General features: G+C 38.6%; 5 protein-coding genes across 5 annotated transcripts; 1 reads left to right on the top strand and 4 right to left on the bottom strand.

The window, feature by feature from the left end:
• Positions 1–29297: 29297 nt before the first annotated feature.
• LOC115815374 (sodium- and chloride-dependent neutral and basic amino acid transporter B(0+)-like) lies at positions 29298–34381 on the bottom strand. Its single transcript, XM_030778330.1, has 14 exons — positions 34316–34381; positions 33893–34061; positions 33532–33663; positions 32921–33082; positions 32264–32384; positions 31938–32070; positions 31618–31758; positions 31266–31494; positions 30900–31025; positions 30508–30626; positions 30181–30280; positions 29863–29972; positions 29568–29735; positions 29298–29459 (listed from the first exon to the last, which is right to left on the bottom strand). The coding sequence occupies exons 1-14, from the start codon at positions 34379–34381 to the stop codon at positions 29298–29300; spliced, it is 1938 nt and encodes a 645-aa protein (XP_030634190.1).
• A 2742-nt stretch (positions 34382–37123) lies between these two features.
• On the bottom strand, positions 37124–39049 carry LOC115815373 (fibromodulin-like). The gene is made up of 2 exons (XM_030778329.1): positions 38131–39049; positions 37124–37275 (listed from the first exon to the last, which is right to left on the bottom strand). Exons 1-2 carry the CDS (start codon positions 39047–39049, stop codon positions 37124–37126), a joined length of 1071 nt encoding a protein of 356 aa, XP_030634189.1.
• A 3783-nt stretch (positions 39050–42832) lies between these two features.
• On the bottom strand, positions 42833–50442 carry LOC115815372 (sodium- and chloride-dependent neutral and basic amino acid transporter B(0+)-like). Its single transcript, XM_030778328.1, has 15 exons — positions 50394–50442; positions 48990–48994; positions 48290–48458; positions 47942–48073; positions 47335–47496; positions 46684–46804; positions 46358–46490; positions 46038–46178; positions 45685–45913; positions 45319–45444; positions 43951–44069; positions 43625–43724; positions 43398–43507; positions 43103–43270; positions 42833–42994 (listed from the first exon to the last, which is right to left on the bottom strand). Exons 1-15 carry the CDS (start codon positions 50440–50442, stop codon positions 42833–42835), a joined length of 1926 nt encoding a protein of 641 aa, XP_030634188.1.
• A 2740-nt stretch (positions 50443–53182) lies between these two features.
• On the bottom strand, positions 53183–55052 carry fmoda (fibromodulin a). The gene is made up of 2 exons (XM_030778498.1): positions 54182–55052; positions 53183–53334 (listed from the first exon to the last, which is right to left on the bottom strand). The coding sequence occupies exons 1-2, from the start codon at positions 55050–55052 to the stop codon at positions 53183–53185; spliced, it is 1023 nt and encodes a 340-aa protein (XP_030634358.1).
• Positions 55053–63487: 8435 nt separating this feature from the next.
• On the top strand, positions 63488–67511 carry LOC115815720 (lumican). The gene is made up of 3 exons (XM_030778711.1): positions 63488–64109; positions 64287–64604; positions 67360–67511. The coding sequence occupies exons 1-3, from the start codon at positions 63488–63490 to the stop codon at positions 67509–67511; spliced, it is 1092 nt and encodes a 363-aa protein (XP_030634571.1).
• Positions 67512–71943: the final 4432 nt, after the last annotated feature.

Raw genomic sequence — 71943 nt, 5'->3', positions numbered from 1 at the left:
GAGGGATCACATGTACAGTTGGATTTGTAAAGGTTGTAATAAAAGGACTGAAAGGTTGCTGAGATATCATTTGGAGTGGACACGGTTTTCCCTTCAGAGTTTTTAATGACTGGTATGATTGTTTTTTCTTGTTGTCTTTTTAGTTGATTTGCCAGATACTGTCCAGATTTGTCATTTTGTTCAAAATGGTTATGCCGGAGTCTCTGTATAAGGAATTGGGTTTTCTTATTTATGATGGTATCAAGTTCGTATTTTGTTTCAATGAGTTCTTTACGAAGGTCATCAGATGGATTTTCAGCTACTGACAGAGTAAGCTCACCAATTCTCTGCTCAAGCTTTTTTTCCAAGTCTTGTTCTTTCTTTTTTCTGTGAGTGGAGTATGAAATGATTTTTCCTCTTAATACTGCCTTAGCTGTTTCCCATAATAATGTAGATGAGGTGAATGGGGAGTCATTCAGTTCAATAAAGGATGTCCACTCTTGTATCAGGTATGTGTTGAACTCTGAATCTTGCAGTAATGATGTGTTGAAGCGCCATCTAGTCTGTGGTTTTATGGAGATTTTGTTTATGAGATTGAAGCTAACTGGGGCATGGTCAGAAATGATAATTGGGTGAATCTTTGCATTTCCTGTTTTAGATATAATAGAATTACTTATTAAGAAGTAATCGATCCGGGAAAGTGAATTGTGGTGTGGAGAGTAATAAGTATATTCTCTGCTGGTGGGGTTATGTAGTCGCCAATTGTCACTGAGACCAAAGTCATTTATGTATTGTTGCAGTGTTTCTGATGATTTCATTGGTCTGGAGAATTTTGTAGTGTTTGAGCGGTCGAGGTTAAAGTCCATAATTGTATTGAAGTCACCTCCAAGAATGATGGTCGTGTCAGAGAAGTTCATAAGCTGAGCAAAAAAGTTGTGAAAAAATGTGGGGTTGTCCTCATTGGGTGCATATATGTTTGCTACTGTTAATTTGATATTGCCAATGGAACCACTGATTATTAGGTAACGTCCCTCAGGATCTGCTGTGACTGAATTGCTGGTGTAAGGTGTATTTTTGCTGATTAATATTGCCACTCCTCTTTTTTTAGAGGTGTAAGATGCTGCAAAAACTTGGTTAACCCATTGATTTTTTAATTTTTCATGGTCTGAATTAATGAGGTGTGTTTCTTGTAATAGACAGATGTCTCCTTTAAGGTTTTGCAGGTGAGTGAGTATTTTGACTCTCTTTGCCAACAAGTTAAGACCCCTGACATTCCAACTTATAAATTTTGTTGAAGACATTACATGTGTTTACTGTGTGTCATTGGTAGTAGAATCAATTGGAGTCAACAAAGAAAAAGTAAAAGTAAAATAAGATAAATAATAATAAAATAAAATTGGGGAGGGAAAAAAAAAAAATAAAAATAAAAAAAATAAATAAAAGGGGATAGATAGGAGAAAATAGAATAGAATAGAAATGTGGGAGGTGAACTCCACATGAACTCCAAATATGTGTGATGTTAACATATAACAAAGAAAAGAGACACTCAGTTTATATACAGACACAGAGTCAGACAGAAGGACATTTGAACACAGACCACAGAAACAGACAGTGCAGAAGGGTATTACAGAAACATAAGTCTGGATAAGATGTGACAGTGTATTAGAAGGAGAGCAGGTAGGGAAAACAGAGTGAGGAAAGGGGTGAATGGTTGGAGTCATTGGAATAGGAAAAAATAAGAAAAAAATCTCTGAGGATTTTCATGTAATATGATAATCACTGGAATGTTCTTGGAAGAAAACAAATAGTTTATTGAGTACAAGATGAGGGTATTGGAAAAGCCAATGATGGTTTTGATTTTTAAGAAGCATTTGTTGTCATTGTTTAGAGACTGCAGCAGTTTGTGTTTCCATAATATGTGTTGCCCTGTGTCCACAGAGCTCTTACATTCTACAGTACACTCAATGAAATAAATTTCATAACGTTTGGATACAAATGTACCTGCTCACCCAGTGCCACTGTGTAAGTAATCATAAATCCCCATGTGGGCTGATAAGAGCACTGAGGAACATTACTGGCACCAGAGTTTTTCTCAGGGTGATGGGAGAGTGGTGGGTAGGGAACAAGCGTTCGGTTTTGCCACACTGAAAACCTTTTAAAGACACCAGGCAACTTAATATGTAAAGAGGTGTGAGGTTACAGTAGACCTTCCAAAAAGCATTACAGTACACAATCGCTCTCACCAAACTATCATGTGGAACAGACGACATTCCCGACACATTCGTGTCTGGACTGTTATTCATACAAATAGCCTAGTTAGCTTGATCCATTTTTTTAAGTTTCAAGTGTATTTGTTTAGTGCTTTTTACAACCAGTGGGTGCTGGCCCCTTGATCTTTTATTCACAAGAGAACACACATTACAGACAATAACAGGAAATTTAGTTAGTGTAAAAACAAAGCCTGGTTAATGAGAATTGGTGCGTCACATCATTTAGTGAACTTGACTTCTCTTTCAAATTCCTACACAGTTCATTTTTGAGAGGAAAATTGTTCCCCTGAGCGTCGTGTGCATTTACTCACTGGGTAAACTACAAAAAAAAAAAAAAATGCTAAAAAAAGGACGAAAACAAAACAGATTTGTGCACAAATAGAAGTGAAAACATTGTTTGTTTCATCCGAGGCTCATTTAAAACACCTTTCCCCCGTTGCACTATTACTTATTATTGTCAGTTTAATTTGAACCAGATTAAGTGGTGACATTAACATGCATATTTTTCATCATGCATATTTTTTTTTTTTTTTTAGTCTCACTTACGAGCAAACTTAGTCAAATTTATAAGCTGCCTATAAGCAATGGCTTCAACAGAAATTAGAAAGGAGTCTTATAGGTTTTTGTATGAGCTTCACCCTTTAATTTCCACAGGGAGCATTCAGTTATGGTTTAGCTTTGAGTAATGAACTCTCATGGAGGGTCCTGCTCTATGGACATTTTTATGCAGGGTATCCTTTTATTCGGCGTGTGCTGTACAAGGTTCATCCCTAGTTTTACAGAAGCTTTCTGAAGTACTTTTAATGTAACTGTTTTAATGTTTGTGGATTTAAGTGTGACCAAAGAAGACCTTTGGTGGTATCTTAACTGTATTCATGGCTGGTCAGAAGACATCTTTTCCTGCAGAAGGCTGTAATGGTTGGTGAATACCCATGCTGTGTTTACACACTTGACAAGCTCTTAGCAATGCTGAGACACTCTCGTTATTAGCCACTGACGTAAATGCCAGTGTGTTTGTGTCTCAAAAGCTCTCCTAGAGCTGTGTAAGGCTAATTGAGCTTGTGACATTTGACACACTCCTCTGAAGTCTAAAGATGTCCTGGAAGAATTTGTTGGTGTTTATTAGTGACTTCAGAATTATTGAAGTATTGTTTTTCTGAACAATACAATACACATTATGTTTTGGCCTTTTTCTATGAGGCTTTTTCACCCCTTTCCCTGAAGAAATACTGAAGAAAAATAACTTATTTTACCACTTAGATAAGGTGAAGGACCAGTCATTATGCATAACAAATGGCGTGTAGAAAAACTGTCAGATGGCTTGGTCAGACAATCAGCATTGCTTTCCGACAGGCTTATTTGTAAAACTTGTCTGAAGCTTGTACATTTTAGACTGCCACTTCACAAATCAGTGACATGGTGTGGAGCACGCTCACTCTGTAACACAGCCTGGCATGTCATGTTGTTTTTCCATCAGTCTTTCAAAGGATGTTGACTGACAGATGCTATCGTGCACAGTTGTGTGGATGCAAGAGAGTGAGGTCCTCTATTACTACTGAGGTTAATGATATCTCTTTGACTGTGTCGGTGTACTAAAAAGGATCACTGTCTGGAAGAGTGATTAAGGGCAATCGTTAAAAACAAGCTCTCTTTTTGACTTAAATTATCAATAAAGGCTTCAGAAATAAAAAAATACATACACTTTCTTTTTTCTTACTCATTTTTGTTATTGATTTATCCTGTCATTTATTTGTTTTCTCTTTGAGAAACTATTCCTTATTTGTAAAATGCTTTGTTTTTTTGACTTAGAGCCGCTGTTTTCCTTCTTCATTAAATTTCTTTTATGTAAACTGTTTATCGGTTTCAGTTTGTTTTGCCATCTGAATAGACATTCATCAGAACCATTTAAGGCCTGGGTGGTGTTTCATGCTCCTTGTTGGTCCTGGCTTCACTTCACAGATAAATACAATCAAATGATACAGCAGCTGTGTAGCATTTCCTGTGTATTTTGTTCTCAGGAGGAAAGACTGTTAGATACTCCAGAAAAAGTCAGAAAAAAAAGGGCAACAGTTTATTCTTTTCATAATTGCGGCAGCGTTATCACCCAATGGATTAGCTTGACGTAGTAAATCTAAAAATTCTGATCATTAATCTAATAACATCTGTCATGGAAAGCATAACTTTTTGTGTATCATGTAATGATGCGTAAATTCTTTTAATGGATGCATGCGTGTATCATTCATTTAAATCACGAGATGAAAAACTCATTGATCATCAGGAAGTGGAAGGCTCTGTGTGCCAATACAATGTCAAGGTAAAGTCTGCATAAGGAGAGAAGTAATCACTCACCGTTAGGTCTGAACTGAGACCCTTTAAAAACACACACACACACACACACACACACACACAAGGCCATGCACTACACAAAGGTCCATCCCTTCTTCCTTCCTTCAAGAATTTCCCATCTGTGCTATTGCAGTGTAACGTTTCTCTGAGGACATACACCTACCTTGAAACAGAAAAATATGGGGAAGTTTTTGTTTTTACTGGCTTGAGATACATGCCTTTGTGTACGTAATCTGAGGCACAAAAAAGCACATATTTCACTCTGGGACCTCTTGACATTGTTTAACTGAGATGAAAGGGATAATAAATATGTTTTGTAATTCCTTTGTACGTTTTGCTCTGTAGAGTTGCAGTGGACTGCAGCTCCATTGGTAATACAGTATTTCAGGTGATACTACCAAGAGGCGAACTCCCTGAATCTGACCATGCACTCCAGAGCTACTAAACACTTTTTTTTTTTTTTTTTTACAGTTTCCGATAATGGACAAAAGCTCTTAAAAAAACTATGGATTATCCAATTCCTCTTGCACATTTTCCCGTAACTCTTGTTGTGAAATCATTTAAAAGGAATAGCCATTACCATCAGCTTTTACGTCATACCACGTTTTTGAAATATTTGGCTATTTTTGGTAGTCTCACTGGACAGACTCTGGACACAGATTACACTTTAGCACAATATCATTTCTTCTGTCCACTTAAAAAGAAAAATAGTGATTGATAAGACATAGGTAAAAATGTTCTCTTTCTTTCATCTTCTCACAGAGGGGAGACAGAAAGAGGCTGCTTGACCTCTTGGGTCTCTGTGCTATGCCTCAAACAGGCTTTGTTAGCACACTGGGAGAATGACCCTGTGAGATCATCTTGTCAGCTCCATCTGCTCAAATGTTGATCAAAAGCCATCGAGCGGCAGAGTGCCCAGAATCCTCTGGGTTTGTGGCTGGACAGCACGTCTCTATAACAGAGTGTGTAATTAATACAACTTCATTCTGCTTGAGCTGAGCCCACCTATACAACCTCTGACAAAACCTGTATATTTGTGGCCTATCACCCTGTAAAAAAATTCAGTGAACTTGTGCTATTCACTATAGTAGACATAACACCTAACCCTAACCCTGACCCTATCTCTAAATGTTATAGCAAATGGCCAAAGCTTCTCTTTTACCATTTCCAGATGTGTTCTCAAACTAACTACATATATTACAAACTATTCAAAACATTTTAAACCGCTTAAACCACTATTGTTCTTACAGACCAAGTATTTAACATCATTCCTCAGTTCCACCTCAAGAACAAACAACTGGCTTTTAAAACGTCAGTTAGTTTTCTTTGCTTGTTCATGGGAATGAAAATCCTTAGCGTCATAAAAGCTGTTTGCAGACTCCTAGTGATGACCTCTACCAAACACTTACGTGAAGAAGGAGCTATGAAAATAAACATGTGGGTAAGCTTGTGTGATCCAGTCAGTAAGGGAATAAGAAGCGTTAGTGGAACGGTGTACAGGCTGTTCAGACAGTGTGATTATGACTGATCACATCTCAGAATTAATGATTTGGAGAACTTTTTAGATCGATCTTCATTCTATGCTCCATGTCTGCCAATGAATCATCTCCCAAACATTATCAGTACCTTGAGTTTCTGGAGTCTCACCATAAACCAGTTGGATAGTTTCTTCATAAATCTAAGGTGCAAGGAATTAGGGAGTACCCTCAGGCATTAAAACAGGACACTGAACAAATACCTCATCCCTCATGTCTGGCACCGAGAGTTTTAGTTTTAGACTTTAGAGGTTTGTAAACTTTGCGATCTTTGTGAAATATAATGCTTCGGTGAGGGACATTTGCCAAATGAAGCTGTTACTTCTTAACAGTCAGTTCAGATGTGAATATGGGCATTCAGTAGATGGTGACTGGACAGTCTTTCACATGTTTACACAAAGCCTGCTGCTTCGTTCGTAATGAAGCTGTATGCCATTCCTATCCTCTATGAACCTCCAGCTCTAATGAGGACGGAGAGCAATGTCCAGTGAAGCCATTTGTTTTTGCTTAATGTCCCCTTGCATCTCTGTTCCTGCTGCTTTCTTTCACCCCATAGGACGTTGCCTTACACCCACATTTCCGTCTCTCTTCTCTGTGTCTTTCCCCTCCTGCTTTTCGGCAGAGGAACTGGCCTGGTCCCAGGTTGCTGGTAATTTGCTTTCCTCGTTTACAGTCGGTCTTAGCAAAAGTTGTACGAGAGGATGTTTATCACAAAGGGTGGCCAACTAAAGTGAATTTCTAACCTCTATATCGCAATATTGTCAAAATATCACACAATCACAGTTGTCTAGATAACATATATCTTCATCATCATTGTCAGCAATGTACTTAGAGTTGTAAAGGCTCTTTTTTTCTAACAATATTTGAGCTTTAAATTGTTAACTTGATTATTGTAATAGAGAGAACTGTAATTGTAATTCTCTTTAACTGAAATACTGGTGTGTTGAGTCATCTATACTCCTAGTTGCATACAAAATCCAGTTATTATTTCACAAATATTCAGTCAGCCAATTATACATCTTTTTCATAGCTAATCATACCACTTTTTAATTAATTTATGCACATTGTTATTTGAAACATGAATCCAATTTTTTTTTTCATTTGTGAATTAACCCCCTGTATGAAACAAAAGTAGATATTTCACAGTAACTATGTAATTGCGTAGAAATCAAATTTTAAGGTGGATTTTTATGTCCTCTTAACTGTTTAAATGGGAAATGCCCACTGTCCACAGTCCATACAACCAGCAGGGATATTAGAGCTGATACAGGTAATCTGACAGATTTCCCTCCTCACATAGTATGGTGCTCCCTTTACGAAGTTAATTTATGAGCTATTTCAAAGAGACAATCCACCACCAGAAGTCTGGATACTACAATGGTACCAGATTCTTAAAACAGCATAAAGCTGACATTTAAAAAGTGGTTTCAGTCCAGTCCTTAAGTATTTAAGCATTCATTGTTGTTTTACTTTGGTCAGAGAACATTAAAAAAGTGATCCATCCAACACTCTGAAATATAGCTGCAAGGAACATTTAAAAAGGTCAAACAAAACGATTTATATTGATAAATGGTGTAAAACGCTGCCATTTGATCAAATCATTCTTCCGCTGGCTTGTTTGTTTTTGCCCTTCAAATAAGTACACCAGCTGGTATTTCGATAACTGAAAAGTTGTATTCAATATCCCAGACATGAGTATCTGGTGTAACAATTGGCATGATTATCAGTCATTTTGTAAAGTAATAACTTTTCTCCCATAAGCTTGAGTCAAACCACATATCATCAGGAACCATAGCCCACAAGTCTTTTAAATGACCAAAAAAAGAGCAGAAACTGTGGGTCTAGATATGCATTTGTTTGTGATGACATATACATTTGTGTAAGGTATAATGGCTCTATGTGAAATAAAGAATTGGGACTTTTCAATGTTCAGAAATTTCCATCATTGCTGTAGTGTCATATATGCTACCAACACAGTATAAATGTATGGCTTTATGTACATACATGGAAATGTGATTTATGTTGGCATTATTTAATGTTACTGAATACTAAGTAATGGGACAATGTGTGGTGTGCTCACACATTAATGTAATGTGCGTGCTTGAACATACAACTGAGCAGAAAAGACATCATTACTTAATGTTTATTTGAGGGTAAAAACCTAACTAATATAGGCATAATTTATGTATGCCACAGGACTAAAGCCATATCTGTAAAGTGTCTTGTGTGAAATATTTCCTTAGAGTTGTTAAAAGTGGCAGACATCCAAAGGTAATAGACAAATATGACCAGTGGGTAAATTTAATAAGTGTACGTGGATATATTACTTGATCATGATTATGTGAAACGTGATCATGATACAGATTTTGCCTGTCTTGATAGAATTTAAAAAAGAAAAAAAAAACACGACCATATGGTCAATTCGATTGGGCCTAAATTGCCCAGCATATTGCCTCTTGACTCCTAAATATCAAAATCTGGAACTGAGCGCTGCGTCTGGAACATGCTAGCGTGCTAAGCTGAACTAAGCAGGTACCCAATAGTAAATGAACTATTAGTACACTCCAGTTAACATGTTTTAAGAGTTTTAAAAATGTACTTGACAAAAATAAGGTAATAAAAGAAGGTCTGCACTTGCCAGAAAGGAAATACAGACAGGGAAGGATGGATCTGCCTTATTTTCCCACAGGAACTTTATGACATTAATGTTATGGCAACTACATAAAATTATACAATATTTTTTTTACAAAATGAATGAATCAAATCAATGAAAATATTTAGTATACAAGCTAGACATACGTGCGCTACCATGGGGTTGTAGTGCACATCAGATCACATTGATTCTCTTCCTTTCTCCTCCTCCCTTTGGTGTGGCAGAAATATCCATGTAAGCAAATGTAGCTGTTTGTTCCAATACCACTCAAGAATATCACACGAGGATCAAACGTCCAGCACATCCTTTGTAAATTGTTTGAGGTGATGCCAACAGCCTAAGGATTAGCTGTAGTCGTGAGGTGAATAGAAGATCAAATCAGGGATACATCACATTTCATGCCAGTGAGGGTGCTCAGGATTTACCATCATGATTCTGATTTTAGAAAAGGGTCTAGAAAAGGAGTGCGGTAAAAAAAAAAAAAAAAGCTGAGGTTATACAGATTAAAAAAAAACAAACAGTAATCCTCCGTCCTAAAATACTTTCAGGAGGGCCATTTCTTGTAGACATCCTCTCAAGATTTCCTCTCATTGTTCTTTTCCCAGTAATATAGTCGAAACTTGTGTTTAAATCCCGTATTTGAAAGAGCTGTTATTATTTATTAGTCATATTCGTTTACTGAGTTTAATAAAATGAAGTATTATGTATTTAGCTTATTCCATTCCATTTTCCAAAGGTGAAAAAGTAGAACCACCCATACTGTGGCATGCTAACAGAAGTGGGTTTGTGATGTCATTTGCATATTCTTCTCTGCAGACTGATTGCTTTCATTTTCATCTGGTATGAGGGAGGATGCCATCGTTCCCATTCGACTGTTATCTAAATCTGCAGCAACGATGAACAATTTGTAAAAGGCAAGAAATTCATCGGCACCGTCTTATGTAAAAACACTTTCTCACCTTTTGTCTTCTGTCAGGAGTTACCCTTTGTTTATCTTTGAGGAAAAGAAGGGAGAGGAGCGCATGATTCATGACTTAATTTCACCAAACCAAAATTTCATTACTCAAGGACAAGCCACTGAAATATCAAAGGGCCTCAACACTTGAAACGTATAAAATAAAAGTTATATCCTGTAGTTGAGAGGAAAAGTTACGGGTTGTAGAAAACTACCTCCAGTGACAATACCGACCGTGACACATCGAAATCACATGAGAGGAATGCTTCACTTTAACTAGTATTTTTATGCTATCATCAGAGGCAATGACCTTAAGTTTTGAAATTTGCCAACGAAAACCAACATGAATTATCAAAGAATGGCTGAGATATCTTGATTTCCCTTCCAAGAGTCCAGTGCCAGAGATAAACATTTCAGAAGGAATTCATACCCCTGAGAAATGAGTGGATTGTGTAATGAGGTGGTCCTGGGAGATGAGGTTGTCAGCAGAAGTAGTGACTGCATCATTCCTAAGCCATGAATAAGGCCCACTAGACATCCTGGACACGTACTGCACTTTAAAACATATTTCCCATTGAAAGGTCATAAATATCTCGGTGTGCATAGAATGTACTTGTTCACCCTGAGGATTCCGGTACAAGGCTCTTACAGGAATATATCCATCCAACAGATTTTTCATTTTAACAATTAAAAAGTATTTCACCGACAAGTATTATATGTGACACCAAAAATGAACATAAAAATCAGTTTTTGAATGAAAACTATAGTTTTAGAACTTTGTGCTGATTTCTTTTTTAAATAATAAAACTATGATAAAAATGTTCCTAATAAAGTGTTAGCATAACACACTAGAGCAGCACTGCCTACATTGGTACACATAAAAGACTTCATGACGCTGTGGTCGTACCCACTCACATATATTTACATGTTCAAAACAAGGCCCCAAAAGGACGGCTGCAGTGTTGAGGGTCGCTGCTGCTTGCCTGGACGTAGCTGACGGGTGGATGGAGATCAAAGTCATTTCTGACCTCCAACCTCATTATTCTAAACTTCACTGGGTACAAGCAATCCCAAAAACAAAATGCTTTTGTTCATGGACTACACTGTGCATGGTTAGTTAATGACATAACCTATGACATGAGATGTGCTATACAAATAACAAGCGGAGTTAAAATTCAGCAACTTTGAAACAAATGAGAAAAAAAAAGGTTGTACTGTAACGCTATGGAATAGTTGTGAACCCATAATGACAAGAAATTAAAAAGAAAAAACGACACAAAAATCTAAAATTGCAAAACAAAAAATCATTCCATTATAATTTCTGTAGCTGAACAATTAAAATATGGTTTGACAGCGATGCTGATTGACAGGCAGGCCTCTGACTTCCCCTCAGCTAATGGTTCTGTCGCTTGATTGCACACTGAGGGGTTAGTCTGATTATCCATGACTGCATAATGATGATGGTGCAATTTTCCCACAGCTTGATTTTAATTGTATGATAAACCGTAAAATTTTGCTCCTAACGGCATAGGATGAAATACACAAAGTGGTGAACTTTTTTTTTCTTCTTTTTCTTTTTCTCTTTATTCAACTTCGTGAGGTGTTACAAAAAAAATGGTAACTCGATTGTGTTATTAAAAACAAACAAAAGGATTTATTGACATATGTTTTTATATAAAAAAAGTCAGTATACGCAGTTCCATACTGTTATTTCTTACAAATATAGATGTATATACACATGTATGTATTTACTATGACTAAGCACTACAATTTCAGTGAAAAGAAACCCACATCTATAAATGTGTTCCCATAGAATATCAGTAACTGATTATGCAAAAATTATTAATTGCAAATACATGAATGTTGTAAAAGTGGAAATGGTCATGTCTTTTGACCAGGACAAACATATACCTTAGACAGAAACACATTTAAAACATTGTGGAATAAAGCTCTGATGCCCTCTAGTGTTAATATGGTGTTGGAAAAATATATTCTAATGGCATTTTGCATGGGTTTTCCTGAAGAACCAAGTAAACAATCAGACAGCAGAAAAAAACACAATAAATATGTTTAATTCTTAAACAAACAGGGCCACAAATCTGGAAAGATGACATGAAACCACAGAAATCATCTCATTCTATGTTCCTATCTCAGTGCACTAGCTTCAGTTCTTCAGCCAGGGTATCAAACTACGTGTAATTTGGCATTTGAAGATCCTGATAGTTTGGCTGAAGGCTAGCAGATGCAGGACTAAAAAAAAAAACAAAACAAAAAAATCCCCCTTAATATTGCAGTGTGTTCGAGGGGAAAGAAAATTCACGCTAACTGTGCCAACCAAGTTAAAGCAAACAATGCTAAACTGATTTCTAGTACAAGAACCTCTTAAGGCTCAAGCCATAGAATAAATTAAGACTACGTGCATGCCTACCGCTGAGAGGCATCAGCTGCCATGCATCTCTGAGAACCACTGTTGAGCAGTCTTAAAATCAGTGGAACAGAGACACACTGTCAAAACTGCTGTGTCTCTACCCTCCTCTCTTGGCCTGCCCGTGTCATGAGCATATGTGCTCTTCGTGAGGTCGACGGTGCTTAAGATGCTCCCCCAGCATAGCGGTGGCTCCAGGGGTCCTCCTCCTCCTCCATGCAGGAGCGTTTGCCGCAGGTTACATCAAACAGGCGGTAAGTTTAATGTCAGGATCTCTGATCAACACAGTAGGCCGTCCCATCTCTATGACAGGTTTAGCCGCTAGATAAATGTCAAAGAGCAAAAGGACCCTGTCCTGTGGGGGGGGGGGGGGGGGGGGGGGGGGGGGACAAAGAGACATCAAAACACCACGCAGATGTTGCCAACACCCCATTCTTTCACCAAACCCCCTCCCCCCCAAAAAACAAAAACAAACCCAAATACTGGCATTCTCGCACACAACAAATTCAGCGAGCCCATGCGAAACGGCACGCAACATCAACAAAGATGACACAAATAACAAAAACAAATCTTCATATTACTTAAAGCACTCTCCAGGGTGTAGTATAAATCGAAGGTTTGAAGAGAGTAGTGATGCTAACTGGATTGAAATACTCACACTTCATTTTATATTCCTTTTCATTTTTAAGCAGGCTTAACAGAGCAAAAGGAATACAGTACATTGATTTTTTAAATGAGTGCAATACTAGCACTTTATGAAGCAAAAACTACAACAATGCTGATATTAACCTGTTGTAAAAGCAGAACTGTGTAGCCTTTCAGTGAAAGAAGAGGTCTTCCATTCTTACTGCCTGGAAACCACACAAGCAAAAAATTAATAGGAACAGAAAATGTGTCAGGATATTGATGTTACTTTTGAAGCTCATCTACGTGTGGGAACAAACGTTAAAATAAATAACAAAACCTACCTCTATTCGCTTTCGTGCCTGTCAAAACAACAAATGCCACAGTATTAGCAATCAATCTTAGCGAGATGGGGAATATATTGGTTTATGCTAAGGGATGACTCTCACACATTAAAGAAATGCAACAGTGTAGGAAATGATAATACGAAGTAAAATTATGTCACCATGTAATTGAGTCCTCCGGGTCGGTTTGGAGCATGCTTTAGACATTCTGCGACCTCAAGCTCGATGTCCACAACCCTTGCTGATTTAATGGTATGCAGACAAGCCTCTGAAGAGGAAGAAGACAGGGGTGTTTGGCTGTGCCTTTATACAACTTATAAAAGTAAGACTACAGAAGATGAGCTTAAAAGACTTAGAAAATTGAAGCTGCAATCCTCTTTTCTAATAAGACTCCTGCTCTGAGGTGTATAATTATGTAACGTGAAATCAAGTCTGTAAACGCACAGCAAAGATCCAAAAAAGTTCTTGTAACCAAAAGCTTGTGGGTTCAAGCCCCAAACAAAACACCAATGTGTCCTTGACAAATCACTTATCCAAAAGGTTGTTGACATGCATATTAACAATTGTAAAGTGCTTTGGATAAGAGTCACAGGGTAAAGAATGAGACTAAATTGGGAAATTGTTAAATCACTAGAAGCACACTTGCATGAATTTTCACTGTGTGATACACTCATGCAGAAAGCACATAACTGGATTTGAAAGGTCACAAGACTCAAACAACAATTATTGGCGATTATTACTATTACTACTATTTCTGTAAATAAAGCTTCTGTGTCAGTCTTTTTTTGTTGTAGATACTCCAGCTCTGTCTGGTCTGCACAAACCACACAGTGTGCTGCACACAGTTCCTTTCACCTGCTTTCCTAACGTAGTGTTTAAAAAACAGATAGTGATTTAGATGTGGAAAACGGGTTTTGTCAACTTCTGGTGCTTATTTTGAAATGTGAAACACTTACTTGTTATTATGTTAACAATGGGCAATTCAATGAACGGCCTTTTACCCTTCCGGCCTCTCAGGCTGTAATGCGACCACAGCCCGTTTGTGCCTAGTCCTTTCATTATTCTTCTGACAGATGATCCCACTGTGTTACTACACATGCTGGACATGTAGGCAAGCTTTGGAGAAAACGCAAAAACGGTTTTACTGTTAACATCGGCGCACCGCATGAAAAACACTGCCTGTTAATGAAATCTGGCCTCGCAGAATATGAGCGGTTACATCATTATGTATTTAAAGTGACGAAGTGGACTGACGCACCAACTTGTCCCTTTGACATGGGTCATTTTCAAGTTTGTCACAAAGTGCAGTGAGCTCATCTATGGTAGTAAGAGGTTGAGGAATTTCAAATGTATCTGTTGGGCTGTTGGAATGGCATTCTTTCGTCAGCCTGTGTTCTGGAGGGACCGTGCCTGATTTTGTGTCAAGATCTGTCAAAGAGGGAAAAACATTCAAAGTTTATCATCTTTCCTGACAGAATTAAAATGTATGGTCATTTGCCTTTTGACTGTCAGCACACAGGATGCTAATTTAGAAGGCTGTGGCAAAATATTTAAAGTTAGATCACATAAATATGTGGGAAAGTTTTAATTCAGCCCCAAGTCAGTAAAGTTAGGAGACAAAGCAGACAGAATACATTTTGGTGGGAGAAATTTCATCTCAAATTCAAAGCCATGCTTACTGTGTGAAGTGTCATAGGGAGAAGCCCTTTTTATTTAACCTTTCTTTTCCATAATATTCACTGGTATTCAGACCTAAGACAACAGCACCGAACAAATTTAGGAGCTTACCAGCCACATAAAGGCTTAAACTATTTTCATGGGGACTAATTTTACCTCACGGAGGAAAAGACAAGTACACAGAGTAAAGATTATACTCGTTCATCAAATTAATTTAAGCATAGACCAGGTCAGAGACATCTTTAAAAATTTCAGTGAAAGATTTTTTTTTTTTTTACTTTCAGGACTACACATTTTCAAAGCTGTCCTTATTCTGTCAGTTACAGGAGTCTAAACCACACCAGACATCTTCTGATTGAAAATGTACCTGTAGTGCTTTTCATCTAAAGCAAACTGATCTAAAAGCAAACTAATCATGGCACTCATTTATTAAACTGTCTTCTCCATCATACTCATTCATTTCACATCTGGTATGCAAACTCACCATCTTCCGTTGACTTGCTCCAATAATGCGTTTTTCTCCTGTACCTTTCCATCTCAAGAGAACACTCGTGGTGGAGATGGGGCAGTATTTCAGCATTGTGGAGGTATGTCATGGCTTGTTGATAATTTGCTTTGAAAGACATTTGTAATAACACCATTGAAGCACAATTACATTGAGCAATTGCATTATATAATTTATAGTGAAAGGCATATACATATGCATGTATAGGTTAATGCATCATCCTAATAGAAGAAGAGTATTCTCACATGTGAAAGAATTTTCAATGATCCTGACTTTGTACAGCTGCCATGTTTCTCTGTCTGGCACTTCTTCATATTTGGTTGACTCAGACGGGGGCCAGTAGCAGTAAACACCCTGAAATGTATGCGTCTTTTTAAAACTGACACAAAAGGGAAACATAGTCAACAAAAACGTGGAAAGAATATTCAACATTGCTTCAATTAGCAACACTTACACTGTCGCTTTCTAAAATCCATGACTTTGCAACAATGGCCAGTGAGTTTTCCTCTAAAAACTCTACTACAGCATAAACTACCAGCATCTGCAAGGGAAAACAAGGGGAAACACAGAGTGAAACGTTTGACAGTATATTTTATATTGAATTTTAAATTGAATTTGTAATTGCTTCGGAACTTGCCCTCAGAACGATTACTACTATGTAGGCGCCAATGAATGCAAAACAATACGTGTATGGGATAAGTCTTGTATTCCAGTCACTTCACTTTTCTACCAAGAATCTTGTTAAGTCATATTCTTATAGCTGTAACTGTAAACTAAGTTCAATTTCATTGGCTTCCTCTGGCTTCCATTGACAACGGTCTAGGTTTCATTATGTAGGGACATTTGAGAGAATCCCTCTCCTTCCTTTGATCAAGCACCAACAAAATGACATGTGTAGGCTAATGGCATAGTCCCACCATTACCTAACCCAGTCTGAAGCATTAGAGGTGAAATTTAATGGTGCCTACACTACCTGGAACATACAATAGTTTTTACTCTTCTAGACTGGGGTTAGTTTGTCATTCTTTGAGGAGAAGAGCTATATAGGCGAATAATTGGCTATTGCTACTGCATTTCATTGGTTTCGCCCCTGTTCTCTGCACAATGACAATAAAGTTGAATCTAATCGAATCTATTGAATAGTGGTGAAATGAGGACCAAATAATGTCTTTTATTAATGAAAAAAAATGTACTGGTGCCCCTGGGCTGGAGAAACCTCTTACACGCCTGTGGTTCCGACTAGGTGATTGAAAGGGGTAGATAAACTGCTGCTATGCAAAATGTAAATCTACACAAAATTTATGCTGTTTGCTAAATCTGCTGGACAATGAAGATCTACTGCTGTCTCTCAGAAGCAAGAGTAAGGGCCATTCTGCTTCATGGTTTTTTACAAGTTGTGTTATCCAAAAAAAAAAAAAAAGACAGTCTTTTATAACATGTTTACCCCTGATGTAACACTAACAAAACGTGACTACATTCCTTCCAGCTGTTGACTGGCTTATCTTTTATCAGGCAAGTATGCTTACAGTTTTCTACAATGGTTTTCTACTCGGAAAGGATACAATCTCTCACATGTCCCTCGAATTTTCCCATACCCATCTTACAAGAGATCTACATTATTCCTAGATCTACATGCTTAGATCACATTCTGTTGCAATACGTGCTTTCACCAAATCTTGCACTTTGGTCACGGTTAAAAGAACTGCTAAAATGTTTTGAAATACGATGTGACTTCACATTTCTACATCCAGATGCTACTCAAAAGTCCAGTAAACTGTTTACATTCATCCAAATTTTTCTGCCCCTTCACGTTGTTAAACAGACAAAGACACGCTTCCTCTGAGGCAAAATCTCTCTCACATGTATTACAAGGGCTACTGATCCAAAGACTGAGGCGGAAAAAAAATGAAGGAAAAAAAAAATCGTAGCAGTATCATAAAACAATATATCTGTATCTTGGTTCACATTAATGGGTTGAAGTTGATAACAAAGAATCTTAATCCATTCATGAACTAAATCAGACAACCAGATCAGGAGCCTCTTTATTTTATTTGTGGTTGAGAGGACGTATAGCCAAAACAGTTATGAATATGAGGTGACACTGCAGTTTCCCAAACATTAACTTACATAGGACAACATACAAAGCATTTTGTACAATCTGAGGGGCCTTATTTGTTGCACAAAATTTTAACTTTGAACTACTGCTACGTCTAATCACCCAAATTTATTTCCCCTCTGATACGGCTAGACCCATAACATATGCTGACCAAATTGGATTTATTGAAATGTATTGGTATATTTCAATGTGTTATTAATATATTATTTGTACAAATAATTTATACAATGAATTGAGAGCTGGGCAGCTTCTCACACAATGATTTAGTTATTTCACTGTAGTGTTTTAGGTTTAGAGTGTTTAATAAATATTTGCCATAAGTATTTGCCAATTATTGGAGCTATAAGCTCTAAAATGTCCAAGGACGGTTTCCAGTGTATTCAAAATGCTCACAGATTCCATTTGAACACAGAATCAATATGATAGTGTTGTTTGTGTTCAAACAACAACCGTCAGAAGGGAAAAGAATATGCAAAGTCAATACCAACCTTCGATAAGATGAACAGCTATCTTACTTTGCAGGACTACATCTGGGATTGGACAGACTGAATCCCCGTTGGTCTACACTTTTCGAATGTTGTGGGAGTACAGATGACTGCGTTTAGCTAGTGCAGTTACAGGGTCAGCTAAACTCTTCTTCAAGCATGTTGTGGTGCTCGATTGATGCTATGCAATGTTAAAAAATATATATATATATAGTGACCGCCTTAATACGTGTAAGAGAAGGCATAGGTTAGTCTTACTTAGATTGAGAAACTGGTGGAAAAGGGGGAACATTTGTTGATAAAAATGTCTTTGACGATTCTTTGCGAAAGATCTCATGCCAGCGACTGACCGCGGCTGTGTGTTCGGAGGTGAACTTTAATCTGACTTGACTGGCTAAAGCGCCGGCCACACAAAGGACAACTGTAAGGTTTTTCACCTGTGTGAACTCTTAAATGCACTTTCAAATGAGCTGACTGACTAAAACACTTCCCACAAACATTACAGCGGTACGGTTTTTCCCCCGTATGAATTCTCTGGTGCACCTTAAACTTGGCTGAACAGCTAAAATACTTTCCACACACAAGACAGTTATACGGTTTTATGTGCATGTGCATATGCGCATTTAACTGACCTACACTAGGAAACGATTTGCTACATATTTTACAACAGACTATGCTTCCTTCTGTAAGGTGACTTTGCACATGTGCCATCAGACAAGACCTCTCATCGAATAGACTGTCATACTGTTGACTGCTTTGGGAGCTCACGTCTACATTTAAAAGCTCTAAACCATATCCACTTACACTTTCGCTCTGTATTGCAGCCGATTCTGGGTTTAGTGAACAGATGGGCTGAGGGCCACATATTGGTTCTGACACACCACAGTCCATTCTATCAGGCTCCACTTCAATCTTAATGTCTGCTTCTGTGAACAGAGGTTCATCCTCTCTTTTGTCCGTGTTTGTAGTTTTTTTCAGTAGGCAATGAGGTAGTTCTTCGTCAGCAGTTTTTACAAAGGCGGTTGAGCAGGTGGATGCTGAGGTCACTGACTCTTGTTGCGTTGAGTCTTGTAGGGTGGTGCCAAGTTCCTGTTTTACTTTGGGTGATGAAGTTTCTGAGTCCATCTGCACCTGACCAGGGATCTGTTCTTGCTGCTCACTTGGATGCTGTACAAGAGGAGCCCCATGTATGTGACTGGAAATTGAATCTGCTGAAATGAAAATTGGAACACATTAACAAGAGACCAAAACTACTGCTTACACACAAAACAATGTCTTTTTTTCATTTTTAACTTCGTCTGTGGCTATGCCTCATATGTGTGTGCGGGTGTGTGTACGTATGTATATAACTTTTAAAATATGTTAAATAATCTATTAGGTTATTGTACTATGAGATGTTGATCGTTAGCCTCTGCTACATAAGAGCAAAACTGAAGCCACACGGATCCATGCAAGTTATCTGGCTCATATACACTACCTGGACGTGACTGTCCATTGTTGCCAACTTCAGCCAACCTCTGCCTGAGATATCGGTTCTCCTCTTTTGTACGATCTATTTCTTCTTGGTATTCAGATATCGTACTTTTAACCACTTGAAATATCTCTCCAGCGGCGACCATTAAACGCTCCGTGAAAAACGCATTCAGAAAATCCAATTTAGTCATTTTCGCCGTTAACCTAGAGATGATGCTAAGAGGAATATGGACAATTGTATACGGAAATCCGCATGTTTTGCCCAAGTTCGCTTCTCAACCACTTTGAGCTCTGAATATACACTCTGCCACCTATTGTTAGGGAGGACTTAATGAACTTCAGGCGGGACATTTCTACGCAATGTGCTCGTTTAGCAGTTCAGACGGAGTTTATAACAAAGTGAAAAATAAGTCAAAACAAAACAATAATTTTACGATGAAAAGGGTCATAATGAGATGTTTTTAAGAAAAGAATCTGCCAGAGAATGACAAACTTAATTGTTACCTCTGAATCTTCGCCAGGATCCGACTCCGTCATGTCTTTTTACTGCAGTGATTAGGTGGGGCAACCTACTGACCTGTAACAGTATCGTTCTTGTATTACCATCAACCATTTTTAATTTTCATTATTTCATGCAGATTGAAAACCATGAAATATTTGAAGAAAAATTATATAACACAGAAGTTTTCTCTTCAGGTTCTTTTATTACAGTTGTCCTTTCTGGGATATATATACCTTCCCAAAATAGAGATTCCTGTAAAAAATTTATTATTGTGAGGATAGTGCCCAATGTACAACAACCTGTCAAGACATTTTTCACAACTGATAATGCCTATCTTGGAATTTCCAGGCAATTATTAGAGGGCTTTATGCTTTACAAAACACAATTAAACTTTTTAAACAAAAACATTTTGATGATCCATAATCATTATTAACAATCATTATTTTTAAAAATGTAATATTGTCATATTATACTATTATAGCTTAGTACTCAAGAGAAGGTGGTAGTGGCACCTTTAGCAGCAGTTAGGCCTCAGGTTTTGTGGCCTTAAGTGGTATGCTGTAACTTTCTCTTCACATTTGTCGGCTTAATATTTGCCCACTTGTCCTAACACAGTCACTCCTGATGTTGTTGTAGTAACTCTTGCCTCTACACCCTCTTGTTTGTCTCAGTTCACCTGGTGTGTCTGTTGTTGACCTCCTTACTGGAATGCTATCATTTCTTGCTTTTCCTGGTATCCTTTTTAAATGGAGTGCTTAAATGTTTCCTCTTTTCCATCATAACTTCTCGGTACTTTTTAATACCATGAATATAAAATCACCGTGTGTGACTAATCTACACCTGTTAAGAACCAAAGATTAGGCTGAAACGTAAAGAACTTTGGATGGATGACCAGTAAACAAGCTGTGATAGCCTTTGAAGAGTGTATAAACAATTTACAAGAATACTAAAGATAAAACAGCCTAAATCTCAAAGTGGCTCTTCTGTTGAAACATAAAATGTTGACACACATATATCTTTGACAGCTTTGCATTCTCAGGTTTGTGATACAAAAAACCCCCCATTAAAGTCCTGTTTACTCATTAGCCTCACCATTAATGCAATACAGAAATATTTAATAAACATCCAAATTCTTCTCATATGTTTAATGAAGTTTTCCAGGTTTGTTGTTATTACTCTTTTATAAAAGAGACATACACGTGACTCACACAAGCACGCATAACTGTTTGCCTTTGTACACACATACAAAATCTTCCTCACAAAATCTTTAACCTCACATATAGATGGCCATTTGCAACTGGTCATTTACTGGTGTCATAAATCTGAGGGTCCAGCAGAATACACAGAAAGTACTCATTTTCTCTCAGATATGGGTAAAAGGTATTTGCTATCTAAGGCATGCAAGGCCAAAGGCCCCGTGTGGCTCGGTGTATCTTTGTCCGAGAGGTTGTTTTCTTTAGTCTGTAACATCATGACTCAGTCTCAGTAACATCTTGTGTGCGGGGAGTGGCTCCTCTTCTTCTTCGTTTGGACCATCATTGAGCCTCAATAAAGAAGACTACTACCAAAAACCACCTCTGTGCCTTTTTAGTATTTTAACCAACAAACGCAAATGCCTACCAACACCAGCGTGAGATACTTACTTGAATGTAGACCCTAAATCAGGGGTCACCAGCATGGTGCCCGCGGGCACCAGGTCGCCCGCAGGGACCACATCAGTCACCCGCAGGCCAGTTCTAAAAATCACCAGCACTAATCACCAACGAGCTCGTTCTAAAATTTTATTTAATTGTGTTGTGTTTATTTAAGTCTGTTTCCTACCTTGTTGAATCTTTCCGAATAATTATTGTGATGAATCATTGACGTGATCAGTGTCTTCACGTAGAATATCATTAATAATAATATAAAATTAAAGGTAAACCGTGCAACTATGTTCTTTCAGAAGTGTGTTATCAAACTGGTAGCCCTTTGCATTACTCAGTACCCTTGAAGTAGCTCTAAGTTTCAAAAAGGTTGGTGACCCCTGCCCTAAATTCTGTTTGGAGAATAAGCAGCCAAATAAGATTAAAAAAAAAAAACAACCACTGCGTGAAAAGAGGTGTATCTGGACTGGAATACTCCTGAATACTCCCGGATACACCACAGATATTGGATGTGACCAGGACTTTACTTCCCTGTTATGTGGAATGGAATTCTCACGGATATGTACCAGGTTTGGGGGCCTGCCTAGAGCCATTAGTTGCCATGGTGAATAATTCCCTGGGGGTGCTTGCAAGGGAACATTAGCATTTCACACCTTGGGCCATCAGGTATCTTTTAACTGCTCAAAAATCTTACCTTGGATTGGTGGCACAATGTCTTGTCCCTGCTCTAAAACCCCCCCCGCATTGGTCCAGTGTGTGTCCACAGACACGATTTCTTACGGTTTATGTTGTTATTGTTGTTTTGTTTTCATAAGTAGATTATATAGATAGTCTGACAGACAAAAATGAATTACAAAAACACTTTTATTATAAATAAATAAAATACAGTATACTATAAATTAGTAAGCATATAAATTGACTTTCTCTCTCTCTCTCTGTATATGTGTGTATATATATATCAGTATACAACATATAATACCATGGAATAGAATAGAATAAAAAATGTTTTTGAGAACATAAATGAAACTCTAATTGTTGAGCATTCCCAAGAATGACCCAGCTTCTGTGGTTCCCATTGTGAGTCTATCCGCACCAACTCGTGCATGGTGATTCACAACGTATTTTTGGTCTGCCTCCAGTCTACTCTGAAGCACCCCACACAGTGCAGACAACTCTGGGCTACGGGCTGGAGGCCAGACGATCCACACTGGCTTTCCATCCAAGATCGCATCCTCCTCTTCAGACATCATATCTGCTGTTGCGGTCTTCCAGATGGCAGCCTCTTCCTCAGTCTGAAGAACACTAGACCTGGCCTTGTGCAGCTGGAAAACAGAGGGGAAAAACAGAAATTAGACCACTGAAAACATCAAATGGTGGAAAAAGTCTAAGAACTACTGGGGAAATGATTATGTTTTGGCTTACTCTTCTCTTCCTTTGCCTCATGCGAGCGGTGATCCTCCCCTCTTCCTTCTTCTCTAGATTCTTCTCTTGGTTCATCCTGTAACGCTTTCGAATAGTCTCATAATACGTCTTGCAGGACGCTAGAGAGAGAAAAAAGTGTTGTTTATTACTAAATGCAGCCTACACAGTAGAGCAGTAAATTGTAAATTGTAAAAAGCTTAGGACATTAGACATTCTCCCTAAAAAGGATAGGCTTAGGACATTGTGACTCACCTTTTACAACTTCAGGTTCCACATCTGGGAAAGCCATCGACACATGGTTCAAAAGATGTGTTGTTACCTCCTGGTTGTGTGGGGAAGATACACTGTGGAGAAGATTGAAAGATAGATTGAAAGTTCATTTAGAATTCAAGGTACTGTTATGAAACAATTGTGATGATATACCAACAATCCATAGCTTACCTTGTCTGTGGATCATATCTGTGCATGTTGCTTTCAGCATTATGCTTTCTCCGCACAGCTTCCTGTAAAAAGCAAAATCAGTACAAGGGTTAAATTCAACCACATTAAGGGATAAAGCAGATAAAGAAGTGGGAACGCATCAGAATGTGCGGAAGTCACACAAAAACCAGCAGCTTACGGAAATACACTTACAGCGACAGAGTTATTTCCCGCTCGTTTTATCTTTTTTGGAACAGACTCCTCTTGCACCTCTTTGAGTTCTCTGATGTTTGACTCCATCCTGTCCAACCGCCGAATAACACTGTCCATGAACGTTTCTTGCGGTTCAGACATCCTCTTAAACAATGAATTTAAGATGGACATCAGAGGTTCGTTTTCGTTCGGACTCGGCCTTGGACTAACTGGATATTCCCGGCGCAAAGGAGTAGCCTCCTTACTCCGCTCTTCGTTAGAAAAAACGGACACGGGAGGCTTGACATCTTCTTCATCATCACCAATATTATCTGTAACACAAACACAAGACACATTTACTAACAGACGAACATACAACCACAAAATATATAATAAACTATATTGGAGGCATTCCTGAAGTAGCCCACACCTTTGGTTAGCAGTAGTAGGTCAGCGGAGAGGAGTGGGGTGGGGATTGGGGGCTGCTCTGTTTTGGGTTTTTTTCTCTCAACGAGGGCCTCTATGAAGAATTTGGGAACTACTAGCCTATAATTATGTTAGATCCCTCATCCTTCTCCGGGTGCTTATCACAACATGGTCTAGACCTATAAAGTAGCTTAGTTATCAAGCTACGAGCATTTTTTGTGACTCTGTAAAACAATATTAGGCTGACGGTCTTACCTTGCAGAGTGTCATCCTCATCATTTTCTGGGTGTTGTTGCTCATGCTCTTCGTCCACTGGTTGCGTGCAAAACACACTTGCTGGAAACTGCGGAGCATCGGCAGTATCTTTCATCCAAACTCCATTGCGAAAATATGCTTTCTTGTGTAAATAAAACAGAGTATGTGAAATCACGTCGTTGCAATGACCACAAAACTGTCTTTTCCGTTTCCTCGTCTCTTCCATGGCGAACAGCCGCTTTTTCCTTCGTTTTGCTTCTGCAGTCTGAAATTTTAGGAGTATGTGGCAGAGGAGTCGGGGGAGATAACGAGGATTCAATCACCACATTGATATTTAAAAGGGAATGCTGATGACGTCACAAGCACCGTCTTCAGTGTAGGTTGGTGTGAAGTGGAACTGTGTGAATGAATGTAGGCTATTTTGTAGCTTCAAGTATCGTTTCAATCTAGCATTTTTTTCGGTTGCGAAGATTACGTGCACGAATTTCACTTCTCTTTGCCAACTTGACGGCACACAATAGTGCATAAGGCTTCCACCTTGTTAACCCTCCGTTTTCAATGTTTATTATAAGAAAAATGGGTCAAGGAAATTATTTTTTCCACTTTAAACTCCTCTGCCTTGGTTTAGTTTGTTTGTGAAGAACATGTTACAAAACCAATTTTGACTGAGTGCATATTGTTCACCCCTCCCCCTTCAAATTGAGTTCATATGCAAGGTGTTCAGGGTTTTTTGCTTGTTTGTTTGGAATGTTTCTGCTCGGTACACAAACGCGCTCCCGTTTTCAAACCACCCACTCACAATCTAAGGTTGAGTCCTGCCCAATCAGTTTTGTGTGCGTGCGTTGCGTAGTGTGAAAGTAACCAATAGTATTGTATTCAGCTGCAGCGCGAAATTTGCTTTGGGGGACGGTTACCTGTATGTAGGAGAAGCAAATTACAGAGGAATGACAAGAGGGATTACAGAAGATTACAGAAATTGTGCACGGTATCCTGTTGATAGCGCGCATTTTGAAGATGGCTTGCAAAAGAACACTTGAGTTTTCTAACGAAAAAAGCAACAAAAAAAAGAAGACAAAAAAACTCCTCGCCTATAAACTTTTGTGGTACTTCGCCCCAAGTAAAGGACAGTTGCATAACCAGTGTAATTAATGAGCCTTTCGAGATGCGTCATGGAATTGTGAAACAATTTCTTGTCATTTTTGTAAAAACGCAAGCCACTATTATTCAGCATGTAGTGACAAAAATTATGTGGCTGCACCCTCACCCAGACAGGCATTTGTTTGGAAAGCCTGTGGAGGTTTGGGGTATCCAGAGGACAGAGACAGACATTGCACCATCATTCCTGCCTGTTGAGCGCATTACAAGCAGATGTGTATGCAGTATTGCAACTGTGCTGGTAAATCGTATTAAGGAGAGAGTACCTGTGGTAATTCCATTGTGCACAAGGGTGGGGATTTAAGCATTTAAGTCCACTTAATGTTATCTTTATATTTGTTTTACTGTGTTTGTTTTTGTAGATTTTTATTTCTTTTTAATTCACATTACAATACACTGTTTTATATCACGTTAATTAGTATTTCTCAGTTATTATAAAAAAAAAAACAAAAACAGAACACTCAGATGCCTCTGCTATCAGGGTTTCTTTGTTGGGCCATTCAGATTCCCTTTAACGTGACTCTATGTCACTTTTTTCCAACAGCAGACAGTATGTGTAAAAGCGCTTCATGTGAAACTGTTTTTAGACAACTGTACCGATTCAAGATAGAAAGATAGAAACGTGTCAGTCAGATGCAAGAATAGAAGTAGTTTCAAAGCACATTTTGAACATTAACACCTACTTCCCTGAACCACTAATAGGGGAGGGAGAGGGGAAGGAGGGCAGGCTTTAGTACCTAGTCCCCCCCCCCCCCCTCCCCCTCGACCATTGCAATATTAGCATTTGAAAGGCCAAGTCATCAGCTGATGACTGTGGTCAGGCGGATTCCTGGAACCTCTGTCTAACAGCTGTATTTGGTCATTTGCGGGTGTTTGAAGACCTGTCCACATAACAAAGTTCTGCAAGCGGCCGAATACCTCTGGCAAACAGCAAGTTTGGCAGAAGTTTACTTTGTCCGGATATTTCCAGATTCCAGACTTTTCACATAGTGAACCCTTTAGAGATGGTGCTAGAGTTCATACAAGACCAGCTGAGATATTGACTCAGTGTCAGTTAGTTTTATATTATAAAGAAATAAATTAAGCATGTGCATATATTATAATACCTTGCCACCAAAATGCTGTGAGCAGTATTGCGACATTTACGTGATTTGACTGGGTCAAACATGTTTAGTTTGTGCTGCATTTGACTTTAAGGTCAGAGTTCCCTATCAATAGCTGTAAAGTTTCCGTAAGGTCCAGGTTAAACGCTTACAAACCTGAGAAAACTTTGTCACCAGAATGCCTGTCTCCATCTGACCTTAGGCATGCTTAACCTACTTTCACACACACTCATTTGTTTTTGTGATTTCAGATGTTGATTTTCCGGATCTGACATGCTGTTATGTCTCGTCTTTAATCGTCCTGTTCTCTTGATTGTTCAGCATCTTTAGCTGTTTAGGCTGACATCAAAGCAAATGTTTGGCTGTACCTGGTCAATGCACATGTAATAAATCTCTACATAAAAAGATCCTGAGTCACCCTGACATCTTTCTATGAATTTCCATGCATAATTACCCTTCATAAGCATTTTTACAGAGCCGGAGTGACTAAATCATGCTTAGTAATATCTCCTACAGCAAATATATTGGTGTTTTTTTGTTGATGCTCATGAACTGATTTATACATGATTAAAATGTTAAAAAAAACCCTGATTTTACATAATGTTATACAAAATATGTTAGGAAATGTGTTATAAATCACATAAGCATCTTTTGTGTTTTTATGGATTTTATTATTATTTTTTTTTATAGACTTTTCAACACAGCCTGTAGACCTTGACTCCAGCCTCATCCAGCTATGCTCCCCCTCCACCAAAAATATACATTGAACTTTCTCCATTATTCTTATTGGTACACGACGACCCTTTACATTCGTGCATACTTGAAACACATGGTCATTTAACCCACATATGTATTTGTGTTAATGCACCGGTCCCTTTTATTTTAATTTTTATTTTTGTTTTTCACTCTGCACCTTGGGCTGCAACGAGTAAATTTCCTAGTGGGGATCCATAAAATGCTGTTGTATCCTATCTTATTCTGTCCTACTTAGATTTTTATAGGAAAATCTTAAGATATGTTTTATTTGTTTGGAAAAAGTACATCAGAAACACAGTTTTTATCCTTCTGTTTGACATTCCATAGAGTTCAATTCTCTTGAGGGCAAATGACAGATGGCGAAAAAAGGGTTAAATCAATTTCAAAGATTAATTATTAACGCTCATTAATGGGCTCAAAAGCCTTTGAAGACTTCTTTATGCGTGTTTGGCTCCAGGTCTGTGTGAGATGAGAGTTAGTAAAACTAACTCAATGTATGGCAGTTGTGAGATAAAGTTAACAAGTGACAAAGTGACTTCAGAAATACATGCATTGAATGGTTCACCAAGAAACGTGGTTCCTGGGTCATTCCTCGACTAGAGGCTCTTACACTGTTATGTATTCCTGATCTGCATTCTGCTCTCACTGAGTGGATTTTTAAGTGCCACCTAACCCTTTACTTAGATCTATGTCTTCCTGGAGCAAAGAGCCATCCATTCTTCATAGGCTGGAGTTTTCTTAATCAACACAGAACATCTGGTTTAACCAGCTCAAAATGAAGGGATTCCAGTTGGTTGTTTTGTTACCTTTCAGCTTTGATTTGTACACTAATGTGTTTATGCTTACCTTTTACATATAGCTACAAAAGAAATTGATCTTTGAGGTAAATCCGCACATCTGCGTTGTGTCTTTAATTGGGTGGAGTTGATTTGCCCCTGCTTACCCAACTGGACATGCACACTATAGATAACCCTATATTTGATTAGTTTAATGAGAGTAAAGAGTCCCAAAATATATCTAAAGATAAAGAACACTGTCTTTGGGGAAAACTGAGTTAGAGTTTACTTCAAACATCAAAAGACTGTCACATGTGACATGCATGTTTAGCTCTCGTTCTGAAAAAGGACACTGTAACTCTTTTTTCAGGACATGAAGGTGCATATACCATGCCATGAGTGCTATGAGTTAAAAACTTCCCAATCTCCCCCTGTCTTTGCACCTTTACAAGACCATATTCTTGCCCATAACACCATCACCTTGTCATCCATGCTCCACCTCATTCGGCCAGTTTTCGCAATGGTAAAGAAAACATCCTCTGTACTGGAAAGGCAAACAGGACTCTATTCTGACCATGTCAAAAAGAGATACCACTGTAAGGCAGCATTTTGCTGCTAGCTGAGGTCAAACCTGTTACTTTACCACTACTTTAGTCAACTCTATTCTCATAAGTCAGCCTGGTAGCTTCCCTTAGTCAAATCAGGTTTTATTCTGAAATGATCCAAAATGTAAGTAGTAAACCTCCTAATAGAAGAGCTCTATGGCTTCATTCTCCTAGTAAAACAAAGCCATAGGGCTCTTCTACTGGGAGGTTTACTACTTACTCTCGGTGACTTAGCAGGGTTAGTCAATAAACCACGTACTTGGAATACACCCCTGGATTGAAAATTGATGCAGTTTATTTATTTAAAACTATTTATAATCTTTACACAACACAGAATAATGTAGTACATCTTAAGAATTTAAGAAGATTGTTATAAAAACATATAAAAATTCTTTGTACAATTTGAGTCAGTACTTAAAAAAAACAAAACATTGACTAATTAAAGACAAGTTGTGTGGATGTACTGCATATTCTAAAATGAAAATGCCACACTACTGGATTTCATAAATATTATAAAATAATTACATACCTATATCAGAGATTTCAGAAAAATAATTACAAGGCTGATTAAAAGCTTTTGAAAAATTATGAATGGAGAGTTTAATAAAAAGAAACAAACAAACAAAAACAAACAAACAAAAAAAACAAAAAGACCTCAGGTTTTACAACCCGTTGACGGATCTGAGATAACAAACACATTGGTGTTCTGTTGATCCACAGTTGTTTCCCCTCTCCGTTGCTGACTGTACCGTTCCCCCCTGTGGCAGTCTAAGTAAGGTCCCCAGTCTTCTGTGGCTCTGCATGCCGCTTTCACACGCTGTAAAACGCACAGTACCGAAGACAGAACAATCGAGACACTTGTTATCTCAAAGATATTTTAGTACAGTGGATTCATTTTCAGAAACAGACACACAATATTCCTCACCTGCCAGGGTCCCCCACTACCTTTGGCTACCTTCCAGACCGCCACAATGGGGATCCAGATTAGGCAGAAGACAGCTATACACCAGCCGAGGGCAATGCCCCATTCTGGATATGACACTGAGCCATATGTAGGGGGCTGGAATGTGTACAGGGACCATCCAAGTATTACCTGCGCAGACAAAAATTGGTCAGATTTTCTTCATTCATGGTGTTGTAATGTTTCTACCTGAGACCATAAACTCTGTAATTTGTAGAATGTTCAATATAAGAGTGATGGGGCTGTATTACATACTCACCAACAAAACAACTGGAGAGATACAAAACCAGCAAGCCCTCCACCATAACCAGAAGAGAGAGCTCTTGGGCCCAATCATCATTTCAATGTCTTTAATGAACCGATTAATACCTTTAAAAAGGAAAAAAAAAATATTTATATATATATATATATATATATATTTATATATATATATATATATATATATATATATTTTTATATATATATATACGCACACATATACACGCACACACATACACACACACATACAAATATCTACCTATGACATACACATGGTGAAAGAAAAAATGCTTTTATAAAACAACTTCTAATACTGTACCATATATATAGGAAAGCCCAAGTAGCTCCAACAGTCCAGAAACCAAGAGAACCCAGCCACCACAGAAATGGTCAATCAGACTCACCCAGTATATACCTGCCTATACAGAAAAAGAAGAAAATACTCAGTGTTCCTCTGTTCCTACAGCAGTCGAGTAACTGTCATTAGATCTTTATGTATTTTGTACATTTAGGAAAGTTTATAATCGCATTTTCTGCATGAGTACATACGATTTGTACAAACCCCTTAAAAGCCAGTGTCCCTGTCCATGTTTTATGACATTTATATCATTTTTATATGATTAAACATATTTGTTTGGGAACTTACCCCAGTGACACATGGTAAGCCAAGCAGGAAGAGGACAAAGCAGATGGCTATAGTGGTGAGAGCACGCTTGGCCTTTAAAACTTTTGGGAAGGCATCCTCGAGACAGGTTGTGATGACCTCTGCAGAAGGGGACGTGTAAACAGAATTGGTCACAATGATTTTAAGGAAGTTCTTCACTGAAACTGGATTCCATTCTCTTTTTTTTCTGAGACATTCATATCTTCAAAAGATGGTCACAAGTTACTATGGTTAAGACTGTAACTCATTTCAGAATGTCCACAGCTGTAGCCATTTGTGACATCTCTTCACAAATAAGTAGTTCTCTTTCATATTCAGCATTTTACATTCATCAATTTGCCCTCTGGGCAGCATAAAAAAGTGTGTAAGCTTACCTATACCAGCAAACTGGGAATCCAAGCCAAGAGTCAACAGCATGAAGAAGAAGAGGATAGACCATAGAGGGGATATGGGCAGTTGTGAGAGAGCATCAGGGTATGCAATGAAAGCCAGTCCAAAGCCTTGCAATACAGAGGGCCAGAGTTAGCTCTTTCAATGCTAAAATCCAATCCGCGAGTTTAAGCGTGCATTGTATATACCAAAATCAGAGTTATCAGAGTTACGATTAAACTCAAACGCGCTGATTAATCCTGCTGGTTTCTTAACTTAATCAAGGCTATTTCCCCACATTTATCCAGGTTTTAGTCTCATTAAACTTTAGAATCTGAATAAAACCATGCTGTGTGTAAAAATGGTCTTACCAGCTTGGGCAACCTCTGATACCGGCCTTCCATAGACATGAGCCATGTGTCCCAAAATAGAGAAAATAGCAAAGCCAGCAAAGACACTTGTACCACAGTTTGTGACACAGACAATTATGGAATCTTGATAGCTGTTGTTGTGAAACTTGTTGTATGATGACAGGGCCATCAAACCACCCCAAGCGATGGAGAGGGAGTAGAATATTTGTGTCGCTGCATCCTTCCACACCTGCACACATGGATAACGAGGAGCAAACAGTCAAAGTGGATTGAGGTTTAATTTCAGGAACACCTTCTGATAAGAAAATGTAGGCTATAATAAAGGAAGGGTTAACAGAAAAAAAAATTGAACCTCTGCTTCCGACAGTTTGGTGAGGTTAGACTGGGAGCCAATGTAATACTCAATGCCATTTCTTGCTCCCTCTAGGGTAACCCCTCGCACCAGGAGAATCACCAAGACCACATAGGGGAATGTAGCCGTGAAATACACCACCTGAGGGCAAAATATAAACGTCAAACAGGTGATAACTTACCTTGACATGTGGCAATATCACCTCAAAGCAGGTTGCTTTACTAATATGTATTCTGTTTGGAAGAGTCATTATTATACAGGGAAGGGCATGGAAATTCTCTGCCCTAAAGGCTAGTTATTTAATAAGAAAACCCACTCACTTTTCCAGAAGACTTGATGCCCTTGTATAGTGCGGCTCCAATGATGATCCAAGCCAATAGCAGACAGAGGGCCAGGTGCCAAACAACTGGTCCAGTTTCATCCATGCTACTGGTGCGCTGAAGAGCCACCGAACTAAGGCCAAAGGATTGAAATATTACTCAGTAACCTACTTAAGACGACACACAGAACTATATTAAACTTTACACACAACCGGTGCTTTACTTGGGATATAGTTTACATCTTGAAACTACTCATGCTAAATCAATCCTCAGTGCACTATTATATATTGACTGGAAGCGAATAATACAAGCTGATCTTTACTTACTCCCAATACTGCTCACTTGGGCTTTGTGCAGCAATAATCAGGAGGTTTTCTACAGGACAGGTTTGGTTCTTGTCTAATATTCCATTTGAACTCTCATTGTGAGAAGTCATATTGCAAATTTCTGTGAGGATGAAAATGGATGACGAATTTGGCAAGAGAAACAAAGACACACACACACACGTTTCAAGTTTGGGGATTTTTGTCTTTAGGCTCTAGCTAGTGAAAAGAAAAAGGTACTCAACCAACCAGTTCATCTGGCAGGCAGTGTTTAAAATACTTTCTAAGATTACCCTAAGGCACTTTCATTTTGACAAAGCATTGGCCTTTAACTAGTAGTCAGTCCTTGTGTAGAGCTTTCCACCTGAGAGCAGGTTACATTATGTCTGCCACAAAACGTCCACCTATATTTGAATCACAGTTTCATGTAGTATACTTTTTGGACAGTGCTAGTGCATTGTATGTTGTGGAGCTGTGGAACACAGTTTGGCTTATTTGAAATTTCTGTAAGGAAAACCTAACTAATTATTCACCCCCCCTCTGACAAACACAAAGCATTACTGTGATTTTTAATTTTATTTATTTATTTTTTTGAAAATATGACTAAATTAAGTAATCTGTATTTCATGCTGATTTCTATGAATAAAATAATGGACAGACCTTTAGAGGTAGTGCTGCAGTTTCCATCAGACCAGCTGAAGCAGTCACTCCATGGTAAAGGGTATTGAAATGATGCAAACAAGTAGTAGAGACTGTAAGCAATGATGACATTATAGTAGATTGACACGAAAGTGCTAACAAGCAGCATTGTGATGCCAACCCCTGAAAAAGAAGAAGGGGGGGGGGGGGGGGGGGATTCAGTCTACTCAACCACACTCAATAAACTGTGTCTCATAAAGCAGAACTGCTCTGTCCCTTATGACACATGGCCGTAAACGTCAAGGCACAAATAAAAAGTGCAACAGCCACATATGTGGGTCATAACACAGTTGGTCTCGTTTCTGGCTCAAGGCCAGTTTGAAACGTCTGGCACAGCAGAACAACTCAGTTTTATGTCTTTTGTAGTAAAAACAGCAGAGAGGGATACCAGTATACTTAAGAGTGACTGAGGTCATTCGAAACTTTGCTAAGCATTGTCCTTCGGAGCTTCAACATTACACCCAAAAGAAATGTACATTTGTTAACCACATTTAGAATAACCAAGAATATGTTGGTACCCACCCACTCACTCACTCACTGAGAGAGCGAGAGGCAGTGCAATCATTGTTTACCTTGCAGTATTGGCACGGCTTTCCACACATTGATGGGTCCTTGACTACAGAACTGTCCAAAGGAGCTCTCCATGAAGAAAAGGGGTAGCCCGGCCACAGCTAACATAATGGTGTAAGGAATAAGAAAGGCACCTGAAGAGAGAGACATTAAAGAGAACAGAAAGAAAATGAGTGCAGGGGCAGGAGAACAAGAGCAAGAGGCGATAAAACGAATAATGAGAGGGATAATGGTGGCAAATAGAGTAGATATGAGTATGTCTTGATTGTTGTGTTATGCGGATAAAATGCACATGAAACGCACAGAAAGCTAATCGGTGAGGGAATAACTTTAAAGAAAACTGCAACAGTGAAATCAGCTCACCTCCTCCATGTTTGTAGGTCAAATAAGGAAATCTCCACACATTTCCAAGGCCAACTGCGTATCCTATCATGGACAGCATATACTCTCTTTTACTGGTCCAATTTCCCCTCTCAGGATTCTCCTCTGCCCTGCCAACTTCAGGGTTTGGCTTTGTGCCATCATTACACGCCTGACAATAACAATTGACAAAACATCACACAATTAGTAGTTTGTATCGAATAATACCAACCAAAGAGAGTGAATTTGCGGTAAACAAACGTTTATGTGAACAGCTAAAACTGTCTCCACAACTATCTGTAGCGCTTGGTTAGCTTGGTAAACTATGGTTGACCTGCACTGCGTCAATTCCATCGCAAAAACAGGAACAAAAGCAAAAACAAGAAAAAAACAAACAAATTACGCTGACTTATATTATGATATTACCTCATCTACTGCGCCGGGATTGCTAAATATTAAGTCCCCTAAGCGGTTCAGATGGTACTGCCTCATTCTTCAGTCAGCCAGAGCAGCACGTTTAAGAAATTGACACACCTGCGAGCCTCAGTGATGAGAGCACCTGTTGCCCTCGACTTTTATTCATGTCCGCCTCCATTGGCTGGTGGGATGTCCCGGCAAGTAGGTCGAGAGGAATTTGGTCGTGAATTTATCACCGTGTTGTTGTTGTTGCGGCTGCTGTTATTACTGTTTTACGTGTTCGATACATTAAAAAAAAAAAGCTTATCTAGAGAGAGAGAAGAAGACATTTAATTTGATTAATTTCTTTAGTCAGAGATCACATATGTCCCTTTTTGTCAGCCCAAGAAATCAGATGACAAAGGCACAGATGTCATGTGTACATGTGGGTCAAGGACACAAGACAACCACTTTATGAGGGTCTGTTATTTGCGTGGAAGTGTTGCGCACATGTATGAATTGCACACACATAAATATGTACTACGTTAAAATGGTTTTAATAGGTTTTTTTTTTACTTATTAAGAATATACAGTTAGAATGTCCATGTTCTTGTATAAATTGACTTAAAAGTATTTTAACTGTACAGACAATTAGAATTATATACACGCTGTCAAACATCAGCCCCTCTTTACAATTCATGGTTAACTTAGAAGTAAATGCCAAGTTCTTATTTGCTACTCCACTTAGTCTCTCTCTCTCTCTCTCTCTCTCTCTCTCTCTCTTGCTCAAAACATTTAAAAACAAAAACATCCGCCTTCTGAAAGTTTTGAGTATGGGTCCTCTCAAGATTGCTCATAAAGCTAACTTAAATAAACTTTAATCGATTTGTTTATTGTTCTCAAAGTAAATGTTGAGTCTTAAATCCACTTGATAAAGCAGTAATGGAGGATCTGTCATTCAGTTGCTCTCCAAGTGATTCATGGTCAGAGAAACCAATAGTTTTCTTAAGTGTCCTCAGAAGTTTGATTCCTTTATCAAAGTCAGTATACTACACATGAGTCAAAGTTTCCAACCTCAGATTAGGTGTTTAATACATCTTTTAATGACCCAAGGTCTATTTTCTACTGTATTTATAGCATCAGCATGAACAGCAGCTCAGTAAATGAATGGGAGGGCAAAAAGAAAATGCTCATATATCTGCCAGTCAGTCAGTCCTCATCTGTTCACATTCATCCCTCCACTTCTTGACTCAACCCACATTCCAAAGCTAATTAACGTTTCAAGTTTACAGCATTTCCCTGACCAGTGGTCGAGTTCTGGCTAGGTTTTGGTAACTTACTTACTCCTCAATTCTGAAAAATATTTTCAAGTTCTAAAAGTTTGCTGTCTCACTCATACACAGAATCTTGTGTATTAGGGTCAGACTACCACAGCAAAATCTGTGAGAGGCTCTGTCTCTCGGTTGTCTGTTTTGATGCACTGAGCTGCAAAGCACATAAATGCATGGGAGACTGGTTTTACAGGTTGTTTCACCTGTTTCAGTTTTGAATTCACTCTGTGGGTCATGTTCTGTAAGTCATCTTCCATACAATTCGTTCTTTTTACAATTAAAGTTTATTCTTGTGTATTTCATGACACTGTGATTGAAATGTACATACACATGCATTGTGCATTTCTACAGACTGAGGTCTTTTCAAGGTTACTATCAGTTTTTAGGGATCTAAGCAAGCATTTTATGTTCATTTGAGTCCGTTTCCTCATTCTCTTGGCAAATGTCAACAGTTGTAAATATAGTTTAAAGGGATATGAAAGACTCAGTATCAGTGAGGAGAAAGCCACACTGGGCAGTATAAGGAAGCCACAATGACCATAAACACAAGTTTCAGGAAGACATTCATTGATTTCACACACTATTGTAGTAAACTTTAAATGTACAATAGTTGTCTAAATTTTATTAACTTACCATAGAAGAATCTGCAGGCATTTGCATGCCAGAGACATTGTTGCTTCTTAAGAAGTGCATGCAGTACATTTGTTATCAAGAAATGAATCAAAGCAATGTGTAACAGTAAAGAGTTAGAAGTCATACTCTAGGTATATTAATACTCGTTGGAGAAAACAAAATAACCCAAACATTTCAGGTTTTTCTTTTCTGGCAACATGCAGGGAGTAAAAGCTTTAGTCTGTGGATGCATTTGAGCACATATTTAACCAGACAAGCTAATAAACCAGTTTCTCCTATGCTGATGAACACAATAAATACTTATGGTAACTCATTCATTCAGGCAACCAGACTTATCATAGTGTACTGACCTGAAGAGGAAAACTTCCATGCTTGATCCAAACTTTGATCAACATTCCCAAGATTACCACTGCTATCAACCATCACAATGATACACACTTATCGCACACACACAAAACATTCCCATGAGTGAAACTTTGAAAGCAGAGCAAGCATACTAACAAGAACAACATGCCTAGTGCAGAAAAAAAAACTTACAATGATGTTAACAAAGATCTCTCTCTCTCTTTCTCTCTCTCTGTGCCCCCCCCCCCCCCACACACACACAGAAATTGAAGATTTCAAAATATATGTAAATTAGAAATATACATCAAGACAGTTTAATTCCGCGTTTGAGATGATTCAACAAAACAAAACAACAACAGCAACAGCAACAGCAACAGCAACAGCAACAGCAACAGCAACAGCAACAACAACAACAACAAAACCACAATCAAATATCTTAGGTCACACTCTAGAAGACGAGGAATGATGTTGGTTATGGAAAAAAAAAAGACAGTGTGCAGGGCTGCCCCCTGCTGGATGAGTGGAGGATCTATAGGATAATGTCAGAGGCAAGGCGGAGACACAGAGAAGCCTCAGATGGCACGTCTCTCCGATTGATTTCATTGCCATCCAGCCGCAGCACCTTCAGTTTGGAGAAGTTTGTGATGTCCACCACACTGCAGAAGCTTCCCAGGGTAAACTCTGAGAGGACAGGTATTTTATACTAAATTAGTTCAGTTATCACAAAGATTTCACAGAACAATACAAAAGTCAGTTTAGAGCATGGTTCAATAAAAACAGCATCTAACATTTGTTTATTTGCTTATTGAAGTATTTTTTTTATCTTCAAAGTAAGTAATCGTTGTAATCTGTGAGTTTCAATGTGATTCTTGTAGAGTAGACAGTACAATTTGTATGACATCCAAACACTCAGAATTGTTCCATGACTAATCCTCTGCCTCACATATATTTCCATTCAAGTATTAGGTAAGCAATCAAAAACAGTATCCATGCAATACGCTTGGGCTGTTTTTAACCCACATGTTACATGAAGATAATAGTTATGACATTAAAAAGTGATTGAATTCTCATGTAAAAGCACTTTGAAGGATCTGTAATACTTACATATTATTAGTTTATGTTTTTCCTAATAGAGATCAGTTCAGGACACACACTGCTCTCTCACAGAATTAATGTTCTGACACGTTTTTGTTTTTTTTGAAGTTTTTTTTGTAACATTCCTGTCTTAACATCACCACTGATTTGAAAATACTTTAAACAACAGTAACACCTCATGTTTTAAATGTGATTCAATAAAATGACCAATGATGATGTTTCAAACCAAAGCAGTTTCTAAAAGCAAAGAATATTGCCACAATAGTTTTTCAATATCTTTGTTTAGAACTATATTTGGACTACTTGTGGCACAGAATAAAGATATACCCATGCACTAGACCCATGCCACAACTCTAAGCATAACAGGAGGCTTGAATTTATTCAAACTGATGATCTATAGAATCCTTGTATCGTTATGAGGTAAAGTTAGACAGGCTATACCTTTAATCTGATTGGCCTGCAGGTAAAGGTGTTCCAGGCTTGTGCTGACTGTAGGGATCCTCTCCAGCTTGTTGAAGGAAAGGTCCAATTCAATTAGCCCACTGACATTGAAGGCATTAGGAGGGATACCCTTGTCTGTCAGCTCATTGTGGGAGATCCGGATGTACTGTAAATTGGAGAAGTGGTCCAGGAAGTCGGCTGGGACAGCTTCAATAGAATTGGACTCCAGGTACAGCTGGTGCAGCATATCTGGCAGACCCTCTGGAACCTTCTTCAGTTTGTTGCCGCTGACATCGAGCAATATGAGTGATTTAAGTCCCTTCAGTGCTCCAACCACTTCTTGGATGGCATTGTTTTGGAGAAGAAGGATGGTCAAATTGTCCATACCCTCAAAAGCATTAGGAGGCACTTTAGCAATCTTGTTATTACTGAGGCGGAGGTCACGTAGGGAGCGGGGCAAGTTGGCTGGCACTTTCGTCATGTTATTACCGTTCAAATAAAGGCGCTCCAGACTCATTAGATTGGCAAAAGCCTTCTTCCCAACAGTGTTGATCTGGTTCTCATGGAGCATGATCCATATGAGGTTTGTAGCATTTCCGAAAGCACTATCAGGAACAGTAGTGATTTGATTGTGCTGCAGGTAGACATATTTCATGCGTGAGGGGATGTATGGCATCTTTTTAAGGTTGCGGTTGTCGCGGTACATGGCAGTAGGGAAGGTGGGTGGACAGTCACATTCTGCTGGACATTCACCACCTGTGTTATCAGCTTGCATGCTCCGCAGGGCAGCCACCCAAAATAAGGGGTCTCTGGAGCGCTGCAGCGTGAAATTTGCTTTGCTTCTGTAAAAACACAAGCCTCTATTATTCAGCATGTAGTGACAAAAATTATGTGGCTGCACCCTCACTCGGACAGGCATTTCTTTGGAAAGCCTGTGGAGGTTTGGGGTACCCAGAGGACAGAGACAGACATTGCACCATCATTCCTGCCTGTTGAGCGCATTACAAGCAGACGTGTATTCAGTATCACAACTGTGTTGGTAAGTCGTATTAAGGAGAGCGTACCTGTGGTAATTCCATTGTGCACAGGGGTGGGGATTTAAGCATTTAAGTCTACTTAATGTTATCTTTATATTTTATATTTGTTTTACTGTGTTTGTTTTTATATCTTTTTAATTCACATTACAATAAACTGTTTTATATCACATTGATTACTATTTTTCAGTTGTTATAAAAAAAAACAAAAAAAACCAGAGAACACTCAGATGCCTCTGCTATCAGGGTTTCTTTGTTGGGCCATTCAGATTCCCTTTAACGTGACTCTATGTCACTTTTTTCCAACAGCAGACAGTATGTGTAAAAGTGTTTCATGTGAAACTGTTTTTAGACAACTGTACCGATTCAAGATAGAAAGATAGAAACGTGTCAGTCAGATGCAAGAATAGAAGTAGTTTCAAAGCACATTTTGAACATTAACACCTACTTCCCTGAACCACTAATAGGGGAGGGAGAGGGGAAGGAGGGCAGGCTTTAGTACCAAGCCCCTCCCCCGACCATTACAATATTAGCATTTGAAAGGCCAAGTCATCAGCTGATGACTGTGGTCAGGCGGATTCCTGAAAACCTCTGTCTAACAGCTGTATTTGGTCATTTGCGGGTGTTTGAAGACCTGTCCGCATAACAAAGTTCTGCAAGCGGCCGAATACCTCTGGCAAACAGCAAGTTTGGCAGAAGTTTACTTTGTCCGGATATTTCCAGATTCCAGACTTTTCACGTAGTGAACCCTTTAGAGATGGTGCTAGAGTTCATACAAGACCAGCTGAGATATTGACTCAGTGTCAGTCAGTTTTATATTATAAAGAAATAAATTAAGCATGTGCATATATTATAATACCTTGCCACCAAAATGCTGTGAGCAGTATTGCGACATTTACGTGATTTGACCTTCACTAAACTGGGTCAAACATGTTTACTTTGTGCTGCATTTGACTTTAAAGTCAGAGTTCCCTATCAATAGCTGTAAAGTTTCCGTAAGGTCCAGGTTAAACGCTTACAAACCTGAGAAAACCTTGTCACCAGAATGCCTGTCTCCATCTGACCTTAGGCGTGCTTAACCTACTTTCACACACACTCATGTGTTTTTGTGATTTCAGATGTTGATTTTCCAGATCTGACATGCTGTTATGTCTCTTCTTTAATCGTCCTGTTCTCTTGATTGTTCAGCATCTTTAGCTGTTTAGGCTGACATCACAGCAAATGTTTGGCTGTACCTGGTCAAACAGATCCTGAGTCACCCTGACATCTTTCTTTGAATCTCCATGCATAATTACTCTTTATAAGCATTTTTACAGACCCGGAGTGACTAAATCATGCTTAGTAATATTTCTTACAGCAAATATATTGGTGTTTTTTTGTTGATGCTCATGAACTGATTTATACATGATTAAAATGTTAAAAAAAACTGATTTTACATAATGTTATACAAAATATGTTAGGCAATGTGTTATAAATCACATAAGTATCTTTTGTGGGGTTTTTTTTAATAGACTTTTCAACACAGCCTGTGGACCTTGACTCCAGCCTCATCCAGCTATGCTCCCCCTTCACCTCTCCCCCACCAAAAATATACATTGGACCTTGCCACACACACTTCTCCATTATACTTATCGGTACACGACGACCCTTTACATATGTGCATACTTGAAACACATGGTCATTAAACCCACATATGTATTTGTGTTAATGCACCGGTCACTTTTAATTTTTATTTTTGTTTTTCACTCTGCACCTTGAGCTGGAACGAAGTAAATTTCCCAGTGGGGATCGATAAAATGCTGCTGTATCCTATCTTATTCTGTCCTACTTAGATTTTTATAGGAAAATCTTAAGATATGTTTTATTTGTTTGGAAAAAGTACATCAGAAACACAGTTTTTATCCTTCTGTTTGACATTCCATAGAGTTCAATTCTCTTGAGGGCAAATGACAGATGGCGAAAAAAGGGTTAAATCAATTTCAAAGATTAATCATTAACACTCATTAATGGGCTCAAAAGCCTTTGAAAACTTCTTTATGCGTGTTTGGCTCCAGGTCTGTGTGAGATGAGAGTTAGTAAGACTAACTCAATGTATGGCAGTTGTGAGATAAAGTTAACAAGTGACAAAGTGACTTCAGAAACACATGCATTGAATGGTTCACCAAGAAACGTGGTTCCTGGGTCATTCCTCGAATAGAGGCTCTTACACTGTTATGTATTCCTGATCTGCATTCTGCTCTCACTGAGTGGATTTTTAAGTGCTACCTAACCCTTTACTTAGATCTATGTCTTCCTGGGGCAAAGAGCCATCCATTCTTCATAGGCTGGAGTTTTCTTATTCAACACAAAGCATCTGGTTTAACCAGCTCAAAATGAAGGGATTCCAGGTGGTTGTTTTGTTACCTTTCAGCTTTGATTTGTACACTAATGTGTTTATGCTTACCTTTTACATATAGCTACAAAAGAAACTAATCTTTGAGGGAAATCAGCACGTATGCATAAAAAGCCTTACGTCTTTAATTGGGTGGAGTTGATTTGCCCCTGCTTACCCAACTGGACATGCACACTATAGATAACCCTATATTTGATTAGTTCAATAAGAGTAAAGATTCCCAAAATATATGTAAAAATAAAGAACACGGTCTTTGGGGAAAACTGTATTTAAGCATGTTTAATAGAAACTAACATGAGTCAGAGTTGACTCAGGCCATCAAAAGACTGTTACACATGTGACATGCATGTTTAGCTCTCACTCTGAAAAAGGACACTGTAACTCTTTTTTCAGGACATGAAAGTGCATATAACATGCCATGAGTTAAAGACTTCCCAATCTCCCTCTGTCTTTGCACCTTTACAAGACCATATTCCTGCCCATAACACCATCACCTTGTCATCCATGCTCCACCTCATTCGGCCAGTTTTCACAGTGGTAAAGAAAACGTCCTCTGTACTGGAAAGGCAAACAGGATTCTGACCCAGTCAAAAAGAGATACCACTGTAAGACAGCATTTTGCTGCTAGCTGAGGTCAAACCTGTTACTTTACAACTACTTTAGTCAACTCTATTCTCATAAGTCAGCCTGGTAGCTTCCCTTAGTCAAATCAGGTTTTATTCTGAAATGATCCAAAATGTAAGTAGTAAACCTCCTAGAAGAGCCCTATGGCTTCATTCTCCTGGCAAAACAAAGCCATAGGGCTGCTCTATTGGGAGGTTTACTACTTACTCTGAGTTAACTTAGCAGGGTTAGTCAATAAACCACGTACTTGGAATACACCTCTGGATAGAAAACTGATGCAGTTTATTTATTTAAAACTATTTACACAATACAGAATAATGTAGTACATCTTAAGAATTTAAGAAGATTGTTATAAAAACATATAAAAATTCTTTGTACAATTTGAGTCAGTACTTAAAAAAAACAAAAAAAAACATTGACTAAAGAATTAAAGACAAGTTGTGTGGACGTACTGCATGTTCTAAAATGAAAATGCCACACTACCGGATTTCATAAATATTATAAAATAATTACATATCTATATCAGAGATTTCAGAAAAATAATGAAAAGGCTGAATAAAAGCTTTTGTAAAATTATGAATGGAGAGTTTAATAAAAAGACACAAACAAAAACAAACAAACAAAAACAAACAAACAAAAAAACAAAAAGACCTCAGGTTTTACAACCCGTTGATGGATCGGAGATAACAAACACATTGGTGTTCTGTCGATCCACAGTTGTTTCCCCTCTCCGTTGTCGACTGTACCGTTCCCCCCTGTGGCAGTCTAAGTAAGGTCCCCAGTCTCCTGTGGCTTTGCATGCCGCTTTCACACGCTGTAAAACGCACAGTACCGAAGACAGAACAATCGAGACACTTGTTATCTCAAAGATATTTTAGAACAGTGGATTCATTTTCAGAAACAGACACACAATATTCCTCACCTGCCAGGGTCCCCCACTACCTTTGGCTACCTTCCAGACCGCCACAATGGGGATCCAGATTAGGCAGAAGACAGCTATACACCAGCCGAGGGCAATGCCCCATTCTGGATATGTCACTGAGCCATACGTAGGGGGCTGGAATGTGTACAGGGACCATCCAAGTATTACCTGCGCAGACAAAAATTGGTCAGATTTTCCTCATTCATGGTGTTGTAATGTCTCTACCTGAGACCATGAACATTCTACGAATGACAGAGTTTAACATAAGAGTGATGGGACTGTATTACATACTCACCAACAAAACAACTGGAGAGACACACAACCAGCAAGCCCTCCACCATAGCCAGAAGAGAGAGCTCTTGGGCCCAATCATCATTTCAATGTCTTTAATGAACCGATTAATACCTTAAAAAAAAAAAAAAAGATATATTGTATTGTATGATGTGTATATGTATATCAGCCTATGACATACACATGGTGAAAGAAAATAAAGCTTTTATAAAACAACTTCTAATACTGTACCATATATATAGGAAAGCCCAAGTAGCTCCAACAGTCCAGAAACCAAGATAACCCAGCCACCACAGAAATGGTCAATCAGACTCACCCAGTATATACCTGCCTATACAGAAAAAGAAGAAAATACTCAGTGTTCCTCTGTTCCTACAGCAGTCGAGTAAATGTCATTAGATCTTTATGTATTTTGTACATTCAGGAAAGTTAATATAGCATTTTCTGCATAAGTACATACGATTTGGACAAACCCCTTAAAAGTCAGTGTCCCTGTCCATGTTTTATGACATTTATATCATTTTTATATGATTAGACATATTTGCTTGGGAACTTACCCCAGTGACACATGGTAAGCCAAGCAGGAAGAGGACAAAGCAGATGGCTATAGTGGTGAGAGCACGCTTGGCCTTTAAAACTTTTGGGAAGGCATCCTCGAGACAGGTTGTGATGACCTCTGCAGGACGGGACGTGTAAACAGAATTGGTCACAATGATTTTAAGGAAGTTCTTCACTGAAACTGGATTCCATTCTCTTTTTTTTTCTGAGACATTCATATCTTCAAAAGATGGTCACAAGTTACCATGGTTAAGACTGTAACTCATTTCAGAATGTCCACAGCTGTAGCCATTTGTGACATCTCTTCACAAATAAGTACCGTAATTTCCGGACTATTAAGCGCACCTAAATATAAGCCGCACCCACTGAATTTTAAAAAAAAATATTTATTTTGAACATAAATACGCCGCACATATCTATAAGCCGCAGGTGCCTACATTGAAACAAATGAACTTTACACAGGCTTTAACGAAAGACCGTGCCTGTAACACGGCTCGTAACAAAACAGTAGCCTACCAAGAATATTTATGATGTCGTGCGGGCCGATGGAAAGCTCCGCTATGTTTGCATGAGTGAATTTGCGGGAGTTTGAAACTTTTTCCTCGTAGTCGGGAGGGAGCTGCTGACACAGAGTCGTCCGTGCCCTGATGGACAGGCCTTTACGTCTCATACATCTGAGACACCACGATGGTCCACCTCTAAAATCCTCAAACTTCATTGCGGTGGTGATTGTTTTGGTTTTCAGTCGGATCTGCACAGTTGAAACACCTCAGCCGTCTGCTCTCTGTGCGTTGACCCAGTCTTCGAGCTCATTTTCTAGTTCGTGCCATCTGCTTTTCTTCCCTCTGAAAGCTTTTGTTGTCTTTTTGCACTGAGTCAGTTCCTCACGCGGCTGTTTCCAACGTCTTATCATCGACTCATTAAGGCCAAACTCCCGTGCAGCAGCTCTATTTCCTTTTCCAGCAGCCAGATCGATCGCCTTCAACTTGAAAGCTGCATCATATGCATTTTGTCCGTGTCTTTCCCATGATAAGGGCGTGTACATGACAAAATGACTACCTTAATCAGAATGATTCAGTGGGAGCGCGCTCGATTTAATGTAAAGAGTTTCATTGGTTCACCATAACCCGTTCGGCAATTTCATTGGTCTAATGTTACGGAGCTCAGTTTTTTGGCGGCATGAAGCTTGTGAAACCGGGAAAAATCCATAAATTAGCCGCTTCATTGTTTAAGCCGCGAGGTTCAAAGCGTGGGAAAAAAGTAGCGGCTTATAGTCCGGAAATTACGGTAGTTCTCTTTCATATTCAGCATTTTACATTCATCAGTTTGCCCTCTGGGCAGAATGAAACAAAAGTGTGTAAGCTTACCTATATCAGTAAACTGGGAATCCAAGCCAAGAGTCAACAGCATGAAGAAGAAGAGGATAGACCATAGAGGGGATATGGGCAGTTGTGAGAGAGCATCAGGGTATGCAATGAAAGCCAGTCCAAAGCCTTGCAATACAGAGGGCCAGAGTTAGCTCTTTCAATGCTAAAATCCAATCCGCGAGTTTAAGCGTGCATTGTATATACCAAAATCAGAGTTATCAGAGTTACGATTAAACTCAAACGCGCTGATTAATCCTGCTGGTTTCTTAACTTAATCAAGGCTATTTCCCCACATTTATCCAGGTTTTAGTCTCATTAAACATTAGAATCTGAATAAAACCATGCTGTGTGTAAAAATGGTCTTACCAGCTTGGGCAACCTCTGATACCGGCCTTCCATAGACATGAGCCATGTGTCCCAAAATAGAGAAAATAGCAAAGCCAGCAAAGACACTTGTACCACAGTTTGTGACACAGACAATTATGGAATCTTGATAGCTGTTGTTGTGAAACTTGTTGTATGATGACAGGGCCATCAAACCACCCCAAGCGATGGAGAGGGAGTAGAATATTTGTGTCGCTGCATCCTTCCACACCTGCACACATGGATAACGAGGAGCAAACAGTCAAAGTGGATTGAGGTCTAATTTCAGGAACATCTTCTGATAAGAAAATGTAGGCTATAATAAAGGAAAGGCTAACAGAAAGGAAAAAGTGAACCTCTGCTTCCGACAGTTTGGTGAGGTTAGACTGGGAGCCAATGTAATACTCAATGCCATTTTGTGCTCCCTCTAGGGTAACCCCTCGCACCAGGAGAATCACCAAGACCACATAGGGGAATGTAGCTGTGAAATACATCACCTGAGGGCAAAATATAAACGTCAAACAGGTGATAACTTACCTTGACATGTGGCAATATCACCTCAAAGCAGGTTGCTTTACTAATATGTATTCTGTTTGGAAGAGTCATTATTATACAGGGAAGGGCATGGAAATTCTCTGCCCTAAAGGCTAGTTATTTAATAAGAAAACCCACTCACTTTTCCAGAAGACTTGATGCCCTTGTATAGTGCGGCTCCAATGATGATCCAAGCCAATAGCAGACAGAGGGCCAGGTGCCAAACAACTGGTCCAGTTTCATCCATGCTACTGGTGCGCTGAAGAGCCACCGAACTAAGGCCAAAGGACTGAAATATTACTCAGTAACCTACTTAAGACGACACACAGAACTATATTAAACTTTACACACAACCGGTGCTTTACTTGGGATATAGTTTACATCTTGAAACTACTCATGCTAAATCAATCCTCAGTGCACTATTATATATTGACTGGAAGCGAATAATACAAGCGGATCTTTACTTACTCCCAATACTGCTCACTTGGGCTTTGTGCAGCAATAATCAGGAGGTTTTCTACAGGACAGGTTTGGTTCTTGTCTAATAATCCATTTGAACTCTCATTGTGAGTAGTCATATTGCAAATTTCTGTGAGGATGAAAATGGATGACAAATTTGGCAAGAGAAACAAAGACACACACACGTTTCAAATTTGGGGATTTTTGTCTTTAGGCTCTAGCTAGTGAAAAGAAAAAGGTACTCAACCAACCAGTTCATCTGGTAGGCAGTGTTTAAAATACTTTCTCAGATTACCCTAAGGCACTTTCATTTTGACAAAGCATTGGCCTTTAACTAGTAGTCAGTCCTTGTGTAGAGCTTTCCGCCTGAGAGCAGGTTACATGATGTCTGCCACAAAACGTCCACCTATATTTGAATCACAGTTTCATGTAGTATACTTTTTGGACAGTGCTAGTGCATTGTATGTTGTGGAGCTGTGGAACACAGTTTGGCTTATTTGAAATTTCTGTAAGGAAAACCTAACTAATTATTCACCCCCCCCCCCGACAAACACAAACACAAAGCATTACTGTGATTTTTATTTTTTTACTATGAAAACATGACTAAATTAAGTAATCTGCATTTCATGCTGATTTCTACGAATAAAATAATGGACAGACCTTTAGAGGTAGTGCTGCAGTTTCCATCAGACCAGCTGAGGCAGTCACTCCATGGTAAAGGGTATTGAAATGATGCAAACAAGTAGTAGAGACTGTAAGCAATGATGATATTATAGTAGATTGACACAAAAGTGCTAACAAGCAGCATTGTGATGCCAACCCCTGAAAAAGAAGAAGGGGGGGGGGGGGGGGGGGATTCAGTCTACTCAACCACACTCAATAAACCGTGTCTCATAAAGCAGAACTGCTCTGTCCCTTATGACACATGGCCGTAAACGTCAAGGCACAAATAAAAAAGTGCAACAGCCACATATGTGGGTCATAACACAGTTGGTCTCGTTTCTGGCTCAAGGCCAGTTTGAAACGTCTGGCACAGCAGAACAACTCAGTTTTATGTCTTTTGAAGTAAAAACAGCAGAGAGGGATACCAGCACACTTAAAACAGTGACTGAGGTCATTCGAAACTTTGCTAAGCATTGTCCTTAGGAGCTTCAACATTACACCCAAAAGAAATTGTACATTTGTTAACCGCATTTAAAATAACCAAGAATAATTTGGTACCCACTCACTCACTGAGAGAGCGAGAGGCAGTGCAATCATTGTTTACCTTGCAGTATTGGCACGGCTTTCCACACATTGATGGGTCCTTGACTACAGAACTGTCCAAAGGAGCTCTCCATGAAGAAAAGGGGTAGCCCGGCCACAGCTAACATAATGGTGTAAGGAATAAGAAAGGCACCTGAAGAGAGAGACATTAAAAAGAATAGGAAAAAAATGAGTGCAGGGGCAGGAGAACAAGAGCAAGAGGCGATAAAACGAATAATGAGAGGGATAATGATGGCAAATAGAGCATATGAGTATGTCTTGATTGCTGTGTTATGCAGATAAAATGCGCAGAAAGCTAATCGGTGAGGGAATAACTTTAAAGAAAACTGCAACGGTGAAATCAGCTCACCTCCTCCATGTTTGTAGGTCAAATAAGGAAATCTCCACACATTTCCAAGGCCAACTGCGTATCCTATCATGGACAGCATATACTCTCTTTTACTGGTCCAATTTCCCCTCTCAGGATTCTCCTCTGCCCTGCCAACTTCAGGGTTTGGCTTTGTGCCATCATTACACGCCTGACAATAACAATTGACAAAACATCACACAATTAGTGGCTTGTATCGAGTAATACCAACCAAAGAGAGTGAATTTGCGGTAAACAAACGCTTATGTGAACAGCTAAAACTGTCTCCAAAACTATCCCAGATAGCAAACAATCATTGAAATGATGTTAAATCAGCATTCCGCTGTCAACGTTAAATTCATTGAATGTCGAACTCCGATGTTGATTCTTCATCACTTTTGCACCCTCGGTTTATATTGAGACAACGTTGAAATCATAACTAAAGATGATCGGGACTTCAATGGTATTTCAACCGAAATTAAACCATAGCAAATTACTATTACTACTTTAAAATACTGTGAAAACATATGTCATGCAGCCAGGATGTTATTAAATATATTTATAGCCCTATATTATTAGTTTAATAACAATTATTAAACATAAACTTTACATCAGTTAAAAAAAAAACAAGTTTATTACAACAAGTTTATTTTAATTCTTTGCGACTTCACTTCTGCGCTGTCTGTCGTCCATTCCTACCCACCTGGTCTGAACAGAGGAGCAAAAAAATAAAGTCAGCAAGTTCAGTGACTGTAAAAATGTGCAATTACCAAAATAATACATCAGTGTCAATAATATGTGATCGATACCATTTTATAATGACTTAATAGCACAATATCCGAGCTCCATCAGTAACTTAGTAGGATAATTTCGCTAGCACAAAAGCAAAATGCTAACTTTGTCGTCGGAAGAAAGAATCCTGCACTGAGGACTGTAATTCATGAAAATGGCGTGTATTTTATCTTTGATCCGATTTTGAGTTGTCTTCGAAATATATGCATGCCTCTCTTCCCCTCAACTCGTCCTAGCCAACGCTATCCTGTCATCTAATGCTAACATGAAATGCTAAGTTATCAGTTGCGTTAGCGAGCTAATTTAACGCATCTGCATCTCTCAGTCTTGACATTTTGACAGTAAAACATCCCAAATATTTTATTTAATTTATTAGCTACCACGAAAAACCTACAGTAAACCAAGATTAGCTAACTGACTAAATTAACTTAGTGTAGGTATTTGTAAAACTGTAGAGTGAACTTGGTCTGTGATGCCTAAATCTGGCAACAGATGCTGACGTTTCAATGACATTTAAAGGTGTCTAAATTATAATACTGACCATTTTGACAGGCACGAACATATGACGGCATATAATGTTAGACAATGTAAATAAGCTATAAACGTTTAAGAATATTCAATTTGGTACAATTCATTCAAACAGTAGATAAATAAATGCACGCTTACCCTATATGGATTCACAAATGAGATGTGTGAGCTGCCGTTGGTCTTCCACAAGATGGTCTCCCGGTCATCTATAACTCGATGACTTCTCGATCATATTAGTCAACCATAAATCGATGGCTTCTCAATGTCATATCATCATTTCCCGGTCAACTATATATCGATGACTTTTCAACATCATTGTCGTTACCCGGTCAACTACAAATCGATGCTCAATAATTTATAATCAGGACAACTATAAATCAATGTTATTCCAACGTCACAGTCATCAACATTACTATAATGTCGGGTTTCATCGGTACTGTAATGCTAATCCAACATTTATTTAGCATTGAGATTTCAATTTCAACCATAATAATGATTCAGATGGAAAATCAGTATTTTTACAATGTCGTCTTGCTATCTGGGATCTGTAGCGCTTGGTTAGCTTGGTAAACTATGGTTGACCTGCACTGCGTCAATTCCATCGCAAAAACAGGAACAAAAGCAAGAACAAAAACAAAAACAAACAAAGAAATTACGCTGACTTATATTATGATATTACCTCATCTACAGCACCGGGATTGCTAAATATTAAGTCCCCTAAGCGGTTCAGATGGTACTGCCTCATTCTTCAGTCAGCCAGAGCAGCACGTTTAAGAAATTGACACACCTGCGAGCCTCAGTGATGAGAGCACCTGTTGCCCTCGACTTTTATTCATGTCCGCCTCCATTGGCTGGTGGGATGTCTTGGCAAGGTGGTCGAGAAAAATTTGGTTGTGAATTTATCACCGTGTTGTTGTTGTTGCGGCTGCTGTTGTTACTGTTTTACGTGTTCGATACATTTTTTAAAAAATGCTTATCTAGAGAGAGAGAAGAAGACGTTTAATTTGATTAATTTCTTTAGTCAGAGATCACATATGTCCCTTTTTGTCAGCCCAAGAAATCAGATGACAAAGGCACAGATGTCATGTGTACTGTGGGTCAAGGACACAAGACAACCACTTCCTGAGGGTCTGTTATTTGCGTGGAAGTGTTGCGCACATGTATGAATTGCACACACATAAATATGTACTACGTTAAAATGGTTTTAATAGTTTTTTTTTACTTATTAAGAATATACAGTTAGAATGTCCATGTTCTTGTATAAATTGACTTAAAAGTATTTTAACTGTACAGACAATTAGAATTATATACACGCTGTCAAACATCAGCCCCTCTTTACAATTCATGGTTAACTTAGAAGTAAATGCCAAGTTCTTATTTGCTACTCCACTTAGTCTCTCTCTCTCTCTCTCTCTCTCTCTCTCTCTCTCTCTTGCTCAAAACATTTAAAAACAAAAACATCCGCCTTCTGAAAGTTTTGAGTATGGGTCCTCTCAAGATTACTCATTAAGCTAACTTAAATACATTTTAATTGATCTGTTTATTGTTCTCAAAGTAAATGTTGAGTCTTAAATCCACTTGATAAAGCAGTAATGGAGGATCTGTCATTCAGTTGCTCTCCAAGTGATTCATGGTCAGAGAATTGATTCCTTTATCAAAGTCAGTATACTACACATGAGTCAAAGTTTCCAACCTCAGATTAGGTGTTTAATATATCTTTTATTGACCCAAGGTCTATTTTCTACTGTATTTATAGCATCAGCATGAACAGCAGCTCAGTAAATGAATGGGAGGGCAAAAAGAAAATGCTCATATATCTGCCAGTCAGTCAGTCAGTCCTCATCTGTTCACATTCATCCCTCCACTTCTTGACTCAACCCACATTCCAAAGCTAATTAACGTTTCAAGTTTACAGCATTTCCCTGACCAGTGGTCGAGTTCTGGCTAGGTTTTGGTAACTTACTTACTCCTCAATTCTGAAAAATATTTTCAAGTTCTAAAAGTTTGCTGTCTCACTCATACACAGAATCTTGTGTATTAGGGTCAGACTACCACAGCAAAATCTGTGAGAGGCTCTGTCTCTCGGTTGTCTGTTTTAATGAACTGAGCTGCAAAGCACATAAATGCATGGGAGACTGGTTTTACAGGTTGTTTCATCTGTTTCAGTTTTGAATTCACTCTGTGGGTCATGTTCTGTAAGTCGTCTTCCATACAATTCGTTCTTTTTACAATTAAACACATGTAAAGATAGTTCACTTTTTGGAAACTGAAATTCAAACTAGCAGATGACATCCAAGTTTTAAATCAGACTAATTATGGAAATGCCTATGCTACATTTTACCAGTTAACGTCTTATAATTTCTATAAGGTTTATTCTTGTGTATTTCATGACACTGTGATTGAAATGTACATACACATGCATTGTGCATTTCTACAGACTGAGGTCTTTTCAAGGTTACTATCAGTTTTTAGGGATCTAAGCAAGCATTTTATGTTCATTTGAGTCCGTTTCCTCATTCTCTTGGCAAATGTCAACAGTTGTAAATATAGTTTAAAGGGATATGAAAGACTCAGTATCAGTAAGGAGAAAGCCACACTGGGCAGTATAAGGAAGCCACAATGACCATAAACACAAGTTTCAGGAAGACAGTCATTGATTTCACACACTATTGTAGTAAACTTTAAATGTACAATAGTTGTCTAAATTTTATTAACTTACCATAGAAGAATCTGCAGGCATTTGCATGCCAGAGACGTTGTTGCTTCTTAAGAAGTGCATGCAATACATTTGTTATCAAGAAATGAATCAAAGCAATGTGTAACAGTAAAGAGTTAGAAGTCATACTCTAGGTATATTAATACTCGTTGGAGAAAACAAAATAACCCAAACATTTCAGGTTTTTCTTTTCTGGCAACATGCAGGGAGTAAAAGCTTTAGTCTGTGGATGCATTTGAGCACATATTTAACCAGACAAGCTAATAAACCAGTTTCTCCTATGCTGATGAACACAATAAATACTTATGGTAACTCATTCATTCAGGCAACCAGACTTATCATAGTGTACTGACCTGAAGAGGAAAACTTCCATGCTTGATCCAAACTTTGATCAACATTCCCAAGATTACCACTGCTATCAACCATCACAATGATACACACTTATCGCACACACACAAAACATTCCTATGTGTGAAACTTTGAAAGCAGAGCAAGCATACTAACAAGAACAACATGCCTAATGCAGAAAAAAAAACTTACAATGATGTTAACAAAGATCTCTCTCTCTCTTTCGCTCTCTCTGTGCCCCCCCCCCCCACACACACACAGAAATTGAGTATTTCAAAATATATGTAAATTAGAAATATACATCAAGACAGCTTAATTCCGCGTTTGAGATGATTCAACAAAACAAAACAACAGCAACAGCAACAACAACAACAACAACAACAACAACAACAACAACAACAACAAAACCACAATCAAATATTTTAGGTCACACTCCAGAAGACGAGGAATGATGTTGGTTATGAAAAAAAAGACAGTGTGCAGGGCTGCCCCCTGCTGGATGAGTGGAGGATCTATAGGATAATGTCAGAGGCAAGGCGGAGACACAGAGAAGCCTCAGATGGCACGTCTCTCCGATTGATTTCATTGCCATCCAGCCGCAGCACCTTCAGTTTGGAGAAGTTTGTGATGTCCACCACACTGCAGAAACTTCCCAGGGTAAACTCTGAGAGGACAGGTATTTTATACTAAATTAGTTCAGTTATCACAAAGATTTCACAGAACAATACAAAAGTCAGTTTAGAGCATGGTTCAATAAAAACAGCATCTAACATTTGTTTATTTGCTTATTGAAGTATTTTTTTTTAATCTTCAAAGTAAATAATCGTTGTAATCTGTGAGTTTCAATGTGATTCTTGTAGAGTAGACAGTACAATTTGTATGACATCCAAACACTCAGAATTGTTCCATGACTAATCCTCTGCCTCACATATATTTCCATTCAAGTATTAGGTAAGTAATCAAAACCAGTATCCATGCAATACGCTTGGGCTGTTTTTAACCCACATGTTACATGAAGATAATAGTTATGACTTTAAAAAGTGATTGAATTCTTATGTAAAAGCACTTTGAAGGATCTGTAATACTTACATATTATTAGTTTATGCTTTTCCTAATAGAGATCAGTTCAGGAAACACACTGCTCTTTCACAGAATTAATGTGCTGACACGTTTTTTTTGTAGTTTTTTTGTAACATTCCTGTCTTAACATCACCACTGATTTGAAAATACTTTAAACAACAGTAACACCTCATGTTTTAAATGTGATTCAATAAAATGACCAATGATGATGTTTCAAACCAAAGCAGTTTCTAAAAGCAAAGAATATTTCCACAATAGTTTTTCAATATCTTTGTTTAGAACTATATTTGGACTACTGGCACAGAATAAAGATATAACCATGGACTAGACCCATGCCACAACTCTAAGCAAAACAGGAGGCTTGAATTTATTCAAACTGATGATCTATAGAATCCTTGTATCGTTATGAGATAAAGTTAGACAGGCTATACCTTTAATCTGATTGGCCTGCAGGTAAAGGTGTTCCAGGCTTGTGCTGACTGTAGGGATCCTCTCCAGCTTGTTGAAGGAAAGGTCCAGTTCAATTAGCCCACTGACATTGAAGGCATTAGGAGGGATACCCTTGTCTGTCAGCTCATTGTGGGAGATCCGGATGTACTGTAAATTGGAGAAGTGGTCCAGGAAGTCGGCTGGGACAGCTTCAATAGAATTGGACTCCAGGTACAGCTGGTGCAGCATATCTGGCAGACCCTCTGGAACCTTCTTCAGTTTGTTGCCGCTGACATCGAGCAATATGAGTGATTTAAGTCCCTTCAGTGCTCCAACCACTTCTTGGATGGCATTGTTTTGGAGAAGAAGGATGGTCAAATTGTTCATACCCTCAAAAGCATTAGGAGGCACTTTAGCAATCTTGTTATTACTGAGGCGGAGGTCACGTAGGGAGCGGGGCAAGTTGGCTGGCACTTTCGTCATGTTATTACCGTTCAAATAAAGGCGCTCCAGACTCATTAGATTGGCAAAAGCCTTCTTCCCAACAGTGTTGATCTGGTTCTCATGGAGCATGATCCATATGAGGTTTGTAGCATTTCCGAAAGCACTATCAGGAACAGTAGTGATTTGATTGTGCTGCAGGTAGACATACTTCATGCGTGAGGGGATGTATGGCATCTTTTTAAGGTTGCGGTTGTCGCAGTACATGGCAATAGGGAAGGTGGGTGGACAGTCACATTCTGCTGGACATTCGCCACCTGTGTTATCAGCCTGCATGCTCCGCAGGGCAGCCACCCAAAATAAGGGGTCTCTGGGATGCCCCAAAGAAGGATGTAGGAGCCCCAGCAACAGCAGGAGAGCAGCTAGTCTCATGGTTGGAGAGGCAGAGGGCTCAGGAGCTATATAGTAAAGCATACATCAGTCATACCAGAACCTGTAGCACTCTTTTTCAGCATAATCAGTCATCCATTTAAAGACACTCAGACACAAATATTAAGTGTCCCATCTAAGGTGCTGTATTTGCACTGATATTTGGAGGGAGAAAAAAAAGATGCCAAATATCTCTATACATGGCACTGTGGCTCAACCCAATCCAAGTGCTGCAGGGAAATGTTGAATAAATGTCAACTGATTTTTGTAAGAAAAAAAACCCCAAAATCATATGAAATTACTTTTGTTTACCTTATGAAGTGTTTCTCATAACTTTTAAGAAATCACACACCTACCTGATCAGAAAAAGGGAGTCCCTCCTCTTTCCCCCGTCGCACTCCAAAGCTCTGTTGGACTGTGGAGTGTGACTTTGCCAAAGTCTTTGTAAATACCCTCTCTCCCCTTCAAGTCTTTCGCCTCCACCCTCCTAGCCCCCCTTGCAAACCCTGTCCAATTACCATACACTTCCCTCTCCATGGCTGGTCCGTTTTCCACCCTTGTAGGGTGGCTGAATTAGATAAGTTCCATCTGTGGAAAATGTCAAGGGTATCTGGTCCCCAAAATGCCAAGTTTTTCTCATTAAGGGGAGAGAGGACCCCACCATGGAGCTGACCTGACCATTAACAGGGCAACAGGGGGCTGTCTCCCTCGCCGCACTCTATTTACTTTTGCCACTTCCTCAGTGCTAAACTAACACACATCATTTTTCTTCTTGGGTGCAAACACATGTACAGCATTTGACTGCACCATTTCAGCTGATTTAAAGAAAAAAATGGGAAAAGTTTCAAAATAAAGTGAAAATTTGTTACAAATTGAAAAAAAATGACATTGTATTAAGGTGAAATTGAAGTATATATATATATATATATATATATATATATATATATATATATATATATACACATGTATTCCATTGGGCAGAGTGGACTGCATGAAACAAAAAGGGACTGGCCTTTCCAAACCAGGGTGAAAGTACTAACTGAAAGACAGGCAGTGAAATAAAGAGAGACTTGGACATTGGGGAACGCTTTCTTAATACTCTTGATGTTAGTTTGTCACTAAAAATCGATATACACAACATTTAAAATCCATGTTACTGGCAACCTCTGCTCAAACAGAGTGCTTTGTCTCCACTCTATGGAGAATCAGAAAGAGCAACCAGATGCTTTGACAGCAGTTTCAGAATACAGAATGACTTGTTGCGGGGATTGGATTTCTATTTCCTGCCAAAGAGGACGATGACGACATAAAGTATGGAAATAAGTATAGAGGCCTAAGAGGTTTAAAGATGAAGAGAGAGAGAGATTATGTTTTCTCTCTTTTCTCTGTCTGCAGTATGTCTCCAAGTCTTACCAACTTCTCTGCCTCCTCATTTTGTATTTCTATCCAGGCTGTCACACTGTGGAATGCCTAGTCCCCTTTTGCCCCTAGAAGCCTTTGGTGCTGGAGGAGAAAGCACAGATGTTTTTAGATAAGGAGATCTGCAGAGCCAGTGGTTGAGACAAGGGAGCAATGCTATAGATTGCTCCCAGACAGAGGAGAGGAGGTGCAGAGCCAGACAGCCCCAGGTTTGTGAGATTTCCTGGAGACACTTTATGGGACGTGAAGGCGGAGCTGTGTCACCCTCACATACTGTAGAACACTATGTACCGGTTCTAAGCATTGCGCAGATTGCAGGTTGCTTATAGAGTTCTCAATTTTCATTTTTTCTGTAACAGAGCTCTGTAATTTGTGGTTATCTATGTATACATATAGAAGTATGTATACATGGAAATGACTGAAAATAGTTTTCCAAAAAGAGCATAAACCACAGAAATGAACTTAGCAAATCAAGACATAACAGCACAAGGAGATGTGCTAAAGCTATTTTCAAATAAAAATGTCTTACGTATTGAGGGGGCATTTTCAGTCTATAATATACTATTGTATCTATTTCGGATATCGTCTAAATTGTTGGACAGATAGTATTTTAGGTGTATTCAATGATTCTAGAGCATCTAAATTTCCAAGAAAAAACCCCATCTAAGCTATGTTTTCAGAATACATAAATCACTCTTCGGAAGCCCTACAGCTGCTGGATGCAAGGTAGTAGCCTTTTTGAAATCCAATGTATTCTTGGGCAGTCATTGTTTAATGTTTTCATAAATGTCCTGTTTTTTTCAGGAGGGGAACATAATTGATCCCATTGATCCCTTGTGGTTGTTTAGATATACCGAAGTATCATGCATTGCGTGGACATACTGAAGCAATGTGAAACGTGTTATGCTTGGGGGAGAGGGGGGGGGGGGGGGGGGGTTGGGGATGGGGGTTTGTTTATTTAGTGGAAATCCATGCTCAGTTTGCCCCATCTTTGGCTACAGCCAATGAACTGTGTAATATCCCAGAGGAAGACGAGTTCAGCATCAGGAAACACTTTACATTCTTTCTTTCTGTCCTCTCTCATGAAGGCCATTCAGATATTCTGAAAACATAATTGCCAATGAGTTTTTGTTTTAGAGTTCTAAAATTCTTCAAGTATATTCTTCCATTTTGAGAACGTTCTTTCAATCTGAGAGATTGAACTGGACTCTTTATGCAGTTTGAAACATCAAAAGCAATTCATTAGGATTCACCAAGGGTCCAATTTAAGCAAACACTGGACCTGAAACCATGAGAGTATCTCATAGTTGTTGAAATTCAACGACTGGAGAGTGGATACTTCCTTTGAATGAAGATTTAGAACCTCTTCTTTTTTGGTGTCAGTTTTTTTTTAAATCACCCTTTGAGGAACCAAACACACATGAAAGGGCAGTTTTGGAAGAGGGACAATCTGTTTTCAAGAGTGCTTTTGTTTGACTGAGGCAAAAGAATGAAGCAATGGTGGTGGGAGAGTGGGACTTTGTCTCTGATGTGTCATGTTTTTTTTGTTTTTTGTTTTTTTGTATGAAAATGAAAGAGTACTGGGGGATTTAAAACCCCTGCTGTGGTTGTCATGGAAACAATATTTCTTACAATTAATTTTTTCTTTCTTTTTCTTTTTTTTAAGAAATATGATTTTGTGGAATGTGGTACTGGCATAAATCCTTGTTGCTGCAGTTTGTTTATGGAGGACTCACCAAATCTGTTTTCTAAAATCTGAGAGATAATTATTTTTACATGTTGTTGTCAAAGTCTCCCAGATGTTCTATTTTTTATGTCCTACTTTGTAGTCTCTTGATGGTTGTGCATCCTAGCATCACACTGCAAGTTAATGGCTCATTGTCTGTCTGGGTTAATAGAACACTGATTTTAACAACCCTGCAACTAACTTTATGCTCTCATGAAATTGCAGGAAGCTGCATTGCCTTGTAAACAGATACCATATGTGAGCCACCGAAAAGCAGTGACCTGATTTCTCACTGTGTGTCATTGTTGATATTCCACTCTGCTGAGGATGCTGTGTGTGCCTTAAAAGAACAATGTATAAAAGTCCAGTTTCTTATCTGTCTCTAACTACGTCTAAACTGAGTAAACCAAGCTATTGTACTGTTATGTAATTATGTTGTTATGTAGGTTGTGGCCTATCAGGTTTTCTCAAAACCTGGAAATGACCTTCTTTTTGCATTTTAATGTTAAAGATGGTAAGAGGGCAAAGTATAAAGTGCATCTGACTCACACACACAAAGCAGTTAACAAGAAGAGGAATGATTTACTGTTTACTCAGGTCATAAGTATCAAGGGGGAAGAGTGGAGAGGTTCATCTTTGAGGTCTGTCAACAGCAAGACCCCTCAGTGTAACCTGAACCGCTGACCTCTGAGGACAACCGTGAGATACTCAATACGAAACATATGTCCAGCACCACCTTTCTGCGGCCTTGTATCTCACATGTTCTCACATATGAACACTCACTGAGTGAAAGTAACCGCATAGCCTGACAGTTTGTTGCTTTTATTCTCTCACAGAAATTATGATACAACATTTGGCGGCAAAGGTTGACTGGGAAGAACGTTTCAGAATCGAATTGCTGCTGTGCTCAATCAAATATCGTACACTTTGTGTGAATCCTGATTGAATTGTATCAATGGGTAGCTTTGTCTGACCGTTTCAGATGCAAAGTAATATTCTGAGTATACAAACCAGTATGCAAAATTATATTATTATTTTCATTATGGTGAACATGAGGTTAATCAGCTTTTAGTCAGTATTAAAGTGACTGGCATGACATTTTGGCAGGTCTTTTTGAATGGACACAATTATCCGTTAAGTGTGGATTATCGGACCCTATCTTGGTGTACCATCCTTAAAACTCATATTGTGGTACAGGACTAAAAGAAATGTCATAACATTGTGCTTATTTTCAGAAATATCAAGCTGTTAATGGAAAGGCTGACACTTGAGATGAACTCAAGTAAGCTAGAGTCTATCACAGCTGTGTTTAACCAAAACCAAGCTCCCCATGACTGTGTAATCAAACATATACATTTCCCCTCACACTTGGTAGCCCATACATACACTTCCCACACATATGGTAGTTATTACTGCCACTTCAAAAGTCCCCAGCCCGTTTTCAGAGTGATATTAGTTTGAAATGAAAAAAGAACTCAAAGATCAATTGAACTGTGGTCTTTTTCCCCCCAAACCTTCTTTCTTTAAACTGCGGAGTGCATTTCATAATTCACTGCATATAAAAACTGTGGTTTAGCAGTTTGTAACATTGCGCCCCCTAGTCAACACTTTTGAGAAGATCATGAATATCTGAAGCCAGGGTTTGAGTCATGTTCTCCCAGTCTGGGTTAAGGCGCTGGAGAATATAGATGAGCTCCCTGCAAAACAACTCAACCTTATAAAGGCCCAAATAGATTGGTAATTATACATAAAAAGGCTTTCTTACATCACAGTGTTTTCCAGAGAGGCCTGATCATACCATCTTTTAAGCAAAAAAGAAAGCTTTGAGAATGCAAAGGAAAGTTTTAAGAACGCATTTTTTTTTTTTTAACATGATCACCTCCTCAGTGTAGGTAGACGAAAACAGGAAGACGTTTTTGCTGCAGACTAACACCTATCCCCTTCATCCAGTCTGACTGTAAGTGTAACCACTGTGGCTTGGCACTGCATAGAGCACACAAACCACAGAGACCTGCCTCAGAAAGAACTGTAATAACAAGTTTTAAAGTTTTTTTTTGTTTTTTTTTTTAAAGAAGCAAAACTTTCAGCTAACGAATGCTAATACAGTTTACATTCATACATACATATCCACCATAATCTCTGAGTTATGAGGAGGCAGATAGCACAGGAATGGAAGGGCAGAAAATGGTAGGGAATGTGTGGAGTCTTCCACAGCAGGCTGTGCTGATGTGCAGGTTTGGAGGTATTGAGGAATAGAGAACACATGGTTCTGAAAAAGGAATGTGTCTACCAGGGCTACAAAGCATGGGTTTCATTTGTGCAAAAAGGCTGTCCAACTCTTTAACCCCAAAACTGCTGCTATCAAACCATGAGACAGTAACATGTCTATTTTATATGGTTTATTAAACATAATAGATGTTCTCAGTTTGCTTGCTTCGACACTTCAGATTCACAGTCTGTGGAGCAATCCAAGGTAAAATGGCTTTTTTCTAATGGTGAGTTTAACTTGGGGTTTTCTTTTCAAAGCAAATGTAACGGTTAAACGGTTAATTTTTCTTGTGAGGAATTAATATGAATGGTTAAGTGTTTTGTTTTTTTTGTTGTTGTTTTTTTGGTTAATCTGGATTTTTTCATAGTCTCTCACTGCAAAGTAGAACTCCATCCAAAAAGCAATAGAACGTTTCTTCATATCCTTCTGTTTTCATGGAAAAGATATTAAACAGTCAGTGGAAGGCTGCTGTGTCCTTTGGAATGGCATGTACCTCTACTTCACAAACACACCAGTCCAGACTTAAAGTAATATTTTCAGAGGAAAGTCAACATTTTTCAAAACTCCTATATTAAGACTTCAAAGAGAGTGCAGGTGACTGAGGGTGAAGGCCCTCATTTCATGTATGAACCCTCTGCAGACCCTACAGGGCAAAACCAAATTTTAGTCATAATAGATTTAAAACCATCATTATAAATGCATTTATGAAACTGAAGGAACATCTGCTCTGAGGTCAATGGAATTGTTTTGAATTCCTTAAACAAGCTGTGTAATTTGTGGGAGCAATTTTGTGCTTGTACTCATCGTGGACATTATAATAATAAGTGTTAGAGGGTTTTTAATCAAAAACACATCAATGAGACAATGGAAATTAAATTAAATGTCCCCTGTGATCTTGTGGTACATTGCAATTCCTGCCCATGATGGAACTAGATTTCATGCTCATATTTAAGTTTCTTTAGCTTTAAATTGTGACTTTATATGCCTGTGGTCTATCTCTTGACATTTAAAAGATAAAAACTTATGTTTAAAATATCTACGTGGCTTCAGAAAGTATGCGTTCAAAGGGTGCATGCTAAACCCAGCTTTAATCAACCAGTTAGATTTTTGGCCTGCAGTTAGTGTTATTTGAAATAAATCATTCTGCTAAACTGCTTAAGACATTTCTTTTATAATGCTATTATATTACATCACGCATGTATCATGTACAGTATATGTCAGATGAAAAAATCCTATAAACAACACCAGTGGGAAGGTATGAAATAATGACAGTAACATTGTGAAACATTGTACAATGTTTGATGGTCAAGGGCAGAAAAATTTAAGTACTTTTTGGGAAAAGTGGTATTTTACAGAAAGATACTTTTGCCAAGAGTAAAGGGAAAAATTTTTAAGTTGTGGCTTTGGACAGAACATTAAACACTTGTAAGTGCCCCATGCTTTAAACTGCAAAACATTTTCCCAAACTGACAGATTTACATGAATAACTGAAGTAGGCCTACTTAGAATCAGTTATCACGCAGTTACAAGGTATGACAACAGTATACAAATACATATTTCAAAGCAAAAGCTTTAGATCTGTTTTGAGTATAGTAGCATTGACTTTTTCTTTGACTATGTGCCTTCTTAGTAAGATAAATACTCAAGCAATAAACTATGGTGCATGATATTAGACTGCAAATGTGCTAGGGGGCACTGTGCTGACTATTGTAATACCCTTAACCCAATACACATGCGTCATCCTTTTGGGGAGGGCTTTGAAGTCTTTCCACTGTGTAAAACTAAACTACACATGGTATAAGCACACACACACACATACACACACACACACTGACAGGGTCTGTTTGGCTCCCCAGGTCCACTCCAGCTGTACTGCACTGTACACTGTCATAAGTTCCATAGCAGACTGCTGTGTGGTGGAGTCTGAAACAAGGCAAACTTCACATACTGTGTCAGTGAGAAGCTTATTAACAAACACTCCAAACAAATGCATCACACATCAGCAGCTCTCAAACAGAGCAAGGCTCAAAGGTGAGACACGTATTAGCATGTATGCAAGCAAAAAATATAATCAACATTTGAAAGAATCTTCAATTGGACATGTTTGAAGTGTACATTTATCCATTTTAAACTACCAAGCATTAACCTCAGTTTGTATTTCATGTTGTATGCATTTTTCTGTCTGCCTGCCAAACTCAAACAGTATTTTCTCTCAGACATGTTTTACTCTGCTGCCAGCACACATGTTTTTACCAAATGTTGTGTGGAGTATGTGTGGCTAGACAGCAACCATAGGCTGCTGAGTGAGATGTGGGGGAAAAAAAAAAAAGAAGAAAGGGAAGATTATGGTAGTCGTGAAAGAGTCTGGGGCCTTGGCCATGACACTGTGTGGAATGTTTCAGTGACTGGGTAAACTCTGCAGGTTCCCTGAGCAAAGCTATGCAGTATCCTGAGAGGGTTGCGTCGGTAAGATCCCAAACACACAAGGAGACGCACAAAACCAAACAAAACTAAAACATCAACTTGGTTTTTGAATTCAAAGACAAAAGGTACGCACATTTCATTGTTTCTCTGGTTTGTTGTACATTTGTGCTGTGTGTTATGAATTAGGGCTGATTCTAAAGATGGGGGAGAGTGAAAAACAGTTCTGTTCATTATGAAGCATGTTAGAATTGTTAACTAAAGCACAATAAATGGTTTAAATTCCTGTCATAGATGATAAAGATGTGCATTATACACCGTCGGTGAATTACTGACCATAATCACCCCACAACAATACAGTAAAAACATATGTGAAAAATTATCAGATTGTTTTCCAGCCAAAATCTGAATTAGGTGTGGTAAAACCTGCATTTCATCATAGATATCACAATCTAGAGGGAAATCATCATATCCTTACCAGTGATGTTTAACATATTTTATTTTATTTTACAATACTTTATAGTTTGCATTCTCAGTATGCATCTCAAGCTTGTATCATAACATGTTACAGGTTGTTTTTTATTAGGACAAACAACAAGATCCATGGATATTAGGCCATTAGTGCTGGTGCTCCTGGTGTGTGGGCTTGCTTGGGCCTCAAACACAGACCTGGACTATGGTGGAATTCCCTTCTGGATCAATCGACTGCTAGGAGAGCCGAGTGTTGTAAGCCTGAGGGATCGTATGGACCCAAGCTGGTATAGGGCAGTTAACACCGAAAGCTGTCCACTGCAATGTGACTGTCCAATCCAGTGGCCCACAGCACTGTACTGTGACCACAAGGGTCTAAACCAGCTCCCTGAGAGTCTACCATCTAGGACCCAGTATCTCTTTCTCCAAAGAAACAAAATCTCAGGTATCCCCAGTGGAGCCTTGGTCAATGTCACCAGGTTGCGCTGGCTCTTCCTGGACTGGAATCAAATACACAGTAAAGATATAAATAGCATGTGGCTGTCCAATCACACACAGCTAGTGAATCTCTTTATGAACCATAACAACTTGACTGAGGTGCCAACTGGGCTTCCCAGTGGGCTCAGGCAACTGCGACTGGCATATAATCACATCGAGAAAATTTCCCCAGGTGCATTCCAGAATCTAGGAAATCTGACACTTCTTCTGCTCCAGGGCAACAGGCTAAAGGCAATTGGAAAAGGTGACTTTGAAGGTAATCCATTTGATCAATCATTTCCTTGTTTGCAAATTCCACTTGTGAAACAACATTACTAAGATTGTCATGTCTTTTAAGAATATGCTTAGACATTTGTGGAATTATCCACAATGCCTGTCATTATAATGGCTGAATGGTTATAAAGCAGTATTTATTTCTCATTTTTTTAACCAGGCCTCTCATCTCTGAACTTGCTGGATCTCAGTCACAACTTCCTAGATACATTCCCCAAGTATCTACCTCCATCAGTCCAACAGCTTTACCTTTCCAACAACTCAATGACTGGTGTTTCCGAGGACAGTCTACAAGACTTTAGTAGCCTTCGCTACCTTCGCCTTGGCTACAATCAGCTGCAGGACAATGGTCTGGCTTCTGGTGCCTTTAACATTACTTCATTGGTTGAGCTTGATCTCTCCCACAACCTGCTGACCCAAACCCCAGTGGTCCCCACCACCCTCCAATACCTCTACCTGGAGGCAAATCTCATTCAAGGTGAGACAATGAGAGTCCAACTAATGCAGATTCACAGTTAGGCTTTTATCGGGATCAGATACTTACTGATCATATAGAATGAAGTCATCATTAAATCTAGTGAAGTTAACTGTCCAATAACAAGAGATAGGACATGCTTGGTGAAAAACTGAAAGCATTTTTGTGGCTCTTAACAATGAGTAATGGAATAATTTGGGTGGTAAACTAGATGGAATTTGGGTGATAAACTAGATGGAAAGTAACAAACAGTCAGAATGCCTTTTATCATGCATCATTTCAAAAGACATACTCTGCCAATGATCATTAATTCCTCTGCATGGAAACACAATAGCACAATCTTGTGAATCAGCCAAGCCCAATTTACATCTATCATGCATTTTAGATATGATTCAATTCAATTCAATTCAATTCAATTCAATTCAATTCAGATTTATTAATACCAAGCCTAAACAGTGGCAAAACTATGTGAAAAATCCAGACTAAAAAGATTTGCCCGTCCTCCAACAGAAGCTTTACAACAAATGGTGGTGTCACTACACAGTCTTTACAAAATTTTGCAACGAAATATTGGTGGTTTTGATGTTCCTGAGAACATATAAATAGAGGACTTTATGAGCAAGGATTCGTGAAATGGATATATATCATAATTCACTCAGGATTCATTTTGTTAATTAAAATTTGGAATAATTAAAACATCCAGAATGTCCTTAATTATCGTAGATGATGGGAGACTACATAGATTACACTGTAGTATTTATTTCTCATATTCCTATTCAGGCTTCCCATCCTCACACTCACACTTCTGGGTAGTTTTGCACATATAAGGGTATAAAGACCATTGTCATATTTCTGGTGTGCTGATTTCCTGTTTCAGAGCCTTATTACACATTCAAGATGCATTTTGTCATCTTCCTGTTCAATGGGAATTTGTGAGCAAAGGCTTATGGAATCTGAATACAAATGATTCTCAACTGCTTGAGTACACTGCTTTGAGGATAAAAATACTAGCTAGTTGAGGATTCAATCAAAGGGAGTGATACTTGATCTCAGTCCATTCCAAATGTAGGTGTTTCAAGCTTTTTGGTTCAATTCCTCTGAAGTGTACATATTAAAATGGCTAAACATCATGTCTCTAAGGACACATATTTTGAAGTTCATGACTTCAAACTGGCTTTGTCTCATGGTATAGGCATGTTGTTTGTTGCCTGTAATGTCTGAGGTCTGACGCAAAGTTTTGGGGCAGACGAAAGAGATTTGAAAAAAAAAAATGCTTGCACTTTTCCTTATGAAATAATCCTTGGCAAGAGAAACTAAACATCTCAAATAAGCAGGCTCTGAGAAAAAAAAAATGGAAAATGTGACAGGATTGGAGGGGAGAGACACTCTGCACCCTCTCCTTTCCCTTTTTTGAAGTGTTTGTCGCATTTTGAGAGAAAAGTAGCCAACGGAGTACCTAACTGAGTGTCCAGGGAGCAAAAGTAGGTTAGCTGATGGAGAGAAAAGACTGGGAACATCTGTGAACACTCCAGCGAAGGACTCCAAGTCTGCCAAAAGCACAAGCTGTTCTTCCCCCTGTCTCTGAGAAGCATATGCCTTGATTAGTTACCAGAGTCACACAGATCTGCAAAGTTTGCCTCGACAGTGATTAGGACTGATTATTGGTGGGTGGGACCCGTCCCATTTCCTCTAATGTTTGTATTACTATTTACACACATTGTCTTTACCTCTAGAGTCCAGCTCCAAAGAAACACGAACCCTGTAAGTTAGAAATAGGAACTCACAGGGAATAGAGCTAAAAATGTAAGTAAGTAAGTAGGTAAGAAAGAAAGAGAGAAAGGCAGAAAGAAAGAGAGACAGAAAGAGAGAAATAAAGAAAATGCATCTGTAACTTGACAGAGTTATTGCCAACTCAAAAAGAAGTTGTGGAGTGGAGCATTTGGATTCCAGTAACCCTAATGCTAAATGCAGAAAACGGATTATTTTTTCCGACAAGCGCAATATTAGTAATGCTTGTGTTATTTTCAAGCAGCGGGGAACAACAGCCTCAAAAGTAAATAGAGCAGCATGCAGCTATTTTGACCTTTACACAGTCCCTTCATCAGATGTTTTTCCTACATTCAAAATTGTTAAGATTGAAAAATTAACAGAGAGACAACAGGAAGAGCCATAGACATTTTTTTTTTGTTTCAGCATGAGTTGATACTCTTAACAGCACAGCCTCTGCACCTGTAACTTATTAATTTGAGTAAAAGGAATGCAGCCCCTGTATGAGTGGAATAATTGTATAACCCACTGGCAACACGAAGGACTGTTTGTTTTTCCTTTGAAATATTTCAGAAATATGTACACCAACAATTAGTGTGAATGTTAAGAGAGATAGGAAAGTCACTGGACATCATACCATAGCTCCTCACTTGATTTGCTCTACAGGGAAGAGTACCCTCACATATGCTTGTCATGCCAGCTAATGAACGTGTATACGTAGTTTAAATATCATATCTCTTAAACACTACCAACGCATGACAGTCAAGCTATAAAACAAGCTAAATTGTCAACAGTTGAGCTTTGTAGCAAGGTATTTTTCAGTTGTTGTTGGGGAAGACAAGTAATCCAATAGCAAAAACTAACCAAAAGGCAGAGGCATTCTACAGAAATTGCTTTCAACCTTTTAACACTTTTTTCTTTTTTCAGTAAAATACATGTATATCCTAAGGAACAAAAAATAATAATTTGCCTGGTCTGTTCTATTCTCTAGCATTTAACGTCAGCAGTTTCTGCAGGACGTTCGGTCCAACAGAGTACTCCCGCATGAGGATCTTGCGATTGGATGGCAATAAACTGGCATACCACCAGCTGCCTCCTGACTGGGTGTTTTGCCTTCGGGTGCTCCATCACATTTATGTTTAACTTGGTCCACTGAAGCTTGTCACCTGTACTATACGGTACTGTTTTCCACTTTATTTGACAAATTTTATGCATCTACATAACCTATAGTTGACTAGTATGCTTCCTGCACAACATCTGCAGAAATTGCACACTGAAATTACAGAATAGAAATAAGATAATTCATCACCATTATATTATGTGTACGTTACCTGTAACACTTTGTGAAATCCTATACAATATCTATGCCAACACATAGCATATCCATGCCAACATGTAGCTCAGATATTGTTAATCTATCACATTTTAAAGTGAAGTGAGAATGAATTGTTAGCCTTAAATGGCACTTTTACATTTCTAGACACCACAGAGGTAGCTGTTTCTATGCAAAAAGAGAATTTAGCCGTAAAATTGTGTGAAATTAATGTTAAATATACTACATTAATGTTAAATGTAAACATTACAACACACCTATCTTTGGGGTCAGAATTTGAGCTCCACTGTTAGTAATTGAGCGCAGTACTTATCTACATGTCTGTGAGTAAAACCGAATGTAAAAATGGACAGTACAATAGTAAAATGTATATTATACAAATAAATGTTACATATTTGGGGTTTTGCTGTATTTTCCAGTTCTGCTGCTCATTGCTGTCTATCAGTGCCAGAGTCCCGAATAGCTACGGAGTTATCTGAACAGTAAATTGTTTGCAGTTTAAACAAATAAATGTTTCATATTTAAATTTTTGAGGGACATGGTCCGTTGTACCAGTGCCAGAAAGCTGAATGCCTTTGGAATTATCTTCAGGGAACCTGACAATGATAATTATCTGGATAAAAGCACTTCCATCTCTACATTCCAGTCCACTAGTAGCCCTTTAATCTCGAAGAATTGGCCATATCTTGCACTTCAGTAGCGAGGTTCTGCACACAATAACATTCCTTTGCCATGACACAATCTGTATAACAACCTGAAGAGTTGGTGCTCTAATGTCACTATGGAAACATTATTTACAGTCTTCAATTGCATTCCCAGAGCAAATGTGGGAGCAAGTCCATAAGCACTTATCCATGGATGAAATGAATAAAACAGCTGAGGAACCAAATATAAGCGATGGTATTATGCACTCATCCATGTTTCTTTATAGAAAGAAACCAGGAAAAGCAAATAATGAAATGTGGTACAAGGGTGGTCTGTTTCAAATTACATGCTATTCACTTTATTTTAGTAGGTACTATTCAAACAAACCACCAAGGGGCATGCCCTTATTATCATTGTCCAAAAGCCACAAGGGAATAAGTATTTAGTGTATCTGAATGATTTTTTATCGTTAAAGTGTGGCTATGTTGATGAGCAATGCTGATATATCAACATGGAATAAAACCAGACTGATGAGTTTGACAGAAATATAATCCTCAGAAGTGCCAATTCAGATTCTGTGCCATTTCAGTTGTTTTACACAATGACTGCTGGCTAAAGCGGAGTGAAGCCCTGGCGTTCGAATTATCTGAGGCTTTATTCTACATGAATCAGACAAAAATGGAGACAGGGTGACTGACTGGTAAATATGCAAAGAGGAAAATCTGGGATGAATAACTGTGCCATTGAGTGACAGTCTTTCCTTTCACATCATCCTCCTCTTCCCATAACTTCATGTGTAGTGGAGACGGCTGGAGAGGAAAGCGATGAATGGATGTTTTGATGAAAGTCATGTGGTGTCTCAGACCAGGATTACATTTGCTCTTTTTCTATAAACTCTAACCACAAGACTAAAGTCATCTTTACAGGTGGCCAAACATTCCGAACTTCTCAGAGGAGACAATTTTTCCGCTGTTTTTTTTTTTTTTTTTACACACCAGAAAACACTGTGTGAGCTCATAAAACATCTAACCATCTCTCCCACTTTGGTTTTTCATACTTTACCAAAGATGTCCGGAGGCTGAAGGCTCTAACTAAAACACCTCAGAGGCCTTATCTGAAATTACTATGCTATTCTTTCTTCCTTTTCAGCATAAGGCCACAAGACACACTGATTGACCCATAGGATTCACTGTTCATGGCAGTAAAACATCATTGTTCATGGGTTTGTTATTTGGTACTACCAAAAGTGACTTTCCCAGCATTTATTAAGTCAAATTTAGTTTCAGATTAGTTGTACTTATACTGTTTCTGTCTACATGCTTTTGAAACCCCATATTCTCATGGGACTCGTTCTCCTGTTTGCTGCTCCAATTTGGCCTCTGCATTCCCTGTTTTCACAGGCATGTCAGCAGTCCATTTTGGAGCTTGTTCATGAGGGAGGGTGCAGAATAAGCCTGTTATTTTCCTCTTTACACATGTACACCATTCACAACTATTAAACTTAGTTTCATATTTTTACCAGCTATGGCTGATTCAGCAATACAAACGGAATAGAGTATTGGACCTTTGGCTCTGCACACTAATAAGCTAAAAACACGTGATAAGCAATGTTGGGAAAAGTAAGCCACTATTTACTCTATAAAAACATAGCTCAGTTCAATGAAAGCTACCCTTCAGAGAAATGTAACTAGCTACATTACCAGCAACATGGCAAAAGTAACTTGCTACATTGAGGCAACTTAATGACTGATGTCTCCAAGTAAAAATAGTAATTGTGAGCTGCCAGTAAAACAATTCGCTCTTACAATTGTTTACACAAAACATACAGAATACTGGTATTTATATTACACTAGTCTTCATGGACTGGTTCTTGATCAAATGTAAGAACACCACTAAAACAGTAAACATACTTTTCCAAGACTAGCATTAAAATATACAGAATATGAATAAGTGTGGTGTGTGTGTGTGTGTGTGTGTGTGTGTGTGTGTGTGTGTGCGTGTGTATGTGTGTGTGTGGCTTATAAGAGGTTCTTTCAAAATTTATATCAGAAAGTTGGTTTCTCTTTGGTTGGATAATATGTTTTCTTACACTAAAGGGTCATTCACATGTGGACTTCTATGGGAATTCTAAATGACATGAAGGTGCAAGTACTTGCGTGCAGTTGGAATCATCATCAATAAAAAAACTTCATTACTGCAAAGCTACTTGACTGACAATGATACTACCACCTCGCTAATGGAAAACGTAGTTAAACTAATAGCTTCACTACTTGTAGCAACACTGCCCAGCTGTGATGATGAGATTTACTTTATTCACCTAACATTTCTTACACAAGATGTGTTCAAATGTTTACCTTACCCCCCCCCCCCCCTCACAGCTCTAAATGATATCATCTAAACAACCATGATGAATGGGGAAAAAGTGAGAATTGCAGGTAAAGAAGTACCTGTTGCATTGATTTGTTTCAGGTGCTATTTTTTTGGTGCTGGTATGAGTTAAAAATTATTTGCTTGTTAAAATAACTGAAGGGCATCCCGTTTGTTTTCTGTAGTATGTCATTACCTCTTTATGTAAACAATAAACCACTTTATGTTGACTTTATCCACACCTGCTGAACTGCATCTATATGCACGATTTAGCATGGCCTGTTATGTTGTATTGCTTCATTCACTGCTTCTGAATTGACAGTTAGTTTAGTTTGAATGCTCTGATTTTAGGTTATTCTATACCAAGCTGACCACTGCAAAGCTTTAGGCATTAGTCAAAAGTCTACTGGTTTTTGTTTTCTTAATCTGCTTCATTTAGGGAAATGCTTGACCAGTGTGCTTAAACTGAGAGTCAGATCCACGTTTCCCATGATGCTGGCAGACCCTGTCTGGAGGCATCATGGGACATGAAATGATATATGGAGCTGAGGTGGTAGAGTCATTACAGAGACATAAGACAGATTCATATCACCTCTGCCTTTCCCCACAGGAAGTCAGCGCCCCAAAAAACAAGACCTTGGAAACATTTAGGACATATTTCTTCTTGGTGCCATTATATATATAAAATACAAAGACATAAAGTCAACAACATTGGAGGGGGTTGGAGGTCTGAGTTTTGTTATGGCAACAAAAAGCACGCTTATCTTCAGTCATTTGCCTCACTGTGCCATTGCTTTTTCAGTATATGTAGAAAGAATGGAAAAAATACTTGGGCTAGGCTTATTTCCAGTGAAAGAGTCCAATTTCTGTTTTAAAAAAAAGGCTGATTTGTTCCCCAAGAGCGACTATTTCAACCAGTGGGGGATGTCTGTAACTCTTGCTGATCTAAACATACTGAACACAGTAAAGCAACTTCCTTTCCTATAGTTAATGATACCGTATGGTGGAAATGAGCTTGGTTTGAGTGAAATTCAGTCTAATTACCTATAGACCTCCATGACAGACAAGTTTACTAGTGCCCACATCCTCATTACCAGCTTCTCTTTGGAACTTTTATTTTATTCAATATGTCCAACAGAATCATTTAATAAACAACAGCCCCTACTTGAACATTTTTCTTCAGAATTTACATAGTAGCTCAAAAGAAAATCCCAGTTTACTTGGCCCACC

This window comes from Chanos chanos, chromosome 6 (genome assembly GCF_902362185.1).
Source record: "Chanos chanos chromosome 6, fChaCha1.1, whole genome shotgun sequence".
Taxonomy (NCBI): Eukaryota; Metazoa; Chordata; class Actinopteri; order Gonorynchiformes; family Chanidae; genus Chanos; species Chanos chanos.
Note: the sequence above shows the minus strand (reverse complement) of the source record. Positions and strands in the feature narration are given on the sequence as shown.

Coding starts and splice junctions, on each gene's coding strand:
- LOC115815374 (XM_030778330.1), bottom strand. CDS start 34,381: ATGAGGCAGTACCATCTGAACCGCTTAGGGGACTTAATATTTAGCAAT. Junction 30,281..30,507: donor GCTTACCATGTGTCACTGGG/GTAAGTTCCCAA, acceptor TTTTCTGTATAG/GCAGGTATATACTGGGTGAG. Junction 29,973..30,180: donor TGGGCTTTCCTATATATATG/GTACAGTATTAG, acceptor TCCTTTTTAAAG/GTATTAATCGGTTCATTAAA.
- LOC115815373 (XM_030778329.1), bottom strand. CDS start 39,049: ATGCCTGTCCGAGTGAGGGTGCAGCCACATAATTTTTGTCACTACATG. Junction 37,276..38,130: donor GCAGGCCAATCAGATTAAAG/GTATAGCCTGTC, acceptor CTGTCCTCTCAG/AGTTTACCCTGGGAAGCTTC.
- LOC115815372 (XM_030778328.1), bottom strand. CDS start 50,442: ATGAATAAAAGTCGAGGGCAACAGGTGCTCTCATCACTGAGGCTCGCA. Junction 46,805..47,334: donor CTGCAGCACTACCTCTAAAG/GTCTGTCCATTA, acceptor TCATCCTCACAG/AAATTTGCAATATGACTACT. Junction 45,914..46,037: donor CCAAACTGTCGGAAGCAGAG/GTTCACTTTTTC, acceptor CCATGTGTGCAG/GTGTGGAAGGATGCAGCGAC.
- fmoda (XM_030778498.1), bottom strand. CDS start 55,052: ATGAGACTAGCTGCTCTCCTGCTGTTGCTGGGGCTCCTACATCCTTCT. Junction 53,335..54,181: donor GCAGGCCAATCAGATTAAAG/GTATAGCCTGTC, acceptor CTGTCCTCTCAG/AGTTTACCCTGGGAAGTTTC.
- LOC115815720 (XM_030778711.1), top strand. CDS start 63,488: ATGGATATTAGGCCATTAGTGCTGGTGCTCCTGGTGTGTGGGCTTGCT. Junction 64,110..64,286: donor TGGAAAAGGTGACTTTGAAG/GTAATCCATTTG, acceptor TTTTTTAACCAG/GCCTCTCATCTCTGAACTTG. Junction 64,605..67,359: donor GGAGGCAAATCTCATTCAAG/GTGAGACAATGA, acceptor TCTATTCTCTAG/CATTTAACGTCAGCAGTTTC.